Source organism: Rhipicephalus sanguineus, chromosome 11 (assembly GCF_013339695.2).
Source record: "Rhipicephalus sanguineus isolate Rsan-2018 chromosome 11, BIME_Rsan_1.4, whole genome shotgun sequence".
Taxonomy (NCBI): Eukaryota; Metazoa; Arthropoda; class Arachnida; order Ixodida; family Ixodidae; genus Rhipicephalus; species Rhipicephalus sanguineus.
Window position 1 is genome coordinate 75,443,944 of NC_051186.1, and position 58,636 is coordinate 75,502,579.

The following is a 58,636-nucleotide window of genomic DNA, read 5'->3' on the forward strand; positions in this document are numbered from 1 at the left end:
AGTCACATGCATGCCTCCACGGCAATGAAACTTAATCTATGCACCATTTCGTACAACGTGCACATTGTTGAAAGGTCAAAGAAAAAGACTGCTAGAGGAACCCCTCCGAAGGATAGGCTTAAATTTATCCCTTCCGGTGGTCTTTTCTTTGGTGCAATTGGACTGGGGAACGTTTTCAAAGCCGTATGCGATTTCTACAGGAGAGAAGCGAATTGAATGTTAAGTTAATTTAACTTCTCTTTATTTTTCATTCATATTGGCGACAATTTTTTTTTCTTTTTCTTTTTTTCTTTTATAAAACTTGAGTACTAGATTGAGTTGTCCTTTTCTAAACTATCCTTTTCAAACTTTTTCGAAGGTAAAAATTTTTATCTCTAAAATAGGGTGCCGCCCGTTTCATGGCCGATCCCCGCAGTCGATTGCGCCAGATTGCCAAGGAAGAACCAACCAACCAACCAACAAGAAGAGAAGAAGAAGGAGAAGAAGAGATGCTGCCGAAGAGACGCTCTCCAAGTCCTGTCAGCTCACCTGTTCCTGGACACACAGTCAGTATGCATGTTTCTGCGAATTGTAGGATAAGCAAGATCAGTGCCTCACCGGAAAGGCTTGAACAGCAGGTCGCCGCATTGCCCAGCGGTAAAGAACTGAGTAATCGGAAGAGCTCGTGTCAGTGTCGTTAAAGATTTACAGCAAGCGAAGAAGCAAACTCCCTAATTGGTCGTTAAGTGAGCGAGGAATAGAAAGCCTTACCACATCACGTACAACAGGAAAGCTATAGCCTAGCCACTACACGTAAATGGTCGTGGGGAATTTCTCGAAAAACGTGCTTTCTGGTATGCTTGTGCAACGCTAACGTATGCGTAATATGGCTCATTTATTGCACGTTATCGTTTAACGGCTCAGGCTTATCAAAAAGAACTGCGCTAGCTTTGCATCGCGGGCCCACTTATAACTAAACAGATGATGGTATGAAACTGATGATGGTATGAAACTGCTGGAGATTGAGGAGAAATCTTACAAACCCACACCGGCAACTAAGTTCCTTTTTTTCAGTATAAAAGCCGGAGTAGCCGCTATAGATAAATTGCAACGTAACCTGATTCGAGAGCTCTAGGCACTATAAATAATTTCTAACTTACTGCTGAGTAAATACCTTAATGATCCTGGATCGTCATTTGAGCGTGATGATGCTGTTTCGGCAGTTAGAATGGTTGATGGGGCCTCAACTTCTTATTTGTTAACGGGCCTTGTCTGCGCGGCGCTGCAGGATGCTGGAAGTTGAGGGGCGAGGGTATTACTAGGATCGGCCATATATATTGCAACATATGCAATGCTGCTCTTGATACGCACCTACTATAAATGTTTTATTATTATTAAGAGGGTACCCAAGAGATGCGTGAATATCTGCGATTTTCTTCGGCGCTGCCTTATTGAGTCGGGCAGATTGGTCTCTCCTAAAGGAGGAGCACGTCTCAGGTACATCCGTATCAGGCAGTCACTGAAATCCGGTCCTCAAGTGCGTGGAACGCCGCCTGCGTGGTGGGTTTCCTGATGGCGGCCGTGTCAGGTTCGTGCGCCGCTTTCTACTTCGGCGAAGACGTATCGCAGTGGCTGCAGGTCAAGCGCGGCGTCTGCTTCACGCCTAGCTGCCTGCGGCTGGCCGATCAGATCGTCACCACCCTAGACATGGGCACCGACCCGTGCGACGACTTTACCTCTTCTCGTGCGGCGCTTACAACCTCACGGGCACCGCTCAGCCGTTCGGCGACTCGCCCGACCAAATCCTCGCAGGGTACGCACTCTCTGACACACTGGGCGCTGGAGTACAAGGCACCCTCTCAGCTGCAGGTCTCCGCGTCACTCTACCAGGGCTGCGTCGCCGTCGCCAAGGACGAGATTAAGGGCGTGAGACACCTTCTCCACTCATGCGCAAGCACAACATCGACGTCTACAAACATGAACCGAGCGCCGATCCCCTGGACGTCGTCCTGAAGCTCGTCGTTCGCTACGACATAAGGACGCTGTTCGAACTCGGAGTTGAAACCGTCTGCTCGTCGTACGTCGGCGCCGGGACCTTGCCGAGTGGGTGCAACGGCGTCTGGTGCTGATTAAGAACCACACGTATGAAGAATACCTGGGGAGCACGTCACCCTTCTGGGCATCACGACCCGCGCAGTGGTCACGTTCATGGTGGGATCGGTCTGGCACACTGAAGACGTCGTTCTGCGCCTCTTCTCTAGGATGAAGAAGGACGACAGCACGTTGGTCTTCTTCAACCTCACCGAGCGCGGAATCCTGGACCGTCCCGCCTGGAGGACGTACCTGGGGCGCTTCTGGAACAGGGTGGCCGTCAAGGGCGCGCCAGTGGCGGCATTCGTAAACCGCATCTTCCGAGACATGACGTCGCTCGCCGTCACCCAGTACGTGGCATGGGAAGTGTCCGGCAGCTGGGACCATTCGCCGACTTCCGCCTGCGCATGCCGAAGAGCCGCACGCGTACACCGAAGAGCGCTGCTTTCGCGCCGTGTACCAAGTCGCGGGTCTTGCGCCTCTCGCGGTCGTCATGGCTCAGCAAGTCGACACCGACGCCATCCTGTCAGCTGCCGCGTTTCTAGAGGGCCTTCTGCAGGATGTGGGCGCCACGGACGTCACCTTGCGGCTGCTTGACCCGAAACGTCTTCTCGTCGAGACGCGGCTTCGAACGCATCAACTACCGGCAGCGAAGAAGACGGCGACAGCGATTCCTTTCTGAGGTCCTACGTCCAATCCCTCATGGCTTTCAGGCAGCGAGAACTAGACGGCCTGGAGTCTCCCGACTCCGCTTTCAGCACGGAAGACGTCCTGTCCTACCGGGTCGTGTTGGAGGGCGATCGGCTCACCGTACCGACCTCTCTGCTCACTCGACCGTGGTTCTCGCGAGAATTCCCGCTGAGCTTCAACTACGCCGGCGTCGGCTTCCTGGTTCTAGAAGCACTGCTTCGAGCCGGGGTAAAGCTTGAGATCAGCACGAGCCGCTGTCGGTGTGCCGGTGCTGAAGCCCGCTTCGACACCAGCCGCGGGTTGCAAGGAGACGTCCGGTCCGCTGGTCAAGCGCTGGAAGCTCTCTTGCAAGTGCTGAGTCTGAAGGGCAGCGAGCGGAACCCGTTGAGGCTGCCGGGAGAGCTCGAGACGCTCAGCGAGAAGCAGCTGGTCTTCCTCGCCTTTGCGTGCGCGGCTGCGCGCCAACGAAACCAGCAGCGGCAAATGCAACGAAGTGCTGCGACGCACGTGGTATTTCGGCCACACCTTTGACTGCATCCAGGGCGATTACATGCATCCGAAGGAACTGTCCGGTTGTGCGGTGGCGCCCGAAACTCGCCCGCGGTCGCGGTTTACTGGAGAATTAGTTAGAAAAAGTGTCCGCAAGATTTCGATGATGTTATTAGTAACGATACTTTCAACCACTTAAAACGCTTGTTTCAATATAGCAAACGTAATGGCTGATGCGCCAATTGATTATTTAAGAAAATGCATAGTTATGAAACACTCTTTTTCCTTGTGGTGTGTTTGTTGTTTTATAGTGAAGTAATTGCCGTAGGTGGTCTAGCGTTATACGACACGCACTGAATCGTCAAATTTGATGGACATGTTCATGCCCACTGAAAGGCGTTCGCACAAGCTTTGGAGATGCGATTCGATCTTGTCTCTTTGCGTCCAGGTAAACCGTAATAGCGACATTTCACTGAAGCACTTCGCGTAAATTTCTTTCTCTGAGTGTTTTCTTTCTCCGACCGCTTTCGTGGCTGACAACATTGCTTCCACCCTAGCCTTCCAAGACACGCACACAAGCGCGCGCGCACACACACAAACACACACAAACTCACACACACGCGCACACACACACCTTGTATTCTCCTTGTAAAACTTGTAACTCCAGTGAAGCACGTGTTGCTAAGCACACTCATTTTGAGTTCACGTTCTGAATGAATGGCATTGTCCACGACGCCGCTTCTTGGTGTTGCTGGAACACGTCAAGTTCAGCGCTAGACTGTGAAGGTATTCGACTTGAGTAAAAGCGTTCCAGTTGTCCTCTTTCAGCACCGTTTCGTCATCAAATATCGGGAAAACATCCTCGCAAACATGCTATACCATGTCATTCATTCCAAATTTTCGTTAATCTTAACGATTTGAACTCCGGCAGTGTCCTTCCAAATAACTTTCCTACGTACGATCATTTATTTTATGATAGAATGGGATGGACGACGAATAGATATACAGTTGAATCTCAATTTATTAAAATTATGACCACGCTCGAATTATTTGGTAAATCGGCATGCTCGGCAAATCGAGAAAGGCATTTTCAGTCTTCCGAAATTTAACGCAACGATACCGGAAAGCTCCCACGGCATCGCATTTGCCGCTAACCCACGCTCGCGCGCGTCAAGTGTCCTCGAGGGTGGCCGGACGGCTCGTGTGTGAAAGAGAAAAAAAAAAAAAAGAGCAACACGCCTCGCGGTGTCCGGAGAAAACTGCGAACTTATTTCGCGGTGCAAAAAAAAAAGATAAGATTTGGGCAGCTGCGCACTAGTGTAGTGGTGTGTACACTGAGAAGCAGCGTAGTGGGTGGTGTTGCCCTCCTCCTCTCCCTCCTCCTCGGCTCACTTCCAGTTCCCACCTATTGCTTTAATATACTATACTATAGAAGACTACGCTATGCTTCACTCTCTGTTTTCCCACTCCTTCCTATAGTATGCTGTACACGGCTATGCTGGCTCCCTTCCTTTTTTCTATCTCTTTCTCTCTTTCTTCCTCTTCTTTCTCTTTTTTTATCTCTTTCACTCTCTATGTCTCTGTGTGTCTTCTTTCTATCTTTTCTTTCTCTGTTTCTGTACTCGTTCTCTCGTCCATCAGAGGTATTGCATTGTCCTTGTCTTCCCAAGTCTCTGTATAAACTATGCGCACGGCGCTCGTATTTCAAGTATCATGAATTAGAGCTGTGCACGGGCCGTATTTCCGAGCCCGAGCCCGGCCCAGGCCCGCTGACTTTGTCGAAGGCCCGCCCGAGCCCGATGGCAAAGGGCTGCGAGCCCACCCGGCCCGGCCCCACTTACGAAAAACACACCCGTGGCCAGCCGGCCCGGCCCGGCTTTTGAAGGTTCGCTGTGAAAACAAAAACATCGTTTTCGGTAATTTGGCATTTTATTGAGCATATCAAATGTGATCAAACGACACACGACGAACAGTCTCTAATAGAGACTGTTCGCGGCACTTTTTCTATATAAGTAGACGGCCTCATGCCAGCAACAATGGAGTTCGCTCGCCAAAGCCGTCACCTGTATGGGGTATGCCCATGCAACCGTCACCTTGCACGAAGGCGATCTACGTCGGGTCGCTCGTCGCTGTTGCATTTTCACTCATATGGAATTTGGCCTTAAATCAAACGTGGAACAGTCGCGTGGCGCCGTCACTAGCTCAGGTTGTGTTACTTCTCTGTTTGTCGGAGTGCAACAGAAGCGCTTTACCTGCTCCCCTTTTGTTTAAAGTAGCGAATGGAAAGGAAAAACGGTAAAGCGCGGTCGCGGAAAAGGCGCTGTATGCGTGCTGGAAAACAATTACCGCTCATTCTCTATATTTCGGGCTTGAGCGGGCTTTGCGCCGGGCCCGAGCCCGGCCGATAAAACTCCAAGTAGCCCGAGCCCGGCCCGCGCCCGGGGAGAAAATACGTCAGCCCGCCCGAGCCCGACCCGTGGGCCGGGTCGGGCTCGGGCTTTCGGGCTACCCGGGGCCGTGCACACCTCTATCATGAATCACCAACTCGACCAATCAGCCCCTTTGACAGATTGCATCCCACGGCGGGCTAATCGCTGCACGTGTTCTGGGAGCGAAGCACAAGATGAAGAAGATAAGAAGAGGACGAAGAGATAACCTGCCGGTTCATTATAATGATAGTTTTCAAGTCACGCCACGCCGTATACGAAGCTTAACAACTTCGCTGTAAAAGTCAACTTCGCCTGCGTGCCCTTCACCAGCAGTGGGCGTACACTTTTCTCATGCACCCACTAGCGCTTTCAATGAGCCTACCTGGCTCGTAGAGGGCACAGGATCTTCGTGGTTTAATATTACGTATGGTGGACATGTTGAGTCCGACAGCTGAGTCCGCTGTTCCGCGATATAGAGGCCGTGCTGCCTGGGCAAGGTGAAGCTATGGCCGTGACCAAGGCGCCTATGGTTTAACTATATAGCGTTAGAGCGCACATTCGAAGAAAAACTCGTCCGTGCCAAATTAGAAAAAAAAAAAGAACGGTATTCATTACAATTTTATTTCAGGAAGAACTTCGCTAAATCGGGTCTGTGACTAACTTAGTTTCCTTTATTCTGGATGACGACAAGCTTGATCCCTATGGTCCAGGGAGTGAAATATTTTTCTTTATATCGAGAACTTCATAGAATTGAGATTCGTTAATTGAGCTTGAACTGCAGCTTGAGATATGATGAATGCTTTACGTGAAATTAAGAATGAAAGCTCACATGCGCGACACAGCTAAAAGACAGCATGTTTCTCGCGCAGTGAAAAAAAAAAAAACAGGTTTCCAGCCGGATTTCAACAAACGCATTCTGCGTGGCTTCCGAATATTCTACCACGGAGCAAGAAGCAAGAATCTTGATGAGGCGAAACTGCGCTCGCTCGGGCGCCTAATAAAGTCACGAAATCGGGCACAGCGCTCACGGCGCCCTCTGTCGTGAGAGTCCGCTAGCCGAGAAGGAAAAATGCGCGCGTCCCTCTCACCGCGCTCTCCAACGAAGCTCGTCGGTTCAAGGCTATTTGTCGCCGATTCGCCGTTCGCGCTTCACGCCCGAATGGATGTGTTTTTGTGCGTCCTCGCCGGCTCCATATTTTAACGCGACAGCCGGTAAAGAGCCGTTTCGCAGAAAACCGCTGTCGGCGTCCGTGTCAGTGAGGCTAGCAACTGAGAAGGCGATGCGCACGGGGCCCGATTACCTATCGCGTTCTACTCTTAAAGGCAAAGCTCAAGCGCACTCCAAGTTTATTTGGTAATTAACGAGAAAATGGCGTCACATGCAGGAAAATTACCACCGTGATATTTTTGTACACTGTGAAATCTATAATTTTTGATAACGTGAACTCATAGTTAGGTATATTTATTTCAACGAATGATGGGACTTACCCTATATGCCATCAATTCAGATTTAGGTTGTTGCGGCGGCCGCATTTAGATGGAGGCGAAATGCTAAAGGCCCGTGTGCTTACATTTAGGTGCACGTTACAAACCCAGGTGGTTGAAATTTCACATTGTCTTTTTTTGAGAACAGCAGACAAGTATCCGGACACAGCGCGCGGAAAGATTGAAGGCACGGCGTCTCGTAACAACACTGGCCGTTTCGGTTTGTCAAGGAGAACTTCGCCACCAAGTTCGCCATAATAGCGCCGCCTGTCTATGTCACTGTCCGAAAAGTGCTTGCTCGCAAACGTCAGATGTCGGTATTTCTTGGTATGGCGCGAGCCCACGCTTCCAACCTCACTGGGTCACTAGGAACTTCGATGGTAATTACCTTCTCCTTGCAGGACGCGTACCCACTGCTGCAGTTCGGCACGACACATTTCCGCCCCATCCTGAAGAAGCACTGGTCGAAATCTGCAAAGCACTCTCCTTTGTCGCGGCGTGAAAAGCGCGCGCAAACATCGAGGACTCGGCGCCGCCGGCGCAACGCGCGGAAGCCACTGAGAGCGCTAAAGAGAAAGAAACCAGCAAAAGCGAAGGGAACTTTCCGTCCCAAGGCCACCTGCGCATGCGCGCGCACAACATGCGAGAGAGGAGCGAGGATCGCGTGCATGCGGCGGCAGACGTCGTCTGCTCAGGGGCCACTACTAGCAGTTCGTTCCAAGCGCTGTACGGCCTATAATTCTGGCAGTATCGATTAGGAACTGCAGCTAAATATCTGCCTATCTACCGATTGACTGTTACAGACAGAAATCTTAGAAATTTGCATTTTACGAGGCGCTATCACGATTTTTATGCGTCGCGTCATAGAAGAGCATGTAAAAGATGGCAACAGGCCGAAAGCGTCATCTGTCGTGCTTCGGCGTAACCGCATTCCGCCGTGACGCTATCGCGCCGCCCCTCGCGCGCGGCCGCGGCCGAGAGATTCTCCTCCTCAAATACTTCTTTCTCCGTGGGTACGTGGGTTACGATGCGCTAAGAATGTAGCACGGCGCCACTGGTGGCGCTACCCTTAGGCTTTACGTCACGTGGCTTTAATGCACTCTTCCTTTTTTCAGCTGGAATCAAATGACTTCATTTCCAACCAATGCTTACGTCACGCTTTCACAAATGAAAGAACGTTCGTCTCATTAATTTCCCGGCTACTTTGTACTCGCAGACGCAGATGAATTTTTCTCCTCGCACTGAATGCTGAGTGATGCAGTCTCCATGATCTGCGGCACGAGTAGTAGAATTAATTCGCGGATATTGAGAGTAATGACAGTTTCTGAGGTTTCAACGAACAGCGTCCGCTGTAATTGTCGTGTGGCTAAAACATGTCAAGAGCACATTTTTTACGTTTGGAGCACGTGACTCGTGTGTGTGTGTGTGTGTGCGCGTGCGTGCGTGCGTGCGTGCGTGCGTGTGTGTGTGTGTGTGTGTGTGTGTGTGTGTGTGTGTGTGTGTGTGTGCGTGTTGTGTGGTGTGTGTGTGTGTGTGTGTGTGTGAATAAATGCTTTTTGTCACAAGCTCAAAAACATGACCGCGCAACATCATTGCCATTGCGTGCAATATGTCTAACCAGGCCTCTATCGCTGAAGAGTTGCTCGAAAAGGGGGCTTTCACTTTTAGTGCCCTGCTACAACACTGTGGGACTTCGACCACGCGCGCACCGTAACATCGTGTTTTGCTCTCCTGGGTAACCGGCCCTGGCACTAGCACATAGCACGAACAGTGTTATGTGCTATCTGCGAACAGTGCACAAACTAGCGCGAGCATTGATGATGTGCTTGTTCGTGTATATAATAGTGATGCAAAACTACCGCTAAACTGACCATCGATAGCGCAAACGAACTATCGATAGTACAATCGGTGTTCCTATCGATAGTACCATTGGTAGTATTACTAGGGGTGTGCGAAGAGTGAAATTTTATCTCGAATCGAATAATGCCGAATAGTGGCCAAAAATATCGAATATTGAATCGAATATCGAGTAAAAAGATTTCATTGAAAATAAAAGAAAAAAAGTCACAGTTTCACCGGCAAGGGCGAAGCAATGAATGCGATAGCACAAATTGTAGTGTTACACGAGTGAGCTGGCAGCTAACTGTTGCATCCGATCTCGCTTACTACGAAACGCTGGCGTAGGAATACGGCCACTCCAGGGAGAGATGCTCTCCGCACAGTCACTTCGCGTTGAGAGCGCAGCACGTAGAAGTGTATACGAGCCGTCCGCTTTCATGGCTTTCGTGATAGCGCGCGCGCCAGCGATCGCGACCGTGTCCTTAGATTTAAAGTTTAAAGTGGCTGCTCGCCCAACAGCCCCCCCCCCCCAGCCCCTCTCGTATTTTTTCATGGTCGATAAAGAGACGGGGCCTTTCCTGTCTGCTTCGACGGCAGGCCTCCCGAGCGGTGTAATGTTATAGCATGCACCCTCCGAGCGACGGAAATGGGCCAGCTCGTTTGATCTCTGCTTCGGCCGCGTTCATCGCCCCCGCTCGCGCGCTTTTACCCGCGGTAGAACATACAATGCGCGGGGGGATCTTATCAATTTGGACTTCATACCGGAAGGACGTGGCGGCGACGGCGACGGCAACGGCAAAAATCCGTCGAGACTGTCCATATAATTGCTATCGCAATAAAAAGTAATAAAACGAAATGTCACCATGGTATGGTGTGGTGACAGCTTTATTACGCGCTTGTTCGAGTGTGAGGGGGGGAGGGATTCTTTCCTTCAGCTTTTATGGGCGTGCAGACATGCTGATAGATAAGCTATCATTCCAGTCAGCAGCGGTACTCCTATAGCAGCCTAACGGTTAAAAGAGGGCGGCAAGGTAGCTAGTTTTCTTGTGGCCCTATGGTCGCGCAATATGAGTTATCTGACAACGGTGATGTGCTGCATCGTCATGAGTGCTCCGGGCCCAAAATACTTGGTGCTCCGGTTTTCACTGCGCGCCGGGACGATGCGAGTTTCTCAACAAATGGTGCGGCGCGGCAGTGGCGACAACACAACGGGAACAAATTTTCACATGTGATGTCAATCACCCAAGGTCTCGTGGGCCAAAGTCAGGACCTTTTGCGGCCCTTGCGTCATACGCGACCTAAATACGCAATAAGTCCGTGCCTTCGTTTTGGAAGCCATGTTGTGAATGGTTTGACAGCTTTCTTATGTGTTTTTTTTTTCGTGCGGGAATGATATAATCTGCTTTAACATAAAGTATGTGCTCGCTTTTGAACCAGGATATTGGTGAAAGTTTTAAAACGACGATAGCGTTAGTTTTAGCAACCACACCCTAACTAAGTTGCACCATTGGCCTTTGTCGCCTTCTAGATATACGTCCTGTCGAATTATTCGAAACTTCGAATACTAGCTATTCGAAAGTCGTATGTAATTATTCGATTAGGAATTATTCGATTCGAATTCGAAACTCCAATATTCGCACACCCCTAAGTATTACTATTTATTCTGCAATAATAATGTGGGTGCTGGCCGGCATGGCAATATTGCTAGAACATTAACGATAGGCTCGTTTCATTTATGAGAAGGTTTTTCGTGAATGAAATTAATTATTACCGCAATGAAAATGCCGGAATATGTCCAGTGATAAATTCATACTCAAAAGCAAGCAGTCGGACTTTACCAAAAACAGTTACTTCAGCATATTTTTTTTTTATTTTGAATGACAAATTGCAACATAAATTCGAAGTCGTGCAGTTCCGAAACATGTAACGTTTTTTCCGCCACCGCTTAATCACTGAGTTTGTTGATCATGTGTCAGCCAGGCATTCTGTTAAAAGTACACAAGCATGTCAACTTTCTTGCCCTTGAGCCTGCTCCTCCTATATTAAAGGATCTGTCCAGCCACTGCGAAGCAGTTCCCAAACGACGTGTTCAGAATTACTTGCGCAGTCTGAAGTTGTTAAGCGCCAAGGGCAGGTAGGCCGAGGAATGCGTATGGACACCGTCACATTACCTGCGATCACGTGCTTGCGAGTAATGCCGCTTGAAAGGTTCGTTTATGCGTCGAAAAAGCAGCACCCTCGCTTGAAGAACGAACAATTGCAGACCCACTTGATATGAGATACCGACGATAATCTCTCGCCTCGTATTTGCACTCCCGAGGGCGGATTCAGTTTCGTTTCGAGTTTGCGGTCGTATATACCACTTCCGTTTGGGATTTCTACAATCCTGTGCTTGCTTAGGTGATCCGTGGAAGGATCCAGTAGGTCCGAACTTGCATAAGAAGTAAACAAACAAATATCGGTGGTGCTGGCCACTTCATGTTGTAGTAAAAAAACTCGAGTGATATTGCTGCCTTGCCAATCCTGTCATGGTTATCACCACTACTATAGACTACGCACTCGGGGAACCAAATTTATGCTGCGATGAGTTCGCGCGGTTTGTTTTATGCTATTGATAATACTGCTCATATGACATTCAATAGTACTATCAAAATTACTATCGATAGCGCTATCGATAGTTATTTTACTATCGATAGTTCGATAGCGACTCAGGAATGAATGGTATCGATAGTTCGGCATCACTAATATATACCCAATAGAACTTACCAGTAACCAAAACTTTTTTTCTTCGGCAGACGGCGGAGAGCAGCAAGTTGTCTTACCGGACTGATCAGCAGGGTCTATTGACTTATCGGCAAGGCAGCAGCCACCATATACCCAGCTGATGACGTTTTCTTCCCTCCAGGCATTTATTGCGCGGAGGTGATGACCATCTAAGCAGGAAGAATTACTTTTAAAAAATCTATTCTATTAATGCGTGGCACGGATAGTGCTTCTTGAGCGGCATATAAAAATCAGTGGAGAACGCTCATTAATATTGAGACAAGGAAAAGTATAGTGGCGCATCAACCCTCTCTTTATTTTCCAGAACGTAAATGAATGTGCAGTGTGCAAAGTTATCCTTGGTCATCCTGATGTGCTTCATTGGCGCTGATTACAGAAGTGAGTATTGCGCCTCGTAGACACGCCATATCTTGGATAAAAATTATGTACGTTGACATTTTAGCCAGGTGAGCTTTGAAGAGGCTATACGGAATGTTTAGTAAGCACAATGCACAGGCTACTTTTAATCATCTTCTCTTCCTCATTGACAAGTCGAAGCTTCTGTCGCTGTTTGAGGCTGCTTCCAGACGGGAGCCTTACACCAGCCGGGACTGAACACTCCCGTATGGTCCCCCTGAGTTGGATTGCCTCTCGGGTCGTCGTCCGGACTGTGAGAAGGCACCATCAGATGGGCCAGACTCCTCATTTTTGATAGCAAGCGCTCTGTTTCGGTCTTCAACGTCCAGGACAAGTCATTCTCCTCATTGGGGTCAGCTGTATTGGACAAAAAGAAGATATGCAGGAAGTTCAAAAGGAAAGACTGATTCTCTAGTTGGTAGTGCATAATTCTGAGCAGTAGTGCAAAAAACGGGAGCGCTGAGCAGTAGCGCTGTATCCCGTTTTGATCTGTCGCCGTCCGTGTGCTTCTTTGCGCTACTGTTGAGAATTATATGGAGGAACGTGCGAAGCTTCCTGTAATCGGTGTAGCCAAATTTCCCACTGTTTTAGAAAGACCCATATATAACGTTTGAGAAGGTATTGCTGCAACTTGGTCTGTAGAGACGGCGATGCCTAGTATAGGTGCAGTAGATCAATTCATGTGAACTATATCACGGGAAATAAACTGGAGTTTCGAAAACACTTTTGGGATTGCGTAATAAATAGCACGAGCTAAAACAGGAAAAATATATTGATTAATGTAGCGTAGTACACAAAATTCACTGCATATTATTCTAATCAGGAAAAATTTATGCTTAAATGTCATCTGGGTAGCGTTGAAGAGTTCGTGTCGGCTGCGGCGTCGTTGGCTGTGAACGAAAAATCGCGATCGATGCAAAAGATAAAATCATTGCTCTGAGCCAGGATCGATCCCAGGCTTTCTGCGTGGTAGGCACGTGTTCTACAACAGAACGGCGCCGGTACCGGTACTTAAAATCGCCTCAGAAAAAAGACCCTATGCAGGCGTCATCTATACATAGTACCGTTAACACGCGTAATGTTGCGTGGCAGAACGATTGAATTGCACCAGGCGTCACACCATGTGAACTGCTCAACGCATGGTTGGTTTGAAGACCCACCCACTACAAAGCGCTCAGGTATTATTAATCGTCATTACCATCACGAACAGCGCAAGAAAAGTATGCAACAGTGCGTATTGCCTTACGAACGCGTAGTGGGTGCTATGGTGATTTGAAATATGATGAATTACGGCGTTCTGGGCATTTCGCGACTACTTGCAGTAGGCATGTAATCTAGGAGAGTTTCAAGAGGCCGACGTTATGCGCACATACGTTCCTTTCTTCGCGAACGCTTGAGGTGTCCATGAGAAGTGAAGTCTGGCGAGCGAATGAGAAGACAATGCGCACGAGGCCTGATCACGCTACAGCGTTTTACTCTCGAAGGCGACGCTCACGCGCCCCCAAGTTTTTACTTAAAGACTTGCAGAACGCTGATGCTTCGCATTTGAGAGTGGAATTTAAAAGTTCCTGTCCCCGTTCGCATCGTCTTTTCATTCGCTCCTTCTAGTCTAGATAGGCACCTCAACCGCTCCGTGAAGTAAAGGAAATCGAGCTGTGGAACAAGGTCTTCTCGGCAGTTAGTAGGGGACAAAAATAAGTCTGGGTGTTTTACAGGAAATATATCTCTTATGCATGCTCTGGTTGCTCACACAAAGACGCTGTAAAGCCACAAATAGTGCCCGGACATTCGTACTGCCTGGAGTTTGCTGAGTGTCGAAAACAGCGCGCCAAGAAGGGACAACGAAAAGAAGCACGCATACACAACGCCGTAGTCAGTGCCGTGTACGTGGGCTTTTCGTTGTCCCGTCCTGGCGCGCTGCTTTTCACGCTTAGTAGGTACCAACTGGACCGCCTACAATAGGTGGTGTAGAAAGGTGCGTTCTCAAGAGCACAATTCCATGTTAAATCTGAAGCGTCCTTTATTCGTGCTGTGCGATTTGCTGAGTCGGCGCGGTCGAGATACGTAGCCAGTAATCTTATGGATTATTTGTTGATGCCCGATGTGTTTGCACAGCAAATTAATCCGTTCGAGTTCTGTACGCGTATGAACAGGGGTAGGTGACACGAGATTTGAAGGTCCATGGATAATACAACAAAAACCGGACGGTTTCTCTGTATACAAAAGGGAACCTATACAGTAAGTATGCCGAAATAGGGCGGTGAAAGCGGACAGAAATGCTTTACATGACCCGATTACCTTCCGATGTATAGGCCTCCAGCATCTCGACGCGTGTCGGCATGACGTGCTACATCGGCTGACGTTGTATACTCTGACGTGCCTCAATAAATAGGTCAGCTATCCAATAAACTAGCCGCTGAGCACTATATTTCAATGCTTTCATTTCAATGCATTCTTCTCTAAAAAATTTCTTAAAATGCGAGGGCTCTAATTTTCACACACAGATTGTGGAATGCGCCGGATGCAGGACATACACTGTCCCTGTCGAAAAAGCTCAATCCATTGAAGTGTGCAATTACGAATTGACCAAGAGGCCACAATCGTTAAGGAAGGTTTCACAATATACCTGCTTTACGTTTATGCCTGTCGTTATCACGGATCTTAGGATCTATAACAGTCACTTTTATACATTTTTTACCGCTTTCCTTTTCATATGAATGAATGGTATTATTGTTTAGCATCCTCTGCACCAGTGTACTAGTGTAGTGGTTGCTGTACTGCATAGAATTGGCGGTACTAAAAAGTAACGAAATCATTAATCAGTCTTCCTTTCCTCTCATCTCGAAAAATCCATCGGGAGCACGTGTTATCATTTCACAATAACCTACGCATCTGTGTGAGCAATCATTTTATAATACCGCTATTCGTAGGAAACGAGCTTGCCCCACTGTTCCAGAAACGAACGGACCCTCTCAACGCCAGAACACCCCCACGTCTCGCAGTGATACAGACGGCAGAGGGCACTACCAGTCGTTCTGACGCGGTCCCGCCTGTGTGCTGGCTTATTCACACGACAGCGCTTTATTAACCAGTCATATATGTGGAGTTAAGTAATCATAGCCTGATATTCTCTTGTATTAGCCACAATTATTGCACCGCGCTTTGCTGCGTTCTTCCAATTACGTATGTATTTTTTTTTTCCTTTTACAACTATGCCGAGCGAGTCAATGCATTTAATTTTACCTTTTTCTTTGTATTCTTCCTACACAATCCTGCATGGGCCCGAGACGGGCCTGCAGTATCAGGAAATAATAAAACACAGCTTGTTCTACCCATACCTAATTGTTTAATTCACCTAGAAAAAATGCTTACCTGTGATGTTGTAGAGAACCGATTCGGACACATTGCCGACTGATTCCACACTCTCAAACTCTTCTTGCGACTCCGAATACCAGCTGCCAAAAGCCTTCGACGGTCTTAGAATGAACTTCAGATGTCCTTCCCTAAAACGAAAAGTATTCAATTTATTCTATGAACTGTCACGGTGGTTTCCCTAGCTGTCTGCGACGTCACTCCTCTGGAAAGCGCAGACCGGCGGCAGCGAGTCGCGCGCGGCAGCGGCGGAGTGCGCGGGAGGTGCCGGTTTCGATGTGCCAGCTGTGTGACATCACTTATCCTCGCGCATGCGCAGCACGGCTCTTGAGGAGCCACGCGAAACTGGCTCGGCTAGGCCAGTGTAGCTAACGCTACAAAAGCAAGTATTTCCGTTTGCTTGCGTAGCCAACTTGCTTGTTTGCGCTTCACTAGCAAAGGAACTGACAGTTGGCAGAGTTGGAAGTGATTCATCATTTACTGCGCAACACTAGACACGGACGAAGAGGAGACCGGAACAAGGAATCAGTGTTTCACCACCCTCACCTCGTGGGCCTACTCTACATGCTGTGGCACTGTATGCACAGCAGGCTCACAAACTCACGGAACTGGCTCATTTTATCGGTACCTTTAATTTATCAAGCTTGCGTTTCCTATAATGTATACTGTTGCCTTTACAAACAACTCTCACCTTATTGCCCCGACTAGTGTTTTTCTCTTGCAGTCCAGATTGTAGACAAACCCCTCTCTAGGTCCAGCTCCGTTACCATCCCTGATGGTAGGCCATTGATCGACACCATCAATATCACTTGAAGCGCTGCTCTTCCATTCACCAGTCACGTTGAGAAGCGTAGGGAACCAGTCGACAACGTGCATAATGCTGTGAAAAAACATGACGTGTTGAAGCATAATTAGAAAACACTGGAACCTTCGCGTGGAAACTACATAATAAGCAGCAAGCGAACTTTTATAAACATTCTCATGGCTTTCAAGGTGATGCTTCTTTGGCCAACATCTCTCAGTATCACCGGGCTCTCCAACGTGATGGGCACGCCGTCTTTGTTCCCTGCAGCACCTAAAGCTTTGCCTATGCGGTAAAAGAATCGAACTTTTCCGAGTAAAAATTATTGCACTAGCATGTAGCAGGCAACTCTGACTCTGACGTCTATAGATGAGTAGGGTGACATCTGCAAAAAAAATTCGGCAGATCCCATGCGTTGTGGGAATTGGTTTCATGCGAAGCAGTCAGCAGGTACTTTTATGTTGTATTTCAAGGCTTTCAGCCAAGCGTTACGAGGTAGGTCGACGTGTTTTTTGTAAGTGTAGTAGCTGTGTGCACATCGTGCGCTTACTAGGCACGTCGACAACACTGGCGTTTAAAGGGTAACTTATGGTGCGACGTAACGTCAGCCTTCACGTTAGAGTACATACGTAAGTATTATCGAAACTAAGTGCATATTATGGTGCAAATATGTAAATATCATGCGCTTTTGTTAATGTTTTCATCCGGGGTCTCGCAATGCTTGAATATAGCTTGCTGATTCATAAGTACAGACCAGATTTTAGGCAATTGCCTATTTTGTTTCTTGCGCTCCTATCGCGCCATTTTGGTATATGGGCATGAATAAGTGGTTAAGATAGGCTTTTATAGTGTTTTTATAGTGCCTATAAATGCCTATTTTTGGCGTTCATGCCTAAATGCTTACAAATGCCTATAAACGCCTATTTTCAATATTGGTGCCTATATGAACGCTATTTAGCCTCGAGTTTCGCTACAGGGTGCTATTTGAGACTGTTATTCATGTTACCGCGTAAGATTGACTGTTGCGAACTATGGGGTTAAACCTAGTCCTCTACTTCAACCAACCAACAACCACTAGCAGCAATGATGCGGGACACGCCGGCGAGAATTGGCCGGCACGATGACATGGCCTGAGCGGTTGGCGAATGAAAAACCGCGGAGAGCCGTCAGCGTAAAGGAGAGCGAATAGCAAAAAAAGAAAAAAATTGTGACGTGCCCGGAGCTTTTGTTTTGTTCATGATTTACTTTTTAAGCTGTTCACTTCAGTAGCGCCAGAAATCTTTTTCAGCGGGGGGGGGGGGGGGACAGGGGGACAAGCACACTTTATAGATGTTCGTGCATGCGTTTGTATGTGTGCGTGTATATGCACACACGCAAAACTGAAAAGTGTCGGGGCAGGGGGGCAGGTTGAATCCCCACCCCGCCTAGCTACGCCAGTGGTTCACTGCCAGGGGATAAATTAGCTGTGCGCAGTTCGACCGGGCCAATAGGAGGAATCCCTCCCTTCTGGTCTTTTAGCAATTTGGCTGTCTGCTCCTGCTCTGCACTTCTCAGTCATGTCGGTAAGACACTCAGGAGTGTGCTGATTCGACAGTCGACACCTGACCCACTCTGCAGAACACGGGAGTGCGAACCGTGCGTGACACGCTATGTTCAAATGTTGGCGCCTTTTTGCCATCTTAAGCAATGACGTTTTTGTTTTCCTGTCGTAGACAGAGGTCGCGCACGTCTTTTTTTGCATTCATGTGAAACTTTCTTTTGCCTATCTTTATGATTTTTGAAGCCTAAAAAATTGTTGTGCCTGCCTATTTTTGGCGCCTAAAACGAGCTTTTTTAGTGCCTAAAAATCCGGCCTCTAATCATAAGAATACAAATGCAATGTATATTAGGCTGTTATAAAAGCGGAGCCAACACTGGAACAACAGACGTTAATCTGACATGACACCTGTACCGTAGAAGTACATATGTAGTGTTTATTGCTTTCTTGTAAAATTCGATAGCCAGCACCAGAACCACAATTGACGTTGAACCAACATAACGCCTGCATAGGCTGCTTTTCCAAACCAGTTTATAGCTCTGGCGCGGCTTTGTGGTAGAATACCTGATTGCCACGTAAAGTGATTGGGTTCGATTCCTGCTGGGATTTTAATTTCTATTGCTTCAATTCGTCGGGTCAATGCTGCCGATGTCAGTTTTTCTAACGCTCTCGCACTTAAATTACCAATGTCTTTTCTCGCCGTTCCTGGGCAGATATAAATTGTCAATTTCCTGTGGCGCATACCCGTACACCGCGGCCCGTGGTAAACGGGTATGTGCCACACGTGTCCGGAGGATAGGGTTTGACGCCGTATGCGACAGGATTTTCACGTTAGTCACGTTATGACACGAGAGTCCTGTTCTTCAAATCCTCTTACCCTCCCATGCCTATTTCGGTCTGCACCAAGTCAAGGAGGCGATCATGAGAGCACACAGACGTAGGCGGCTAGATAGATAGATAGATAGATAGATAGATAGATAGATAGATAGATAGATAGATAGATAGATAGATAGATAGATAGATACGCTCAAAGTGCCAAAGTTTCGCTAAGAAATGCTTGGCACTTAAAATATTAGCTAGCTGCGATGTTTTTAACATCGATAGCTAGTGGAATACACAATATATTCCGATGTAGTTGCCACCCCTTTAGCCAGCATCATTAAAACAAACATTTCCTGCGCTATAATGAGGCCGCAAATTAAGCGTTATCAGAATATTGCGTTCGTTTTACAGCATTTGCCTCCGGCTCACTTCGCATTTCGCGAACGATACCAGCAGTTCTTACTTTTTTAAGTAGCGCTTCCTTGATTGTCCGCACTTCGACAATCTGTCACCGCTAAAAACTAAGAACAGTCAAGCTCCATTTACTATCCTTCATTCTTGTCTTTCTTTCTTCATAGCGTTTTCTTTCTTCTCTACATTTTCTTTCCTTCATTCATAGCGAGGGTCTCGTTCTGGCAGACTTGATGCTTTCAGGTAGTATGCGAGGAATTGTTGTTCAGCTGCCAGCTCGTAATAAGTTCACGTGCTACGTGACGCCAACATGCAGAAAAATAGTGTTCCACACTCGCCGTCATGGCTACTGGCGGCGCTGACTGACGCTCCCACGTTTAAATACACATATATACCTCATAAAGTGGACGGGGGGATGGCTGCCGCGGTAGCTCTGTTGGTAGAGCATCGGACGCGTTATTCGAAGGTCGCAGGTTCGGTCCCTGCCCGAGGCAAGCTATCTTTTCGTCCACTTTTCTTTCTTCACATATGCATTACATTTACTACTAATAACGTCCTCTATACTTTCCTTGGCATTATTGTCTGCTAGTTCTCAATAATTTACTATGGTGAAAATAAACGGCTCTATTGTAAAATATGGAGACATCAGGAATGCAGAGTCTCAAGTGCATTCAACCTAAGGCCAATTTTGTACAGTAAGCGTCTCATGTGAAATGAACATATATGTTAAATTTCAATGCTCTCAGGGGGACCTTTAAATGAGCAGCAGATTATTTAAAAATGAAGAGTATAAACGCACAAAAGAAAGAAGACATTAAAAATAATTTGAAGCAAATATTTTCACTAGTTTTCCAGTGTTTTGAAATACCGTACAACACTGAGACGGCTGCAGCTGTACATCGAGACATTTGCAGGTAAACGTAGGCAGCTTGTTTCAATAGCTTCTTTGCGCAATAATATAAACTTTTCAGTTTTCTAGTCGCTTTCATTATCTACCCGCCATGTTGGTCTAGTAGCTATGGTGCTCGACTGCTGACTCGCATTTTCGATGGAGGCGAAAATACTTGAGTGCCGTGTACTTAGATTTGGGTGCACGTTAAAGAACACCACATGGTCAAAATTTCCGTAGCCCTCCACTACGGCGTCTCTTATAATCATATCGTGGTTTCTTGGGACGTTAAACGCCAACAATTATTATAATAATCGTTTTCGTTAAGTTCACCGCTTCTTTTTTTCGACATACTCACTTCGCTGCTTTCTGGGATTGAAAGGCTACACCCCAGCAGAGAAATACGCTCTGACTCTAAAGGAGATAAGTGTGAACTGAAAAGCGTTTGCTCCGAAGAGGAAAAAATTTTGTGCACTGCAATCAGTCGTCCGCGCCATCGCGATTTTGAGGGCATTTACTCATGTTTTATAGTAGCAGAGTTCGACTGCCCGTGCGCTGTCGTAACCAAGACGTGTCCACAATTTCTACTTTTCTGGTACTTAATGAAATCGAGCTTTACAGCTTTTCAGTCTTTGTTAAAGTATAGCGGTAGCTGTCTGCAGTTCTTGTCCAATGGGCCAGACGTGACGGGCGTGGGCGTAAGCACTGAAAAACAAGTTTTCGAACATATCAAAATCTCATTCACATTTTCAATGTTTACACATGCCTTGAGCTTCTATAGCCCCTTCTCTTTACCGCAGGTCCCGCAACAAATGCTGGCACTCGGGTTCCTCCTTCGTAGAGCGTGTTTTTGTTACCACGTAGAGGGGAGTTATTTCCGCCGAAGAGCACTTGAGCACCATTCTGTGAGTCATAAGAAATGTACGTGCAAGTTTCATTCTTAATTACGCGGACACAGTAGTTCGGCATGCAGTGCATTTTAAGAAATCTGCTTTTATTTGTGATGTGTTGCTATTTCGCTGCTCAGGATTACCGAATACAGCTCAAGCTTGGCAAGCAGCGACAAAGCGTGCCGCATGCGCGCTTAGGCCCCGTATCCTAATTAGCAGATATGAATAATAAAATCGCTATTTTTTATCTCTGGCTGCACTGGAGCATTCAAGGTTCTAATTATAAAAGCCATTACGAGAGCCAAACAGTTGGGGCCATCCCACTCAGTGGAGCTGGCAGACCAGCGGGACTGACGGGAGCAAAATCTCCTTTGGGAGTTGTATAAAGGATGCGTGAGCGTTTTTATAGTAGGGTGCGGCAGTCCCAAGAGCGCCGTTTTCGGGCGGCAACGGCAGGGTGCCTTCTTTCGAGCGTTCCTCAGCATCGTGAGCAGCCCATTAAAAGGTGCATGATGAAACGCTCTTTGGGGAAACAGGAATTTTTCTGATATGTACTATTCTCATTATGGGCTTTGCATGTTACACTGCAGAGGTATTTTGTTCCATCACCACGAAAGCCAACGAAGCCCTGATAGAAAGTGTCTTTTAACAAGCAAGCCCACAGAGACTTTACTTACGTATTTCCGTTACGGAAATACGTCGGTGAAGTACAGACGACAACGAAAAACTAGAAAAAAGGTTGGTTGATTTGGATGACCTGGGAGTCGAACACACAATCACTCTGTCTACAACGATAGGTGCCGGGTGCTTTACCCACTGCGCTACTGGTACAGGTTCCTAAAGAGGCTCACAAACGCGCCTTATATATCTCACACGCTCTTCCTCTCATGGCACTGTTGGTTTGCAGTGACGGTGCGCCATCTAGGAGCAGTGAAGTACATCATCGTGATACTGAGGAGCGCCGACTGGGAGAGCTTCGGCAGTGTCGGCGCAGCGGAGGCTGGCTCACCGATTTTCCCTCCAATTTCTTTTCAAAATAATTTTTAGTTTTAGTTCTTTAGTTTCTTAAGTTCAAAATTTAGTTCTTTTCAAAATAATTTATGCCCGCTTTCTCATGATTTTATCAAATAGCCCTTCACAGAAACCTAGTTTCCAGATCAATGAAGAGAGTAGGGGCAGCGTATCTACGTTTTATATCAGGGGTCTCAAACACGCGGCCTGCGGGCCTCCTGCTTGGGGCCCGATCCGCATACGACTGACTTCATCCCATGTTTTTTTTCTTAATAGGTACGTTTATGAGCTACACAGACGGATACTGGTACCGGGCATTTATTTTCGTGTTACACCCCTATGCAGTCACTGTGTCTTAAGACCAGTGTGTCGGAACAGAACGAACGCAAGAAGACAAAGAATTGTTATCGATTTTTAGTTCAAGGGAAAAGTTGGCAGTCCGGTGAAACCGAAGTCACGCAACGTGAGCATTAATGTTTATCACGGGGGCAGTATTGGCACGTGTCTGAGGCAGATACTCCTACTGTGAAGATGTGATTGAAATTTTGCTAAAAAAAGAGAGTGGCAACCGGAAATTTGTATATTTACACAAGTGGACCTTGGTATGGCATTCACGCAGGCCAGCATAAAAAGGGCAGTCTCGGCGGTGAAGTTTGTTTTATCAGAAAAGTGGTCTCGCATATCAGTGACTACACTGCATTGCGTGCTGCTTATGAGGTCATGCTCACTTTCTTCACGCAAAGCATTCAGTCTGCTCAGAAAACTCGTAATTCACTAATAAGATAATTAAATAGCATGGTTTTTATGGTTACTTTAATTTTAAAAAGATTGCGTACAAATAAAAACCGTTATGAACAGTTAGGAAACACTTCTTTTTTCTTTCCGCAACAGAAACGACACGGAATATTTTTTTTTCGGTGGAACGAAGCTAAAACCGAAACGAAAAGCATTTCGTTCCGATACCCTGCTTAAAACATAATCGTGGAGCAAGAACTTTACATATAGCGTCGGCGTCCAGATTTCAGTGATACGGAGATCAGTTTCGACATGTTTCTCGACAGCTGACGTCAAGTCTTCTTCTGAAGTGACTCACATATATGAGATATGGGAAAGGCAGTCTTTTAAATGGCAACGTTAGCTTGCAAAAAAAAAAGAAAAAGAAAGGGTGAGGTTCATGAGAAGATGGAAGCTTCAAGAGATGACAAATTCACGGGGCATCGCAACCGACGTTTCGACAAGCGGAGTTGTCTTGTTCAAGGCTGTAACTTCAGCTGCAGCCTTCTTCAGTTGCAGCCTTGAAGAGACAAGTAGCTTGTCGAAGACACAAGTAGCTTTCCGTCTTCACAATTTTTTCAACGTTAGCTTACAGTTTCTTCAAACTCAGTTCCTACCCCTTCCTCCGCTCCAACCTTTTAGATGCGAAGTATCTTAAGGCGGAGCTCAATCCGGTGGTGGTGGTGGTGTGCGGCGTGACCACCCTTACTGCGCATGCGCATACCCTCTCCACACACCTCCTCTCCCCTACCCCTCTACACTTTCCCTCTCTCCTCCCCCTCTCCCCTACCCCTTTCCACTCTTCCTCTGAAACGCGGGCTAGACATGCCAAAATTCTCTCCTGCGCAACGCCGCGATGAGCTCGAGCGCATGCGCGTCCCCTCCCCTTCTCTCTCCTCTCCTACGCTGCCCCCCTCTCGCCCGCCTGTCGGCCGCGTTCCCCGCTCGCCCTGTGAGAATTAACGGCCAGGCTAGAAGGAAGATACGACGCGCGTAGCGTCCCTCTTCGCGTTTCACGACGCGAGGTCTGTAGCATGCCCAACGAACGCCAACGGAACGCGATCGTGCAAGTGCTCCGGCTTCGCATCGCCTCATGGGCCCCTTTAGCGGGAAATGGTGTAATTTTTTCACTATCCCGGCCCTTCCGGGAGCCTAAATTTCGTGACTACGGCCCGCTAGCTGAGGTGAGTTTGAGACGTTCCTAACCAAGCTCTAAAGACGCGTTGTGTGCATTACTTTAATATATACGAAATGTTTCCTTGGCAGAAATGGCTTGAGCACTCATTCCTTATTCAGTGATATACTTATGTGGACAAGGTAAGTGCCGTAAAAATGAAGTGTACTGCTTTGTACTTTAGTGAAGAGAAGCAAGCTAACTAAAAATTTCACAACGCATTCAAAAGTAATCGATATGGATGTCGTATCTTACATCGCTCATGAAGACGAGAAGAGTATTGTTCCACATTTGCACGTCCTTCAGCTTTTTAACGATGAGTTCCACCGCATGGTCCATGGATCCCAACATTTCTAGGAAATCGCAGAAATCAAGGCTCATGTAAGTATCACTGGAAGGATAAATATACAACATATCCGCTTTCACAATTTTGATTTCCAAATTAATGTTCAAATATAAGTTAGTTATTAGTGACGCACCACATATCTTCACTCGCTTGTTGTAGGTGTGGTTCGAGCAAATGGTCCGTTTTTTGCTTGGCACCTGCAAGGGCGCGTGCACAGCCTGGAAGGCCACGTAGAGAAACATTGGGCTATTGTTCTTCGATTCCTGTGCAATCGTTTCCAAAACGTGGTTTGTTATCAGCGTCTGGAAGAAAGGATGGGTACTTTAAAAGCATGCAGCGAAAATAACGCTGTCAGTTGCGCACTGCACGAAACATATGGATGAATATAACATACGTATTTTTTGTAGATAAGGCTGTAAACTAGGTTCACAGCCCGCTTACACTAACTAATGTTGACGAATAAGAAGGAAACAGTATAAGGGACAAAAAAGTGCGGGAAGTAAGGCTGGCTATCTTGTGATTGAGAGTAGATGTAAGTTCAAATGGCTAATGTCAAAACGCATTTGTCGGAGATATACTAGCCACAGTCTTAAAATCTGTATAATGCATGTTCGCAAGGTCCACACCCCACCCCACCATACGACAAGACATCCCACCAGATCACACCACAACACACCACAACACAACACACCACCCTACACCACACCGCACCACCCCATACAGTGCGCTAGTCCGTATGAATGCTACTGTTTCGTGTCATTGTGTGGGGCAAACTTTGCGCTTTACCTAGCGTATGCAGCCACGACGCGACGCAGGCCGTGAAAGCTTTAATGAGCCGGAATGAACCTGTTTTGAATTGAGCCTCTATATAGGTCTCGGCTCGGCCAAACACCAACAACGCAGGTGTGGCCACGCAGTGTGACACCACCTCACGGAGGCGGCGCAAGACCCGCGCCGCCTTCGAGCACAGGCTGCCCGCTTTTAGTGTGAAAAGACAATCAAGTGCATGGTGCCCTGTGTCTGCCTTTGGAACGTTTGTACTGTCTGCCTTTTTAACATCGCTATTGAAAACCACAAACAACGCATGAGCGTACTGGAAGTTGAGTCTTGCCGTGATATCGTGAATAAACATTATAAAGAACTCAGAAGCTACATTTTTTAAACTTGTTTGGGCAGAAATCAGCGTAGGTCAATTGGGGCACTGTACAAAAGAGCCGGAAACCATAGCATTAAAATCTTTGGCTGGTCGCCCCTGAATGATCTGCTTCGAGTGTCAGGGTAACGAGCCTGGCATTTGGCCAAAGGACACCTGAATACCGTCGAAAACGGGAGCTTAAGGCATTTTGTGCTTAATAGTGTTCTTTCCTCTCCATTCAATCTATCCATAGCGCTGACAACACATGGACCAAAGAATCGGACAGGACGCTGAGGATGCGTGAAGAAGCACCAGTGCCCTCCTGTGGCCTGCGCAAAAGGCGTTGTTTATCGCTTCCAATTCTCGTACGGTAAGGTGTCGATAAACCGAACTCGCCCAAACATAAGTCCTTTTGTGGATAGGCCTGAATGACGGGTTATAGGGGCGCCAGCAGAAGTTTAAACTGCTACCGCGGTGGGAACGTGTCAGTGCATTGCAACAACTGCGCTTCTATACCTCTGTTTAATGAATGCGTAGATTGGTTAGGAGCATTGATAAGGATACACAAGAGAGAGAGTCAAGGCTAATATGATTGCAAAGAAAGGTGCCAACTGTGCAGGCGCACCCTCCATAATCTGATCATAGAGGGAATCGAATATCAGGATTATGCTAGCTTGCATGTTTGAAACATTTATTGCTGGCCTCCTCTTGTTAAGTACCACGTGTTTGCGAAATAAAAGTCAGCTCTTAATACTGCAGGTCCTGTCCTCTTCCTCAATCCATGCGCTTTCAGGACTTTGGCTTCGTTGAATGTACCGAACCGATTCGCCCATAAGTGTGTATACTCTTTCCGCTCCCTTTATTGGGTCGTCTGACCATCTCTTCGCATGCTCTACCGCGCTGTAACAGGCTTGGGTATGCGTTCTTAACAAGTACACCGCCGGCGGAGCGCTCTGCGCCAGGAAAACTAAATATCGCAGTTCAGGAGGCAAGAACTGCGTGCCAGCCACATTACGACGACGCAGTGAGACCAATTTCTTCGCTTGATCGTACGTTTCTTTTCCTCGTTTTACTGTCAAATAACGCCACTCGGCCGTACAACGACTGCTTCCCAAACTGTGGATACTGGGAGCCCCGTAACGCAAACCTTTTAAAAGATTCGTTTTAATTCGCCATTGAAAAGATATCTGCCAGGCGTGACTAGGTGTTCATAACCAGGGCTTCTTTACTGGAGCCGTGCTAAGCTGATTGCGTAAAGCCTGCATAATGACATTTATTCTGGTGTGTAACGTAGTGTGAAGCATCATGAACATGAAGTTGAACTTGCACTGGCAAACCGACTGAAAGTCGAACAGCACACTCCTACTCCTCTACAATGCAAAATTTAAATGCAGCTTGCAATGTACGTTTCGCATACCCACCGTGGAGTAAATTCCTTTTGCCGACAAATCTACCTTCTCGCCGTTCCGGTAATCGTATCCATTAGCCTGTAAACCTCCCTCTTTTTCGTGCATTCCTTTTTTCTCTTTTAGTGCGCCGTTTTTCCGCTCCGTTACTGTGTGGTTGAAGTGATCTTGGGAGCCCAGGTAGTACCCTCGGAAAGTATCGAAGCCACGGTGAGTCGGGGTCAGCGACCAGTTGCAGTAGCCCAAATGCCACCTGTGCCAGAAGAATATTTACTAAGGTGAAAGCTTTAGAAAAGAAAAAAAGTGACCAATGGCGCCGATGGCGGCGTCAGCGTCAGCGCGAAGTTAGGGTGCCTGGACACCAGTGTTGCTTCCTACAGGATGGTGAAAGTGTCCGCAGTTTGACCCAGTATGGCGGCGGCGCGGTCACTGGGTGTCACCACCCTATGAGGAGGAACGCTAGCATCGAGACACCCTACACAAAATGGCCAAAAAAGTATTCGCGGCTACAGCTGACGTTATAATGACGTCACTATGACGTAACGTTATTACATCATCACACGGCAATGTGGCTTGGTCCGATCTGGCAATCGTGGAGCCAGCCCCACGTGAGGGAACCATCAGTGTGGTCGGAGAGGGGGGGGGGTCGTTGAGAGGATCAATACAATTGACTGATACGAAGAGGAAGATTATCTTCGCCTTCGATTCCTCATCGGCGAAGACATAAGGGACCATGTGATGTAGTTACGAGAAGTAAGGGCAACGTGCTGGATTGATCGAAGTTGTAAATTGGACTTTATGGTGTAGCACTTTGTAGGATAAAAACGTAACGCATCTAACACGAGACGAGAAAACAAGAAACCGACACACGTTCGCGAAAACTTTCAAGTTGTTGAGAGTTGACGGCAAGATTTTGTCTATAGCGTGTTTTTTGTGTACTGTGTCAGGTGCGCAGACAGTCTTATCCTACAAAAGGGCTGGGTTAGTCAAGTTGGTTTTAGAGGAGGCATTTCGTCAGTGGAACGGGCATTTTTTTAACACGTAAAGAAAGGCCAAACACATAGAGAAGAGCCAGTAGACAAAGTGCATGAAACTTTTGGTGCTACATTAGTTGAAAGTGTGACACTCAATTTGTCTCTCTCCTTCTTTTCTTAAAGCTTCTTCATTGCGCTACATCATCTTCCTAAACAAAATCGCAGGTTTTTACATAAGAAAGCTAGATGTTTTCTAGAAAATGTTACCTTTTACCTGGGGGATGAAAAGAAACACCATACCACAGACGTAAAAAATACTCACGGGGTCCATTACGCATTCGCAAAAGACAAGTTGAAGGTGAAAGATAGTGGATATAATATCACCATCGTCGTCGTCATCAGTCACTATTGGACTTGAGGGGTGACGTGAGTAACGGCACGCTTTGTTGATGCTTCGGCTGACGATGATTGATGTATAGCTCAGCCCTTTGTAATGGGGGGGGGGGGGGGGTAGCCTTCAACCACTCACTCTTTACGCAGTTCACGTGGTTTAACGACTGATGCGATTCTGCGCTTCTGCTACGCAACATTACATCTGTTAACGTGAATCTTTGGCTGGCATGATGATTGTATAGGATATTTTCCCAAAGTGGTTTCAAGCAGGGGCGGGACTCTGTGGTATAATACTTGATTGCCACGCTCAATCCCTGATTCTATTCGGGCAATAAGCCTAATATATATCTAATTCTATTAAGGTCACGCGAGCTTTTGTGCCGCGCACCATGTGTTTTATAGGCACTTAAGAATTTCTCCTTAAAATGAAAAAAAAAATAACAAAAAACAAATCGGCCACCAGGAAGTTATCACTGAAGAAAAGCACAACGACATTGCTGATCTTCATTGGTGCTTCTAAATTTGTTAGCATGCACCTGTATTAATCCTCAGTAAGTAATTACTATGGATTTGCTACCATTGTCCATGCCCTCGTAAAAGGACACAGACTACAGACACTTGTACACACTTGCCAAAGGCGTGGGTTGTGTAATTTCGACGCTTGAGTTCCTCGGCCAGCGTCGTCATCCCGAGCGGCAAGCCATACGGCTCTAGATGGCGAATGCCATGTCCCTGTAAGCAAGAAATCAGAAGGCCGGTAAAAGAACAGCGGTGCACTTGATCAAAGCAGTGCGTGTCATCCGCGTTGTTGAAGTAGTTCGCACCGGGAAAGCTTTTATACTGACCTAATTAGAAACAATAAACAAGCTGTAGTTGTATGTCCTTATTGAAGAATTGTCATACAATGCGCAAAAGTTATTTAAATTACATCATTTAGGCAATACATGCCAACACTAGACAAAATTAGGCGACAGCAGCCACGTTTCAGTGAGCAATTCTTGCTAACCATACCTGATATTAGTCAACATTTATGTCAACACTGGTATGTGAGGTATGGTTGTTCTTGCAGCAAGTGCGCTGAATGTATAGTATGGTTGCTTGATGCAGAAGTTGTAATAGCTGGTACTGATTCATTGCTGTCGGCATGGTAATGTTACCTACTTGTTTCACCCAGGGTGTCGGAACAAAATGTTTTTTTGTTTTGGTTTTAGTGTGGTTCCACTGGAAAAAGTTTCTTCCGTTTCTGTTGACGAACAAAAAAAAGTGGTCTGTAACGGTTTTTACTTGCATACAATAACTGAGATTAAAGCAAATATAAAAGATAGTATTTATTTTTTCTCATAAGTGAATTAAGAGTGCTCTGACCAGGGAATGCGACTGGACTTCACGAGCGTGTGCAAACCACAATGGCGAGTTCATGTTGTTTGTGTTCTCACTAAATGCCCATTTTTTATTTTTCTTACTCTTGTTCTTTCTTATATGTTATTCCCCCTTTCCCCCATCCCACGTGTAGGGTAGTCAACCGAGCTAAAGATTGGTTAAACTCCCTGCCTTTCTTCTTCGCTTCCTCTCTCTGTGTCTCTGAGCAGGCGAAATGCTTGGTGTCGAGGGAGTGAGCATGATCTCGTACGTAATCGAGTGTACTAAGCCTTCTATATGCGAGACCGTTGTCTCGCATGTCAGAGAGTACACTCGACGACGTGCTTCGGCGCCGAGAATGTCCCGTCCACGTTGTACTGTCTGCTGGCACATCAAGGGCCACTTGCGCTAATATGTACAGTTCCGGTTGCCGCTCTTTTCATTCTATCCAAAATTTCATCACATCTTTACTTTGTAATGCCTGTCTGAGATCCGCGCTAGTACTGCGCCCTGAGGGATGCATAATGCTCACGATGCATGACCTCGGTTGTTCCGGATATCCTACTCTACGTTGAAGCGAAAGCAGATAAAAAATATTTGGGCTTAACTCTTAAACGAAACCACCGATAACGTTTCGGTTAGTTTTCTTCCGGTCAAATATATCGTTTTTTTTTTCGTTTTTGGTTCTCGTTCCGTTCTGACACACTGGTTTCACGAACTGCGTAATTGTCTTCGCCTCCATTCTATGCTTTGATTGATTGCAGCGGTTACTGTGTTGCGCAACTTTCTTCATGTGCCGATTGCATTGCTCCCGATGATAGATCCACCGTTTTACTTTACTTCGTATTTATCTTCGGTCGCGTTCGTGGTTTGAGCGTGGTAGGTCTCAATGTTCCTCAAAAATTAAATCAAAGAAAAACGCGAAGGTCTGGAACCCTTTCTTAGGCAAAGAGGGCCGTGTTATACTTAAAGCTACTAACAATTTGTCGTTGATTGATAAACTGGGGCGGCGGCACAAAATGGCGCGGATTGTCCTCATTTATTCAGGCTGCGCAACTTTCAACAACAAGAAATCTTCGAGCATCCTCTTCACCCCTTCCCCTAAGTGATTGCGCCGTCTAAAGTAAGGTGAGTAAAATTGCATAATGTGAAAGATAAAATTCGCATCGATCCGTTTGTAGCACAGAGCTGCCAGGAAATCCGCGCGCAATTCTCAGAATTAAAGCTTGCTTAGTACACGAAAGATTTCTGTTGGGCGAACCCATCCGGGACCAACGCCTGTCAAGGGGGGTCACTACATCGCAAGGCGTTGGTTGCGGGTTCGAACCACGGACCAGGACAAATTTTGAATGAATAAAGCAGCTTGTCGTTGTGGGAAATCAGCATATATATATACATATATATATATATATATGTGTATATATATATATATATATATATATATATATATATATATATGTATATATATATATATGTATATATATACATATATATATATATATATATATATATATATATATATTATATATATATATATATATATATATATATATATATATATATATATATATATATATATATATATATATACGAGAAGGTACAAGTCTGTCACCGAGTCACGTGTAGGCCTGCCGTCCCCCGTTGAGAACGAAGCTTTGCTCTAGGTTATAAATTTTGTTTGTCTGTTTTCAGTGTAACGAATAAAGCATTGTTAGCTATCTGAATACCATGCGTGTAGTGTAGGATGGTTGAGGCATTGGCGCGCGACACGGCTAGGCAAAACGATGACGGTAAGAAAGTGCTGTTGACCCATTTCAAAGCGGAGATGTGCTCATAAATAACACGATACTCCAAGAATAGTCGCGTTCACATCGTCACTTTTGGGGCGTACTGGCGCCTTACAATTTCAACCCGTTTCCGCAAGGCGTTTTGCGTCGCCGACTGAACGCTTCCGGAACCACCTCAGAGCGTAACCAACGGTAGCGCACCCATGGTCGAGTGTAACACATTTGCCGGAAGAGCATTTTTTTTCAATTTCACACGAAAAGTGCCACACACAAGCATCTGTTAACATTTCATAGCACACAGGGGTGGATACAGGATTTTTTCGAAGGGGCATCAGCTTCTGGGTGAGCTATAACGGGGTGGGAGGCGGGCGGTCAGGCCATCCGGGCCGCCCCTCTGAATTTGGGAGCGAGAGCACATGAAATGCTTGAAAAATACGCATACTGAAGCAATACGCTCGCAATGCATCCCGCCAAATGCTACCTTGTCAAACTCCACAATCAGAAACCAACTACAAACAACCAAACAACACGCTCCAGCACAGTCGGTCGTTTCGGTGAGAATCGATGACGCACTCGACCGACCTCTCTAACATGTAATTGTTATCGCGATGTAATAAACAAAGTAATGTCAACAGCAGCGCAGGCATGCGCGAGTAGCTGCGATGCATCTTTGGAGCTCGTACTCGAAACTGCGGTTTCTCTGTGCCTGCAAGCACACGGCGCGAGAGCTTTGTTCCGGCATGACACGAAAAAGTGTTCTCTGATGAGTGCCGATGCTACCACATACCGCATCTATTCAGAACGGTGAACGTAAACATGGCATTAGTCGTGAGCAGTAGCCGGAGCAACGGAACGATCTGCCGCTTCTCGTCAGCCGCGAGGAAATCTAATAACATGGAGGTTAGTTTCCTTTAAACCTTTTTTCAGCAACCCAATTTCCTCAATCTGAGCAACACGGCACACGAAAATATGTCGGCATTGCCGTTCCTATCAGCCGCCACACGTCGATACGTACGCTCCGTGTGTGCACATGAGGAGCGCGCTTAGCCTGCAAAATGGCGAAAATGCGCACGGCGGCCGCTAGATGGCAGCAGATTTTGCATAAGGTCTATAAGGAATGAAGAAAGAGACTACGACTTTCGTTGGTTTGGCAATGTGTAGTTTCACTAGCGTTTAGTCTGGTGGACTACGACTTTCGTTGGTTTCGCACTATGTATTTTCACTGACGTTTCGTCTGGTGGACCAGACGAAACGTTAGTGAAAATACATAGTGCGAAACCAACAAAAGTCGTAGTCTCTTTCTTCATTTCTTATATATATATATATATATATATATATATATATATATATATATATATATATATATATATATATATATATATATATATATATATACACGCTCTATCTTGTGTGAAAGTGGGAGGGGTTAACGAACTATCCGTGGCTTGTTCGCGGTCACACCATGTCACGTCTATTATTTGCGCTCTTTGAGACTGATGTTTCAGCTGTTGACCATGCAATGTCAGAATACACACTCATATCGAATATCGAATGCCTTCAACGAACCTGAATGCCAAGCTTGTACGGGTAGCGACCAGTCAGCAGTGCAGCCCTCGTGCTGAAAGCAAACACCATAACCCAATGCGTCAAATGTTACTGATAGTTTTCAGCTTCGATGTAAAACTGTTCGATGGCTAAGCGCTAACACTGCATTCTTACCCTAAGCCAAAGTATAATTGTGGAGTACTTTTTTTACAGTCCTATTCAATGCTAGTTCACCATTCACACAGCCCTGACGCTCCACGAAACACACGTGCAGAAATCCGTAATCAACTTTAAAAATTCATGTTTAATAATAGCCGGATTTTCTCGATTTCCGCAAATGTGTTGTGCGGGACGCGATACGCGGCTGGGAGTCGGCAGATAGAAGCGAGTAGTGCGTACATAAAGAACAAGAAACAACTAAAATTTATTTTCGTGATCGTACAGCCTCTACGGCTCGGTTGCACACCCTCGCACCACTTACCTTTGCGCACACAACACGATAAGATTTTACCGACAGTCCAATGTGGGAAAGGGTGTGTGGCTGCTGCTGTGCGACCGTGAGGCCGCCACATCACTTCCCCAGGCTCGGAAAGTCTCAAGTTCCAGCTATCGCCGAAGGGGGGCGAAAAAATCGACCCCGTTTGCAGCTAAAAAACAAACCATAGTGGCTCCGTTCAAATCTGCCCTCGGTGACGCCAGAAAAATCCGCCAGAGGCGCCGTAATAAAAGCAATATTTAAGAGAAATACAGCTATCATTCCTGCATAAAAGTGCTTTTTCTTGTGTAACTGAAAGTAATGTTTGAATGATGAGTAAATTTGTTGTTTAGTGATTGAAAACATCTCTGCCTTGTCGCTCACCGCTGACGGCCGGCGCGCGGTAACGAGCAAGCGGACCGTCGCTGTGACCAGTGACGAAGCGCAAAAAGTGCGCCGCTGCGTCTCGGGTGCCGCAGATAACGCGCAGAATATGCGCAGTTATCGTCCGGTGGTTAGCAGCTGGTGTGTTGCTCCCCGTTTTCTTGCGAATTCTATCGTTAATGTTGTCTAAAATACGCATGAAAGTTTCTTAATTCACCGATGTAATCATATTGCAATTATGGCGGGCAGTCGGTGTGCTACTGTATGGTGCCGCAGGAGCTGCGATACCAGCGAAGGCGTCAGTTCCCACAGGTTCCTCGACGATGGCAGGTACACGTACTTTCAAGCTCAGCGCTTTTCTTTCTGCTTTGTGACCTCGTTAACATATCACATTCACTGTTCTCGCGTTTGAGTTGTATGCTAACACGTGTGGACAAAGCTGCTATTTCACTTGTACTTGCAAGGTCTGGTGGGCTCAAATGAACGAGTGAATTATGCGATGGCATGAGCACGACTTGGCCAGACTGTTGATGAAGCCTACTTTCCAGTGGCGATGTCACAATAAGAGAATGACCGGGATAGAAAATCGTTTCTCCCTTCTCTGTATTTCTGCACCTCTTTGAGGCCTTGCATATATCCCATTTATGGGTTGTTTCACGGGTATCACGTGTTAAAATGCTCATGTTTTCTGCCATTCTGTAGGCATCCACTATAATGTGATTTCTTTGCGTGAACCTTCTTGGTATTCTCAGCCTGACTGCAATATGTTGTAATAACAACAAACCCGGGGGTGTTCAGGCGTACTCGTTGAAAGAAAGTACTGAAACTGTAGCAAAAAAAATGTTGATGCTTTACGCCTGTCCTACAATACAAGCTGGTTATTGTGAGCACTAGCTGACGGTGGAAACGGGCAACAAACGTCATCTAATTTGTTTTGTCTCTTTGAAGTACCGCGAAGGCTAGTCGTTTACAAGCTCACGATGTCTAAACAAGGGACTTTTACCGCTTGCTCTCTGTCCATAAAGATTATGGTTCCTTCTACTCACTCGTGAATTGTTCTTACTGGTGCCAGTTGCCAATGTATGCCTTCGGTTCCATGTAACCTTCGTACGCACAACTACTGCGTTCCGAAGGGCGCTTTGGCGTGCTGCTGGGTGTATCGACGCGCTCAAAACAGGCGGGCGAAAGATAACGAGACCTCCGTAGCCCTACGCGAGTCCCGGCCTCTTTCGTCCACTTCTGTTTAAAAAGGATAGAATAAAAAGCCAGCCGAGGCACCCGCGTATGCGCATACGCACCCGGTACGGAATAAAAAAGGCAGCCATTTGCTTTTTTCTACCTAAAAAAACAAATTTTGTTTTCCGCTTCCTGTTTACGCAGCGCCATCTCTTGGGTGCCTTCGGTAGTTCCATGCGCTACCGCTGCTTATCGTTCGTACCGTTGTCAAGGCTACAGTTTCCCTTCTCTAAACTGGTTCTTTATTCTATGACTTCCCCTCCTAGCAAGTTAGCGAGCGCTCATACGACGATTTAAATTGTTCACAAGTCCATACGACAGGGCGCCCTGGAGACTTGGCGTGTTTGAACGTGTAGAAAAAGGGAGAGTTGGGGTAGTTGGTTGGGGTTCATAGTGAACAGCGCAAAAAGCGAGACACAAAGAAGAGCGCTCGTGCTGTGCAGTCTTTTCTTTATGTCTCGTTTTTTGCGCTGTTCAATATGAACGTTTAGAGCCTTGGAGGGGGGTGTTACAGATGACGGTGCATGTGAAACGGTGTCTGTATCTTCGCTTTGCGCTGGCTTCAACCGATCGAGTGATACCTCTTCGTGTCGACCGCGCATGTCGATAGTGAACTGCTTCTCACCTCGACGTAGCACTCGGAATGGCCCGTCATTCGGTGGCTGGAGTGGCCGAGGAACTGCGTCATGGTGCTAATGATACGTACATACACCGCGCGTGGCGTTCTAATGGTACGTAAACCGCGTCTGGTGCTGCCCGTCGCGGTGGCGTAGTGCGAAGATTTTCTATTATGCCTCGTAGCTTAAGTGCGTAGCCTGCGGTGGTTGTTCAACAGCCTTGCGGACTGCCCGTGAAGAATTCTCCTGTAAGGCGTAGCGTCGTTCCGTAGACCAGTTCGGCCGCGCTGCAGCCGGCATGTATCTTGACAGCTGTCCGTATTCCCAAGAGAATGAGTGGCAGTGCCTCCATCCTGCTGCGCTCTTCCTTTGCGGCGAGCGCAGACTTGAGCTGGCGGTGGAAACGTTCTACCATGCCGTTGCTAATCGGGTGGTAGGCGGTTGTTCTGATGTGAGAAGCACCAATGAAAGGTGTAATGCTGGCGAAAAGTAATGATTCGAACTGCCTTCCACGGTCCTTATTTATTATGGATGGCGTACCGAAACGACCAGCCCAGTGGTTCAAAAAGGCGCGGGCAAAGGGGTGAGCAGTGATGTCCGCCATGGGTATGGCCCCCGCGCAGCGCATGAATCTGTCAACGCACATCGGTAAATAGCCATGCTCTTGGCAAGGCTGCCGAAGTCCGACAATGTCGAGGTGTACACAGCGGTCCACTGTTAACGGGAACATCGGAGCGTGTGGCGGCAGCTCGGCGCCACCGCGGGCCGGCGGTTGCAACGTGTTTCGCGCAGGCGCATTCCGCGCTCTGAGCGGTGCTCTTTCGTCGTCCGCTGCCGTCAGCTTCGGCGCTTGGAATCGTCGCGAAGCTAATCGTTCACGCGACGAATGATCCCCTGGCACGGGGCTCAGCGCACCTGCGCGAAACTCGCTGCAGCCGCCGGCCGGTGGTGGCGCCGGGCCACCGCCACACGCTTCGGATGTTCCCGTTAACAGTGGACCGCTGTGTGCGTGGTCGAAGCGCACGTCTGGAGGCGCGAACTTTGCCAACGAGGTCACAGTATGTCAATGAATTTTGGCACGCTGACACGGTATGCATCCTCTTGTTGAGCAACGCACGTATCGGTTGATACCTGGCCAGATGAACCTTTCTGTCAGCAACTTTTGCGTAGCTTTGATTCCAGGATACGACAGCTTGTGGACAGACATATGCGGCGATATAAATTGGCAAGCACAAAGGGGCGTGTGTCGCCTGTGGAGGTGTCACAGCAAATCCGCTCGCCTGATCGCAGAATCTGTATCCACTGTAGCTTGAGGGCCGTTTTTGTTGTTAGGAGGCTTTTTAGCTCTTCGTCTTCTCTCTGGGCTGACACCATCGCGAAGTTAACTCCTTCTGGATCTATGACGAATTTTATGGCGCTCCCCGACAGAGCGCCGGCAAGGACGTTGTCACTCCATTTTACATGGGGATGTCTGTCGTGGATTCGGAGATGTATGCCTGCTGCTAAAGTTCGCAGGCCGTGTGCGTGCCACCGTCCGAACGCATAGAACGAAGAGCATAGGCCAGCGGCTTGCGGTCGGTTAAAATGAAGAACTTGACGCCTTCCAAGAACTGCCGGAAGTTGCGTATATTTGAGTAGACGGCTAGCAGCTCGCGCCCGAAGGTGCTGTAGCGGCGCTCAGTATAGGTGTAAGCTTGCTCCATAAGAAAGCAGTTAGGTGCCATGTATACCGTCGTTAAGCTTTTGCAACAGGGCACCGATAGCTATGTCTGAGGCATCGACCATTTAACAATAGGGAATTCGTGGCCGTGGATACGGCAGGAGAGCCGCATTTGCCAAGGCGTGCTTGCTTTGGTTGAAAGCCCTTTTCGCTTCTTCGCACTAAGGCATGTCATTTGAAGATCCTTGCGTTGCCTTCAGAAGTCCGTGAAGCGGTTGTATGATATGAGCACATTTAGGTATAATGCGGTGGTAGAAATTTAGCAATCCGAGAAATTCAGGTAGTTGGCGCTTCGTGGTTGGCAGTGGAAAGTCTTGTATGGCCTGCACTTTAGAGGGGTGTGGTCGTACTCCCGAGTTAGAAATGATGTGGCCCTGAAATGATGACTTAGTCACGCCGAGTTCACCCTTGGCCGCGATGACGATGACGCCGTGGTCAGATAGGCGCCGAAAAACAATCCGTAGGTGTTCTTTATGTTCTTCGGGGGTTGTATAAGCACCGCACCACCAGAACTGGACGACGTAGTCGAGCCATCCGTGTAGATGTGGACGCGGGATAACTCTGCGTCTTAAAACTTCACATGCGACGACGTCTACGGCGGCAGAACTCACAGCTCTGCGCAATGCACTAGAATTTATTGATACTCAAAGTCCATGTAAATGGGCTGTTTTTTATTCTCAGTGCCTGCGGTCAGTTCTCCGACGAGGATGCCACGAACAGTTGACGTATGAAACCGTGAAACTTCACCACCACGTAATTCAAAAAGGCCACGATATGACTTCTAGTGGTTACCAGGCTACTGTGGCATCTTTGGAAATGATTCTGCCGATCACGCTGCTCGTCCCAATTCCGCTTTCAAGGACAGACGCTGCAAGGCAAATTCAACAACTGGCCCGCAGACTCCCAATGCGAAGTGGGACGCACGAAGCATAAGACATACCAGACTACATCAACTGAACCCTTCACTGCAACTCTAACCTCCATCCGGCCTTCATCGACGCGAAGCTTCGCTTCTCTATCGCCTTTGGTTGGGAGTTGCTTTTACGAAGGCATATACAACGTTAATCGGAATGAGTGACAGCGCGGCATGCGATGTTTGCGGCACCGAAGAAAACATCGAACACTTGCTGTGCCACTGCCCTCGGAGAGACAAGTACTGCGGCGACTGGATGATCGGCCAATTTCCGTGCAGGTGCTGCTACAGCACCATCCACATCTCTCGACGGCCCACAAGGCAGTGAAAGCACTCTTGTGTTTTTGAGAACGACGGATTTGTGCGAACGCCTCTGACTTGTGGTGCAATCCCGCACGCTGTAGTGAATTCACCGCATCTCTTCTCTCTTTTTTTTCTCTTCCCTCCTCTCTATTTCTCGTCTTTCTATTCCCCTTCCGCAATCCTCCAGTATAGGGTAGCCAACCGGAAGTGTTTCTGGTTAACCTCCCTGCCTTCTTCTTTTTCTGTTCTTTCCTTCCTTCGGGGGTGGTGCTCGAGATAAGCAAGTTGTGCAGGTAGGCGTGACAAAAATTGAGGCCAACGACTTCCTAGGCGGCCTCGCTGTCACGGTCGCTTAGGAAGAAGACTGATGAGCGACGTTCTTGTATGGCGGCAGCGCTGGTCGCTCTCAGCGCCTGCCCGCGGCTTTTCCCGAGAGCTGGCAGGGTGGTACCTATTTGCGTGCAGTATAGCCGAACTTGCGGTGGTACCAACATAGTTTTTGGCGTTTCGTAGATGACTACGCAGCACTCGGACTGGTTGACCGTGATGCGGTATGGAGGGCAGGCACGGAGTCCACGAGACGCGAGATTTCGTTATTCATCTCTTGAAGCTGCTCATGTGAAGACGGTTCGATTGTGACGGCCACGACAAATGTGGGAGCTACCGCCATGAGCCTGTCGGTAACTCGGCCAGTTTCAGGGGCGTAGCCAAGGGGGGGGGGGGGGGTTGGGGGGGGGTGCAAACCCCCCCGAAATTTTTCAGTTTTGCTTGCGTATATATACACGCACACATACAAACGCACGCACGAACATACATAAAGTATGGTTGAACCCCCCGAAAAAAATTTCTGGCTATGCCCCTGGCCAGTTTGGATAGATCATTTTCATTTTAGGCAGTCATGACCCTACAGATGTTCGGGGGACTTTTCTGTAGACATATTTCTCGGAGCAGCAGGCTGTGAAGACCATCCAATTTCTGCCCAATGACTGCTGCATATGACGCAGCAGCTGGCTTGGCGTTCTGTCACCGAGGTGAGCTTCATGGAGAAGCTGTCGCAGTCAATGGCTTCCGGGGGCGTCACCCTGCGAATGAGTGTTGCGGTCAACGCCTCGTTAACGTTGTCTGGGGTTGGGGACAGCAGCATGTCTCAAATTTCGCTAGTGGCTGATTGGGGCAGAATGCTCACCACATAATGGTACTTCGTGGAATCTGCTGTGATGCGCCGTGCAGCGAACTGTGATTCTACCTGAATGAACCACAATGCAGGATCCGCAGTCCAAAAGGAAGTCACTTTGGCGTCGGCGCTGGAGAGTGTTAGAACGTCGGTGCATTGAGGTGTGCCCATAGCACTTGCTGCTCGTCCGGGTCATCACTATTTTGCGGGACGTGAGCGCGGCTTGTAATCAGCAGCCAGAAGCGAGTAGTGCGTCCCTTAAGAACAAGCAACAACTAAACTTTATTTTCGTGATCATACTGCCTCTACGGCTCGGTTTCGCACCCTCGCACCACTTTCCTTTGCGCACACAACGTGATGAGCATTTACCGCTTGTAAAAGATGGGAAAGGGTGTCGGGCTGCTGCTGTGCGAACGTAAGGCCGCCACAAATTGATGTCTGCAACATTCGCGTCTGCGGGCTGACACGCGTTACGTCTTGCCGTCGCTACATGATCAAAGTATTTCACCTTTGTCATTTTGCTGCCCCTCGTTGATAATTCGCCAGTCGCGCTTTCTATTATATCGATGGCAGTCAACATTTTAGCGAACCTTTCCACCGGACATTTATGCAGTGCTTGCTCTTGTCAATAGGTTTACGTAGCATACGTAGTGGTTGTGGAGTGGGAGCACACACACAATGTCACAGTCCGGCTGTCATGTGGGGTATACCGCTTCACTATCCGTCTAATGCCGCTCGAGAAAGTCTGTTGTCCTAAAAATGCATTAATAGAAATAAGGAAACCGCGGTCATCATTCTGGGGTTAATTGGGTCGCGTTTCTCAGAACTATTTGCTATCAAATCAATTAACAAAATGCTGGAATCAAACAGCGTTCGCGCTTCACACACCTTTCACCACTTGTAAAGAGTAGAACATCATCGAGTAATTAGAGCCTGTTCGCATTGCCTTCTGCATCACTAGTCTGCATTCGTTTCTCGGTGTATGCCTCAATCCTGCCTCAACGAGAGGAACGTCTGCGCGCATAACATTGGGCGTTTCAAATTATCTTAGAATACGTACTGCATGTGCCGTTTCAATGTGCCCACTACGCAATAATTCTTCCTTTTGCGTATCAGCGGTGTGCCCATTACGCGTCCGTAAGGCAACACGGGCACCCGCACACTTTGTTGATGCTGTTAATCACGATGATGATTAATTATGCCTTAACGATTACTAATGGCTGGGCCTTTAAGCCACCCACTCGTTGCCCGATTGCCATTTTTTGACGCCTGGTTTGAGTCTACGCTTCTGCCATGCAATATTACATGCGTTAAGAAGACTCGTCGCGCTAAATGCCATTCGTAGAATTTTTTTTTTGGAGCGCTTTCGAGCACTGGCATGTCCCTGTGGTAGAACACCTGCTTGCCCCGCATAAGGCCCGGGTAAGATTCGCAATGGAAGCGAAGATTTTTCTTATTTAATTTTATTTACAAAAATCTCAATTTTCGCTCTGTCACAACGCTGATCTTTTGCTCACAACCGACGATGCCGACGCCGACACCGAAATTTCTGCGAGACGAACCTTTTAACGCTATCGTGTTAAAAGCAGTACTATTTGCTTGGGAGCATGGGCTGCAGTGAAAACAGGGCGGCGAAAAAAAAGGGAAACTATGTCTTGAAGCTTATTATAGCTCTTGCGTTTTTACGCAGCCTACATTAGAAGAAGTGCCTCGCACACGACACATGTGCGTGGCAGTTGCTAAAAATATATCTGTAAAATACAGACGCACGGGGTACACATTGGAAGGACGTAATGTTGGTCCAGAATGACACCTCCTCGAGCCAATGACTCCAGGAATGGCGAGAACATCTTGGGGTTGTTCCATGAAACATCGTTCCAGCCTGAAAATGATTATTTAAAATGACTGAAATTTGTTGTAGGCATAGGTCGGCAGAAAGGTCGAACTCATTCAGACTCAAGAAAAATATGCTAGGCTTAAGGCTCATTCCGACTCAGACTCACCCAAATTTTCTTCAACCGGACTCACTAAGACTCATTCTCACTAAACGTTTTCTCAACCCGACTTCCTGAGACTCGAACTCACCAAACAGTTACTCACTCGGACTCACTCAAACTCAGACGAATGGCTCGATGTGAGCCTGAGTGAGTACGAGTGTGTCGACTCATGGGTGCGTTAGCGTAAATTCTTCTTTTTGATCATGGTGTCAGTGCTCTTTAACTTCAATGGCTCACATAATCTGTGCTCTACGGTGCGCCTTTCGATCTCGTACCTTCAATTACGAGTTATCAGTGGTTGCGGTCCTGTAAGAACATTTTTTTATTGAAAGGCATGACTGACAGGAGGAATTTGTATCAACAAGTTCCGGTAAAAAAGATTGAGGAGGCCTTTATGTAACTCACGCCTCTGAACAGTAAATATTAAGCTTGCGCACGAACTCTAGTGCGCTGAAATATGTGTGAGTAGACGTGGGTGTAGACATGAGCCCACAAAATACTGACAGTAATGATGAAGATGAACAGTTAAGAGTAAAGGTCGGCAAAAATTGTGGAGCTCACTCAGACTCACTCACGAAAAATGATTTGCGCTGAGGACTGATGCGGACAGAGACAAACCCAAATTTTCCTCAACCGGGCCCATTCGGGCTCATGATCACTAAAATTTTTCTTAGTCGGACCCACTCGAACTCAATGTCACCAAAATATTAAATGCGAAGCATTTCCTAGCGAAGCCTAGGCACTTTGAGCGTTTCTATCTACGTATCTATCTAGCCACCTACGTCTGGGTGCTCTCGCGATCGCCTTCTTAACTTGGTGTAGACCAAAATTGGCATAGCAGGGTAAGAGGATTTCACGAATGTGACTGTCTGGTCATGACCCGAATAACATGAAAATCCTCCCGCGTACGTCGTCAAGCCCTTTCCACCGGACACGTGCGGCACATGCCCGTTTCCCACGCGCCGCTGTGTACGGGCATGTGCCACAGGTGGATGACAGTTTATATCTCCCCAAGAATGGGGAGAACAGACATTGCTAATTTAAATGCGAGAGCGTTAACAAAAACCGACACCTTCAGCGTAAACTCCACGATTGCAAAGAATAAACATTAGGATCCCAGCAGGAATCGAACCCAGTCGTTCTGCATGGCAGTCAGGTATCCTACCACAAAGCTACGTCAGGTCTAGAAACTGCTTTAGAAAAACATCTTATGCAGGCATAATATCGGTGCATCGTCAATTGTGGTTATGGTGCTGGCTATCGAGTTTTATAACACAACAATGAACACTACATACGTGCTCATATGATACATGCGTTAGATCTGGTTAACATATGTGGTTCCAGTGTTGGCTCTGCTTTTATAACAGTGTAGTAGACATTACATTTATATTCTTATATGATTGAGCAATCGTATTCAAGCTTTGCTTGACCCCGGAGAAATACGCTAACGAAAGTTACGTATGATGTTCACATCGTCGCACCCGTAAAGCGCATTTTGCGGCGATAATACTGACGCATGTGCTGTAACGTGAGTGCTGACGTTACGTCAGACCAGAAGTTACCCTTTAAACGCCAGCGCTGTCGACGTGCCTGGTAAGTCCACGATGTGTACACAACTACTGCACTTACAAAAACACGTCGATCCACCTCGTACGATTGGCTCAAAGCCAAGAAATACAGCATAGAACTACTCGCCGACTGCTTCACATGAAACCGATTCCCACAAGGCGTGGGATCTGCTGAATTTTTGTTCAATCGTACTTACTCTCTCCCGGCCTCACGGCTCGATCTGAGTATGAGTGAGTCGACTCATGAGTGAGTTCATTATGCCAACTACGGCTTATATCTTGTTAACCAAAGCGCCGAGAGAGCACCAAGACAATGCCATATGTATCATGCTGTACACGACATTTATGACATGATATGCGTGTAATGATCTGTCGTTTATGTTTATCATACACACTCACGTCAAGGCATGCCAATTTTTGTATCTATCAAATTGACCAACCTTGAGAGCACCAAGATCGTGTCATCTACATCATGGCGTATGCTTGACACGCTTTTCATGCTATGACCTGTCATTTATTTTTTTCGCACGTCCGTGTCATGCATGTCAGTTTTGGTAAATATCAGGTTATTGAAACGGCCTCAAGAGCATGAAGACGCAGGTAGATAGATAGATAGATAGATAGATAGATAGATAGATAGATAGATAGATAGATAGATAGATAGATAGATAGATAGATAGATAGATAGATAGATAGATAGATAGATAGATAGATAGATAGATAGATAGATAGATAGATAGATAGATAGATAGATAGATAGATAGATAGATAGATAGATAGATAGATAGATAGATAGATAGATAGATAGATAGATAGATAGATAGATAGATAGATAGATAGATAGATAGATAGATAGATAGATAGATAGATAGATAGATAGATAGATAGATAGATAGATAGATAGATAGATAGATAGATTAGATAGATAGATATGCTCATTTTCATATTCGGTGTGCTTAAGGAGAGGCTGGTTCAACGATACGAGAAGCAGCACGAAACATGGGACAGCGAATGAGACGGAACCAAGCGCTGACTTACAACCAATGTTTTTATTCCGTACATCGGGATATGTAAGGCACACGCAACGTGAAAGGAAGGAGAGGAGAATAGTGACGGGGAACTTTGTTCACGAATTCTATGTAAGCTTCTGAAAAAAACGATCATCCACTTGAAAGATCCGCACTTTCCCTGGTGAAGGAGCGCTAACGAAGGCACACTCGCGCACACATCACCTTTTATTGTCAATGCAATACGCCTCACAAATCTTACGTGCTCGTTGATCACTGTATAACCGAAGTATCTTACATGGATCAAACATAGCATGAAAGCTGCATGCGGAGCTGTGCGCAGCTAGGTGGCTGCCAACAGAACCCCGCATTAGATTGCGATGTTCCCTGAGGCGGTCATCTATACACCGGCCAGTTTGGCCGATGTAGCAGCGACCGCATGAGAGGAGGATTTCGTATACCGCTTTATGACAGCATTCAACAAACTTTTTGGCGTGTTTCTTATCACACACACGAGGCCCCCTGTCTTCTCTGTTCACCTTATTGCACATACCAGAGAACTTAATTTTTGCTGAAAAGACGACTCTGATGCCTGCTTTTTGTGATACCTTTTTTAAACAATGTGACGCCCTATGCAAATACGGAATGACCGCTGTTTTTGAAAGTGGGCTCTCTTGCTGACGACTCTTCAGTTTTGTTGGCTGTCTTAAGTCTTATAGAAGACTTTGGCTATGGAACACAGTAAGTTGTCCGGGTAGCCTGCCATGCGCAGTCTGTGCACCTCCCGACAACGCTGCCCCTAGACAAGATTTCGCAATCGCTCGCTTGACAAGTTTGGAATGTGCGGAACTGTAAGCTAACAAGCTTTTCTTGGAGCGGGGGGCATACTGCCAACACACATGGTCGGATAAAAGCATTTCAAGGTCAAGAAGCCGAAGTCTGTTACCAGTGAGAAATTCAGTGGTTAGATGCAGTTTGCTCATGCAAGAGCGAAACGCTTCAACAATTCGATCAGCACATCGCTGAGCGTCAGAGTGGTTAGACCCCTATATTATCAAAAAGTCATCCGCGAATCTAAACACTTTTACAGCGTTCGACTGATGCAAGCATTCCATGAGGGATCTGTCATATTTGGCTAAAAGAATATTTCTTAGGATCGGGGCGAGACACGAACCTATGCAAACACCTTCTACTTGAATAAAAAGTTTGCCATCATGCTTTATGAATGTGGAACGTAAAAAAACTGAGCGTTTCTAAAAAGTTCCTGACGCTGATTCCACACGAGTCCTGAAACCTTACGCTCCCTTAGCGGTCGCTGCATTCGCTGACCTCTGCGCAGATCTGGTCTAACGGCAAGGAATAATATAAGTCCTTCACATCGACTGAAAAAAGCTCACTTTTGAAGGACACACTTGCTGAAGAAAGTCAGACACTTCTTGTGGCTTCCTGATGAGGCAGGGACCCTCCCCATCAAGGACGGATAGGAAACATTGCAAGAACCTTCCCACAAGGCGCTGCCAAGTGCCCTGTTCCGAGACAATGACGCGGAAGGGAACCTCCGGCTTAGGCGTCTTTGCCGAAAAGAACGCTTAAAGGTTCAACTTCAAGTAGAAAACAGCGCTACGAGACGGGACAAAGAAAGGGCACAAACACGGCGCTGTGTTTGTGCGCCGTGTTTGTGCCCTTTCTTTGTCCCGTCTCGTAGCGCTGTTTTCTACTTGAAGTCATGCACCAACCAGCCCAAATCCGTACCCTACTAAAGGTTCAAGCCCTTCGCCAACTGCACTGACGATGCCAGTTTTTGAATTCCAGCCTCTTCACAAAGTTTGGCCGCGCTGCCTTGACCTTGGAAGGTTTGGCATTCGTGACCTGGAAGTTGCCTGTGACAGCGGCATCCGCCTTCTCTCTGTAGACGGCTGTCCGAGCAAGGACAAATCCACCTTCCTTGTCTGCTTGAAGCAGCTTGAGATCTGCAGCGTGGAGCGACTTGATGACAGAGAGAGAGAGAGAGAAGGAATGTAGGAAAGGCAGGGAGGTTAACTAGACAATGCGTCCAGTTTGCTACCCTACACATGGGGAGGGGGAATAGGGGAGTAAAAGAGAGAGAGAGAAGACAGAATTTTGGGATGAGGCACCGGCTTGCTTCATCGGCAACAGGCAGTCCACACCTTCTTGAATGCACCTGTCTCTATCTTCAACAGTCGCTCGTGCCGCAGTGTTCCTTTCCAAGCTCAAGAGCTCTACTTGGTCTAGTTTCAGAGGTTTGCAGAATTTGGGCCATTTTCCAATGCGCATTATACGCCTGGTGGGATGCTTCCATTCCCTAGAATCACATCTTGATGGCCAGATTGATGTGTCAGCTTCTTTTTTGGTAAGCTGGGAAACAGCTTCTTCCAAAAGAAATCAGCCGTCTGGGAAGCAATACGTTGTAGGTCCTCAGAGCACTGCTCTGCGACGCATTTTCTTTCCGTATCGTTGAACATGTACTAACCGGCCCAAATAAGTGCTCTAGAGAGGCTGGTCCGTAGATATGGCTCCAGCTACTTCTCTTACGTAGTAATTTTCGTCATGGAGTTATCAATGAAAATAAAATAACGCAAAATTTGCGCACGAAAAATGACCATTCACAAAAGCAATGTTCACATGTCATTATCAATGTCCACGCGTCACCAACAATGTTCACAAACAACAGACATAATAAACTTTCATGCTGAAAGAAGACTTCATAGTACAGATCTTTACAGAAGGGTATCACGCAACAGGCAATTTTTATTGAAAAAAAAGATATTTTTTCCGGCGTCTATATAACCGCCGGCGCGAGAGTTATATAGGTATGTTCAAACTACATTTTTTTCGTGATGAAATGCTTCGCCTTTAAAAGCTCTCGAAGTTCTCCTCCGAGACGATGGCAGTGCATTTTACAAACAAAAGGTACAGAGAACAAGCATCCTACAAGCTTACCAAGATCATCAGCGATGAAAAGAACAATATGTGGTGATCGGCTTTTTGTCTCTGCAGAGACCAGTTGCAACAGCGCGAATCGCCACATTATGTCAAGACATGTCCTCATCATTCCTGTGGAAAGGTTCCTTTAGGTATTCTTGTCAGCTGCAAAGACAGGACATATTGAGGACAGATATATCCTTGCCAAACAACTAGCATTTGCAAATGATATGCAACTTAGTTTTACTGAACGAAAGAAGGAGAAAGAAGGGAAACGAAGAAGGGGAATGCGAGTGATCATTGGTCAGCTGCCAGCTCGTAAGAAGATCACGTGCTTCGTGACGCCAGCAGGTAGACAAAGTGTGTTCTGCATTTGCTGTCATGGCTACTAGCGGCGCTGACTAACACTCCTAGGTTTAAATGCACCTATATACCTCATCGAGTGGACAGGAGGATGACCGCCACCGCAGCTCAGTGGTAGAGCATCGAACGCGTCTTTCGAAGGTCGCAGGTTCGGTCCTTGGTGGCGGCATGTTAGTTATCGTTTTGTCCAGTTTACATTTCTTCACATTTGCATCATGCTTTCTACAAATAACTTTCCCTATATTTTCCTTGGCTTTCTTGTCTGTTAGTCTTAATTAATGTTAGTTTCACTGAGATATTAGAGCCGTTCGCATTACCCCTTTAAAATAATTGGAAGTAAACTTTCACTAGTAAATTTTTTGTGGTGATCGAAATATTCATATTTATCGTCCTTGGTACAAGATGTCTCCAGATTTTCGGCTCTTACTTGCTATAGAGCTTTACGAGGAGTTCAGCTAGTCGCCTCTTAGGGGAGCGTTACAGTACCATATCACGATAATAGTGTCAATAATCTAATCATTTTTTATTATTATGCGATTCATGTTGATACTATTACAGGGTTGAAATAATATTACAGCATAGCAAATATGCAGATAACTACGGCATTGTACGGTGTTTTGTATAGAAAGAAGCTGTAAATTAGCTTTATTTTCATTCGAATTGTGAAATGTATCTCAGGCTGCAAAATGATGTCATTAAAAAGCTCCACCAATTTTAACAGAATTTTTGCATGCGGAATGCACATGTGTTGCAAATTTTCTATAGGAATATATCAATTTCTGATGACTCATTCAACTTAGCCAAAAATTGGCAAATATCAAAATATATATCCGAGTCAGTAAAAATTCCTGTAGGTGTACAGTAAAGAAAAACAGCCACATATACTTTTTATCCGCGTACGTCAACGAAGCTCTACACATTATCAACCGATAATGTTGGATGGTTACATGGTTTGGGTACTAGCGGTGCCAAGTTCGTGGGGAGACGAGGAATGATAAAGAGAACATGCCTTTTATTTAGTTCAGAACACGGCAAAGAGAGTAAATATATACAGAACAAAAACGTGGCAACACATTACCTGATCAATCCGTACCTATAGGTTCCTTACGGAACCTTAAATGCTCTACACACTGAACTAAGGCTTAACTTAACTTTCTCAGATTTTTTTTTTGATATCTGTGCGCTTAACATGGCTGTGCAAGTGTTAGCCAGATCCTCTGCAGACATTTGCTGCAGATGTGCGAAAACAATACAATCGTAGGCCTCACGCCATGTATTGACGTGGTTGTACACGACCAAAGGCGTCAAAGCTTCCGTAAGGATCGATAGGAAACAGGTTAACTAATGGAGCTGTTAAAGTTCTAGTTGGAAGATTTCATGCTCTCTTCCTGATCTTTGCGGGTGACAGTTGCTTTTGTCTTGACAAGTACTTACCATGGGTCTTTGGGCTTTTCTACACTGGTAGCACGAATGGCTTCAAATACTCAAAATTTTCGTCACTTCGACTTGTATGAAGCATTTTTTAAAGGAAACACTAGCTTAAACCACTTGTCGGGCTGCTAAAGACAAGTTAGTGTGGTACGCTACCACCATAAAATTGGAAACGTGACCGCAATACCTCGTGAGTGAGTAAAGAAGATGTAAAATCTTTTCGACATCAGCTTCCTAAATTATGGTATCATGCAAGCGTTCGAATAAATGTGTCGTATTTGTCTGGGCTTTAATTGTAACTAATTTCGAATATGATTCACATATTTTTCAGATAATATGTACGACAACATTTCGGATGGCCTAGCGCGCACTTTTATGCTAACCGTTAAAAATGTAAAGCTTGTCTGTCTTGCAAAATTCTAGCGCTTTAGAATAACGACGACCAAAAATCGCTAATAGGATTTGTTACGTTCCAGAGCCTCCTGAAAAATATTCTGAGTTCTTCATTCTAAAAACTGAACGTACCGCTCCTTCTTGCTGTTATGGCGAGTGTACAGAGGCATATAGAAGGCGGAGATGCGCTTCGAAAATTTCCCATAATGAACGCCAGGAAATTGCATGTGTGTTTCATTTCTTTTCATTTCATTTCATTTATTGACCCTACGGGCCCGAGAACTGGCATTACATAGGGGGGAATACAACACTTTGTACAGCAAATATATGGAAAAGAAAAATGCAGTAACAAGCAAACATAATGCAAATACAATTTAAAAAAAAAGGCAAACACAGTTCAGTAATGCAAGGTCGGGTGGAGTACAATAGTTGCGATCAATATATAGCACAGTCTAGCAAAAAAAAATACATAGAATAATAGAAAATCTGGAATCAGACAATACATATAACACATAGAATAAGAATATACAGAATAAATGAAAGTTTGGAATCAGACAATTCAGCTAGTTATGGAAGGACTGCTCCCTAAGGTAAGATAGTAGGGCTGATTGGAAACTAGTTAATTATTTAATGTTTGCAATGGTACGTGGAAGGGCGTTCCACTCGTTTATGGACAACACCAAAGGAGAGTGTAAGTATTTTTCAGTGCGCGCCAACAGTGGGCGTACCTTGTGATCGTGGTCACATCGGGCCGAAACGTTTACGGCTGGATGGATGAATTTGAGTAAAAAAGGACTGTAGCTAAAGTAAATGCTGTGAAAGAAGGACAATCTCGAATAATTTCTGCGTGTTGCGAGCGGTAAAATGCCAAGAGTTGTTTTTATGGATGAGACACTATGAAAACGTGAGTAGCAGGAAGTAATAAACCTAGCGGCTTTACTTTGAATTGACTCCAGCATGTCAGTAAGGTATGCTTGATGCGGATGCCATATGCTAGAAGCATACTCTAGGGATGGTTTAATGAGTGAATTGAATGCTTGAAATTTAGCGTCTGAAGTAGCCAGACGTAGGCGGCGCTTTAAAATGCCAAGCTTAAGAAATGCTTTGCTGGTAATTAATTCTACATGATTGTTCCATTTAGGATTGTAATGCATGATAACACCTAAGTATTTAATGGACGATACCGTTTCAACGGGAGAGTTGTTGATGAGGTATATATTCGGGATTTGATTGGCATCTCAACCGAATTTAACATGCTTGGTCTTTTCAACGTTAATTTTCATTTGCCATTTGCTACACCATTGGGAAAGTGTCGTTAGGTCAGATTGCAGGGTTAAAATGTCGTTCTGATTGGCTATTTCTTTATATATTACGCAGTCATCAGCCAAAAGTCGTACGGTAGACTGCATGTTAATTGATATATCTTTGATGTAGATTAGAAATAACAGTGGCCCTAAAACTGACCCTTGTGAAACGCCCGAATTGACCTGCATCTCTTTGAATACGTAGGAGTCGATTTTAACACACAGAAATCTTTCAGTCAGAAGGCCTTCAATCCACTGAAATGTTTTTTATCAAGCCGGAGACTACGTAGTTTTGTTAAAAGACGTTGATGAGGGACGCGATCAAACGCTTTAGAAAAATCAATAAAAATTGCATCGATTAACAATGACTTATTTATGGAGTTGTGTAAATCGGTAACTAGCTCAAACAGCTGAGTGTTGCGGGATTTATGTTTCTGAAAGCCATGTTGGTTTTCGAAAAGTAGCTTATTGGATTGAAGGTGAGACATTATGTGGCTGTATAAAATATGATCGAGCATCTTACAACAAATGGATGTCAGAGAAATAGGACGGTAATTGTTAGCGATATGCTTGTCTCCAGATTTAAAGCAAGGAATAAAATTCGCAATTTTCTAGTAATCAGGAAGGCACCCAGAATCCAGTGACCGCTGAAATATTAGAGATAACAGGTAGGATGATTTGTCTGACGTCAGCTTTTGAAGCTGACGTCAGACAAATGCACTGCTGTCCATGGTAGTGTTAAATATTATGCTAAATATTACGAGTGTCTCCAAAATGAAGAACAAGCATATATTAACTTGTGCCAATTACTATAGTCACTGGTAGGGGTATAACAGCCACTTGGCGACGCTTGTTTCAGCGTTGTCAAAGCACGCGAAGTGTATGAACGCGGTTAGTTACAAGGTGGATGTTCTTATGGGCGTTCTATACCATCTGATGAGGCTTGGGCTTGTGGCCTTCCGAGGAGCCTATCCCGGTCCCGTGTGAGTATGCGGCCATCCTAAATCACTACAAGGGACTCAGACGTATCTACTCCCTCCCCCATAAGAAGCTCACAAAGGAGGAAGCTACCAGCTGGCGCTTAATCCAGACCGGAACGTATCCGAACTTACATTTTCTCAATAAAGTGCACCCAACAGAATACCCTGCGCGCTGCCCATGGTGCTCTGAGAAACCCACATTAATACACATTACATGGACTTGCCGGGCCATCCCCGGTCTGCCCCCCATTGACCAAGCTAGTGTGGAGCGGTGGGAGGAGTTGCTAGCCAGCGATAACCTTGATGATCAGATCAGTTTGATCGACAGGGCACGCAGGGCGGCAACTGCCTGTGGCGTCCTGGACTGAGGGCAGCCAGCACTGCTAGATGGTACTTGCGGACCAAGCATCACAAACCCCTTTCTGTTAATAAATGTTTTTTCCTCCTCCTCCTCCCGTCCTGCATGTGTTCGGCATGTCACGCGTAAATCTACCAAGGTTTCTCGCGCGCGCGCGCGCGCGCGCGCGTGTGTGTGTGTGTGTGTGTGTGTGTGTGTGTGTGTGTGTGTGTGTGTGTGTGTGTGTGTGTGTGTGTGTGTGTGTGTGTGTGTGTGTGTGTGTGTGTGTGTGTGTGTGTGTGTGTGTGTGTGTGTGTGTGTGTGTGTGTGTGTGTGTGTGTGTGTTGAGTTCGACCTAAAAGCAAAGAAGTGCAACAAATCTTTTTCTTCCAGTCAAAAGGGGTGGTCTATGACGATATCAGTCCTGGAGCAGATTATGAGTAGGTTTGCTTTTTCTGAAAGAGAAAAGCAACGGCTTATTTATAACCATCGTAGAAACAAAGCCTATGCTATGTTTCGCTATGTTTTGTCGTCTAGGCGAATGCCATAGCTCGGCTAATCCAAAAATGGCAGAAAGTGATAGATGAAAGCTTGCGATGAAAAAATCCGTAAACTGGGGGTGAGAGCTCGAGCCGACGTTTCGACGAGTGGACTTACCTTCTTCAATGTTGGAACCGATTTCCCTAACTTAATTAATTTCCCTGAGGAAATCAGTTCCAGTCTTGAAAAAGACAACTCAGCTCGAGTTCCCACCCCCTGTTTACGAATTTTTTTATAGCTCGACTAAGTGTGTATCGTTTACTCCGTAAATAAGTGCCTTCCTCTGAGGTCATTAAAGAAACCCTGCATCGTTTTCTCTTTACGTTTTGTCAGCGTTTACGCTAGAGCATCATCAAATCATTGGCACCACAAATTAAGCGATGCATCGTGTACCAAGGCCACTACGGACAATTATATATATACCCTCCTTCTCATCACTGCCTTGCCTCGTCATCTGATGAGACACGATGGCATCGCTAGCGCTCGCAGCGCTCTCATAAGCGCACTCGACAGTTTGAGGTTCCCCAGTCATGGCCTTTGATATTGTGCGCCGACAGGTTGCGCGGAATCTCAGAGGTCATGGCACAGTGCGCCCGCCCGGCAGCATGCCGTCTTGCAACAGACGAAGCTCGCGGGGTGGTTTATATCTGCTCCGACAGGTGCCCCCATACTACCAGCCGATCTTATTTTTTTTCTCCTGTACGGCAACAACCTGTAAAATCATGCGGAAAAAAAATTCGAGAGCAATCACCGATAAGCGTAAACTCGGGCAATGTCTTGTGTCTTCAGGGGTGAAGTTACGGCCGCAGGCGCGTGGATCGTGGCGTTGACCGGATAGCGAGAGCGCGACGCTCATTGTAGCGACGAGCTGAGGGGATTCCGCTAGCCAGATTCCTCATAAACATTACACAATGTCGCATCTTTGCAAGTCACCACTTGCAAGATATGCGGCACGCAGCACACCTGGGGCAATTGATTCAGTTCAAGAAAAAAAAACACCAGATAAATAAACACTGTCGCTCAGCAGAAGTTAACATGGAGCACGTTGTAACACAGGCAGACGACGCTCGCTGTCCACAAGAGGTTCAGTGACGTGAACTGGGCGTACCCAATCAGATCGGTCGCTGGGTGCTACGTGTACTGGGACAATTCTACATGTAAAAGGTGCGAGCAGTGGAAAATTCGTTCGGCTGAGCCGCTGTGACCAGTAGCGATTCACATGTTCAAAGTATTCTAATGAATTACGCAGTTGACGCAGAGAGCTTAAATCGGTCTTCAAATGATTGTTAGGACTTGCTTTACCGGCTCATTGCGTTTATACAAAATCGTCAGAACAGTTTCAGAGTCCCTTTGATGGGCGATTTTTCATAAGAATATACGAATGAAATTATATCCAAAATCTTACACGGGACCTTACAAAAGTTGTATTACAGAAACCACTGTATCGCCATTTGTGTGCAGGGATGTCGCCATAAGCTTTTCTTCGGGGAGATTGGGCGGAGGGGATTCAACCACTCTTTTATGTACGCTCGCGTGTGTGTGTGTGTATGCCTGCTTGTATATAAACACATGCAAAATTTAAATATTTCGCTGGTGTGGATGGTCAAACCCCTTGGCTACGCCAAAGTTTGTTTGCCATTAGTTTTCAATATCATCATCATCATCATCATCATCATCATTCGCCTGACTACTCTCAATGCAGCGCAAAGGCCTCTTCCATGTTACGCCAGCCAACCCGGTCCCGTGCTTGATGCTGCCACTTTACACCAGCAAACTTCCTAATCTAATCTGCGCACCTCACTTTATGTCCCCCCCTCACGCCTTTGCCGTATCTTGGAATCCAGTCTGTTACCCTTAATTACCAGCGGTTACCTTGCCCACGTGCTACGGGCCCTTTCCATGTCCATCTCTGTCAATTTCTTCTATTCTTTTTTTCTGCCTTTCTTGAAGGATGTATCCTAAAAAAGGTAAAAAAAAAAAAAAAAACGCCAGGCCTGCGCGGAAAGCGCAGCACAGTCACAGCGAAAGCTGGAAGAGCGGCATTTATACAGCCCGCTTAAACTCTTGAGGCTACTAATACAGGTACACAAGCAAAGTACCCACGACGCCACAAATCATAATTGTTGTGATGTTGGGAAACACCCACCACGACATTATTCAGAATTCTGCGCAAAAGCGAGGTACCATCTGTGAGGCATTATGTGCACTTTGTTGATGCGACGGCTGATGACGATGAAGAATAATGGCTGAGCCCTTTGTAAAGGATAGAAATCTTTAAACGACCCACTAGTTACGTAATTCGCATTTTGTGACGCCCGGTCGTTATTTAACTCTCCCACCACGCTTTATTACATACGTTAACGTGACAAAGAGAGAGAGGGAATTAACTTTATTAAGACCCTGAGGAAATGGATCATAGGAGTCTTTGGGCTTCCTTGGCAACCAATAGAAGTGCATTTGCGTGGAACCCACTACGCTATAAATCATCATAATTTATGTGAAGTAGCGAAGCAGTCCCTATGCAATTTTTCTTCAGTATGCGGAGAACCGTGGTACCAACTAAACGCCTGGAAGAAATTATGTGCACTTTGTTGATGCTGTGGCTGAAGACGATGAATAATTATGGCAGAGTCATTTGTAATGGGTTGGAAGCATTCATCAACCTACCCGTTGCGCAATTCGCGTTGTGTGACGCCTGGTTACAGAATTCGCGTTTTGTGACGCTTGGTGCTTACTTTACTCTTCTACCACGCTACATTACATATGTTAATGTGGATCCTTCCCGATATGAAGCCTGTATGAGTCTTCTTTCGAAGCAGTTTCAAGCAGCGGCATGGCTGGACAGAAAGACGCTAACCGCCGCACTTGTAAACACCCTTTTCCCGTGAACCTGTTTACCGACAGCAATATTTATCTAATTCTGCTCATGATGTATTCTGCCGTGTTCGTAAGATGTGTATATCGCCAGCTGTGAAAACGTTTTTCTTTAGGCTGCGCACATCCACTTTACCCGTACAAACATGGCTTCATGTAAAATGGATATACGTGCCCTGCTCTGTAAATTGCAGGCTATGCAACGAGTCTGAAACAATCGAGTATTGTTTTATTCATTGCCGTGATGCATTTCAATTCCGGGACATTCTTAAGAGAACCCTCAGAAAAGAACTTCCAATTACATCGCATAGTGTGAGGTTCCTCCCGTTCAAAAAAGAGCACCAACAATAATGTACCATATGATTTAATGATGCTGTTAGGTCTATATTCACTATGGAGAAGCCGCATGATTGACAGACATGCTGAGCCACCTCGCTCGACAAGGTCTGTCTTTCGAGAAGAATTAGCTAACGTGCGTAGTGTTGCTGAAACTTTTGACCCGGTTCCAGAGTGGCTTGGACTTCTGGACGCTTGTGTCTGTTTACCGGACTTTTAAAGAGTCCTTGGACTATGTGAAATTATGTGTGTTTTGTGCATATGTGCATGTGAATGTAATTCTAAAGCGATGAATAATGTTGTAATAGATGGAGAGATTTGATGGCATTATTCCCATGCATTAAAGAAAAAAAAGCAACGGCTTGGCTCTGAGGTAGAACACTGGGCTCCCACGCGGAGGGCCCAGGCTCGAACCTCGCTCCATCCAGGAAATTGTTTTCTTATTTCCTTTTCTTTCTTATTTCGCGCGATAGTGGTTACGGACACCGGCGGCGGCGGTGGCGGCGGCGGACGACTACGGCGCCAAAAACGGCCTTTGTTGTGATCTCATAACAGCTTTCGCTGTAAAAGTTCCAGGGAGAGCGTCAACATAGTCATTCTTCCTTCGGCTTCACAACTGTTAATCGGTGGCTGAAGAGCAAAAAAGTGTAGGCGCGTGGGAATATCACATTTTAAACTTCGAAGTAAATTTCACGAGTGAGGATAAAGGGCAAAAGGGCAAATATTTTTCTTATATCTCCTCACACGAATAGTATTATCGACTTTTCCAAATATTGTTTCATAAACGAGAAAGGAAAAAGTAATTTTCATGTAGAGCAAACAATATACAGTAAATTTATGCATCGCACAATGCCATTGCTTCACCGTACCGCATGTGCAGTTATTTAATGTTGTCATGAAGAGTGGATGGCTGGTCGGTGTACTCCGGGAGCCGCGATATCCTTGTGGACGTTACAATTCCTCCTGACAAGGAAGACAGCAGCTCAATAGACACGCTAGTGCTGATGTGTTACTTTTTTCGTACTAGAATAGTCTTGTAAGCTTGCTTTCTCAATTGGAAGGAGGAATGACAAGTGATAAGCACAATGTTCATTACAGGTGCTTCATCATAGCGTAGCTCAGAATAAGGCCTGTTTTCCTTATTAAGGCGAAAGCCTTAGATGCATCAAACACGAAAATTGACCGTCGGCATCAACAGCGTGGGCGTCACGCGCGGACGACATCAACATGAGCGATGCAAAGAAATAACCATCACGAGATGACGTCACCACATGACGTCATCATGACGCCACGGATCGCCAGAGTCTTTGACGTCATCCTGACGTGATATAACGTGACATCACATCACGACGCCAACACGCGACCGCGTCGTTTTGCGCTGCCTCCATGATCGACCTACCGACCACGGAGGCAGCGCAAAACCAGGTGAAGTGCAGAAAGTTCGCAATGCCTCTGATCCTCGAACCAGTGAAAAACCATGTCAGGTGCAGAAAGCTTTCAAAGGGGGCCGGGGGAGGATCAATACACCGACTGAAGAAAAAGAACACGAAGGCGGCTTTAGCCTTCATGTCGCCTTGGGCGAATGCATATGGGCCCTGTAATTTTTTTTAGTTTTCTGCCTTGATTTTGCCATGAATCCCAACTTGTTTTTGTGGTTCGGTATAATTTCGCCACACCGTTGCAACAACTTGCTAGGCCTCATGCGCTATGCCATGCTTGATTACTGGCGCAACATTTGCAAAAACACACTTTCTGGTGGAGTAGCAACTCAAGCTAATTTGTCTATTTAGCATCAAATGCTGCGAAATTTAGCACATACGTGTAATTCTTTGTGCTCATTCCAAATATTCTTCCTGAAATTTTTTGGTGTTCGAAAATTTCGAATAGTAAAAATTCATTGCAAATCTAATGTCATTTTCCGAGTTACGAATATGCGCACACCCCGAAAGAAGAAATATTCGTTCTCGGGAGTATTAAAAGAATTATATGCGACCAACCAGAAACAATACACCATATTTTTCTGGAGTGCTGGGATACGCCATTCTTGGGGACCATACTCAAAAGTAGTCAAGAAAAAGAACTATCGGTTTCTCCTTACGAAGCGCTTCTTTCCTACAAACAGTAGAGAAGGTTTTCCCAAGGACATGATTATCCTGTTTGCATGCACACGATTTGGAAAACGAAAATGGTGGCTCGAAATATTGATACTGACGCTTGACATCGCCATCCTCGCAATTAACCACTGGCGTTCATGATCGATTCAAAAATAGAGTCTGCTTATGTCATAAGACAATATTATTGCGTACGTGGTAAACTTCATTCTTTATTTACATTTTCATTGAAAATAGACGTTTCCGTACTCTTTCTCGGAATTTTATTGATGTGTTTGCCTTTCTGCGTTAGGCTCATTGAGTATAAGGTTTTTTTTCTATGCTGCCGCTGCATTGCGTAACTCATATGCGGTGTTAATCTTGAAATAAGTGAAGGCGGGAAACAGCGGTGGATTCAAATTCAGAAGTGCAACTTATACAAGTTTACATAATTAGCAAAAAATGCACCTGTTGTGTCGTGTAAATTGTTGCGGCAAATAGAGCATTCAGCATTGGTGTTTACTCGCGTTGAGTGCTGAGGTCCATGAATTCACAATTTTACGCTGTTGTCGAATTGCTGTATGATTAACCTCTGTATACGCTGTTTATCTATATCTTTGAACATGTGCATACGCTACAAATTTTCGATTCCTGATAAAGTATTTTCAATTAGTATTCCATTTGATCGCCTTACTTTCTAGCAACGCGAAATCACTGACATATCATCTTTAGATAAAACTTTACAAGTCCATCTGCACATAGTTCGTACGATACGATCAATGTGCAAATGTTTCACAGAGCCTACAGAATTCAGACGTTAAAGGCACTAAAGGCAATATTAA

At 46.2% G+C, this 58,636-nt stretch overlaps 1 protein-coding gene across 1 annotated transcript; it reads right to left on the bottom strand.

Annotated features, from left to right (window-relative positions):
• Positions 1-12,306: 12,306 nt before the first annotated feature.
• On the bottom strand, positions 12,307-47,265 carry LOC119375162 (arylsulfatase B). Its single transcript, XM_049411186.1, has 10 exons — positions 47,165-47,265; positions 41,402-41,513; positions 32,831-32,882; positions 28,747-28,850; positions 26,767-27,004; positions 24,344-24,512; positions 24,120-24,217; positions 20,782-20,918; positions 15,555-15,685; positions 12,307-12,539 (listed from the first exon to the last, which is right to left on the bottom strand). The coding sequence occupies exons 1-10, from the start codon at positions 47,250-47,252 to the stop codon at positions 12,307-12,309; spliced, it is 1,362 nt and encodes a 453-aa protein (XP_049267143.1). The 5' UTR covers positions 47,253-47,265.
• Between the last annotated feature and the right edge of the window lie 11,371 nt (positions 47,266-58,636).

Bases quoted from the DNA above. Each gene is read 5' to 3' on its own strand.
- LOC119375162 (XM_049411186.1), bottom strand. From the start codon at position 47,252: ATGTGGCGATTCGCGCTGTTGCAACTGGTCTCTGCAGAGACAAAAAGC. The intron at 24,513-26,766 runs GTGGGTATGCGA...CCTTTCTTCCAG, and splicing joins CAAAAGGAATTTACTCCACG to ACGCTGATAACAAACCACGT. The intron at 20,919-24,119 runs GTAAGATACGAC...TATGACTCACAG, and splicing joins TTCTCGTCTTCATGAGCGAT to AATGGTGCTCAAGTGCTCTT.